This window comes from Diabrotica undecimpunctata, chromosome 9, assembly GCF_040954645.1.
Source record: "Diabrotica undecimpunctata isolate CICGRU chromosome 9, icDiaUnde3, whole genome shotgun sequence".
Taxonomy (NCBI): domain Eukaryota; kingdom Metazoa; phylum Arthropoda; class Insecta; order Coleoptera; family Chrysomelidae; genus Diabrotica; species Diabrotica undecimpunctata.
The window spans coordinates 71,266,346-71,338,434 of NC_092811.1; the positions used below are offsets into that span (position 1 = coordinate 71,266,346).

At 34.4% G+C, this 72,089-nt stretch overlaps 1 protein-coding gene across 1 annotated transcript; it reads left to right on the forward strand.

Moving 5' to 3' along the window:
• Window positions 1–22,599: 22,599 nt before the first annotated feature.
• Window positions 22,600–26,637, forward strand: LOC140451125 (matrilysin-like). Its single transcript, XM_072544854.1, has 2 exons — window positions 22,600–23,643; window positions 26,473–26,637. The coding sequence occupies exons 1-2, from the start codon at window positions 22,600–22,602 to the stop codon at window positions 26,635–26,637; spliced, it is 1,209 nt and encodes a 402-aa protein (XP_072400955.1).
• The last annotated feature ends 45,452 nt before the right edge of the window (window positions 26,638–72,089 follow it).

Genomic DNA, 72,089 nt, shown 5'->3' on the forward strand with positions numbered 1-72,089 from the left:
GGGGAAATCAAATTGTTACAATTTGTTTTTGTCATTGTAGTAATAAAACTTGGTATTTTCAATGTTTGGTATACTATTGTAGGAATAGAAAAATCGAAGAGCTATCTCATAATCTTTATTCGGATCCAACACGATTGGCGTGGGAGGTTGAAATGAGAATATGTGATTGGTGCTGTCTACTCTCAACATCTGCGACATGATGACTGACTCACGTCAATGTATTAATAGATTATATTAGAAAAACAACAACAATTACTTTAATAGTTTTATTTGGTCCAAAGCAAGTTTATATAAATGACATGAAGCTTGAGAATCAGGTGGGCCATCCCAGTGAGTCCTCCAATCCGGTCTGTTATAATGTACGAAGCAGGGAAGTAGTATCTTCAGGTTAAATTCTCCTCGATATTTTTCAGGCAATTTATGCCATATTTTTAACAATTCTGTAGTTCGTACAGTTCGTATAATATAATCTAGCGGTATGTATTTTAGTTCCTCTTCACTGAATTCTGTAAAGCATTTTTTGTGAAACATATGGTCCATAAGCAGTTCTGTACTTTTAGTAGGCTCCATTATATAAAAACTTTAAGCATAAATGTCCACAAATAATTTGATTGTAGGTTTGATACTGATGGTTATTATAGGAAATGTTGGCACGTGCACCACCCAGATACTTAACAAGTTCTTTGGTCGGCTTCAAATGACCAAATGAATCGAAATACTCTACGTTGTTGTTTATCTTTCTGTATGCTACCCAATGTGTTCCGTTATGTGTGGACACATCCAAGTTTACTATTGCACATTCTCGTTGTCGAGGACCGTCTCTAGGCAGAGCGTCATTCATGAAAACACCTCGAAAATGTGGTATTTTAAGGATCTTCGCATAATGTGCAATCTCCACATCATATAGCGGACGATTGGGTAGCTTTATTGGAAGTTTTTTTTCAAATACAAGCCGAATCCACCTCTCGGTTTCTTACGTAGGTACAGACCCGAACCGATGTGTTCCATTGCCCTGTTATGGCGAATATCCTCCTCCAATTTCTTTTGGGCATTCTTAGCGTCGACTACTGTCTTCGCCACCCCAGCTGCACCCCCCGCTAAAGCCCACAAAGCGGAAAGGCCTACAAATAGAGGTATGAAAGGTTGGAAACCTCCAGATTTTAGTGGTAGTATTCGAGGAACATCAACTTCTTTACGACCACCAAGTCTTTTGATTATAGATTTTGCTATTCGTACAGCCGTCAAAGCAGTATCTGTTAACGATGCTCCTCTTTTCATGGACTTTGCAATTTTTGAGACAACATCTCGATTGAAAGAGTAACGACCTCGTCTTCCACGACGAGAGCATCCCATCCGCAACTTTCTTTTCGTTTTCATTCCGCCAGTTACGATTAAAGCAGCACTTTTTTCACCAATGCTAGCGTCTTTCGACTTGAAGCGCTCCCAAGCTCTATCCTCCAATTCTTTATCGGCCTTGTGGCGTTCTTCGAGAGATGAATGCTGCGAATAAGCGATATCGTGTCGTTTGCAAGCTACGTCTAATGGATTAATTCCTGGATCTCCACGTGCAAGACGTTTTTTTAGTTTTGTTCCAGGACCACAATACTGATAACCAGGAATATGTAGTTCAACTGGAAGTTTATTAATTAGAGAGTCCACGAGACCTCCTCCTTTAACGACCAACATTGGACTGATGTCATGCAAGTGGTGACATCTATAATATATATTACCGTATTTATGTACTACACTTGTCACATGATGAAGGTCGTTCAGCAAGAGCAGACGCTACCAATTGATAATTTGGACATTGTCCAGAAAACAACTAACAGTAAACATGGTAAATTGCTGCCGAATTCATTCAGAGCAATTATTTGCGGTCCAAGTGGGTGCGGCAAAACGAATGTAATGCTATCTCTTCTATTCAATCCGAATGGCGCCAAGTTTAAAAATGTCTATGTTTATTCCAAATCCCTCTTTCAACCGAAATACCAACTACTGCAAGATGTAATAGCGGAAGTTAAAGGTGTAGGATATTACCCATTTAAAGACAACGAAGAAATTATTAGTCCCAGCGAAGCTAAACCCCACTCTGTGTTTTTATTTGACGATGTTGCATGTGATGGACAGCAAAAGATTCGCGAGTATTATTCCATGTACCATACCAAACATATTCAAAAATACCGAAGCAGTTAATTAGAGACAACTGTAACATGATTGTACTATTCAAGCAAGACGAGATAAATTTAAAGCATGTATTTGATGAGCACGTATCGCCAGACATGTCATTTGATGAATTTAAAAAAATTTGTTCTGAATGTTGGCGAGATAGGTATGGTACTCTGGTAATTATAAAAGATTTGGCTCTCAATAATGGCCGATATCGCAAAGGATTTGATAAATATATAAAATTGTAAGGTAATTATTTAGTCGTTGACACAATGTCAGATGATACGGTTGCCATTGCCCTTCGCAAGAAGAAAGTCGCCGAATTGGCTAGATCAATTCGCAAAAAATATTTGGCATTGAAATTAGGCCGAACAGAACAAGATGAGTCCCTAAATAAACTGTTTAAACCACTCTCGAAACCTCTCAAAGATATTGCACAATCATAAAAAACGTTACATCATACTATCACTAACAAGTTTGATCAAGTTAAGAAAGAAGAAGTGAAAAAGGAGGAGGAGGAGGAGAATGGTGGTGATGATGATGATGTATTTCTTGATGCACCCGATCTAGCGATACCTGAAGAGAACATCATTCAAGAACCAATCGATATTCCGATGGATGCCACAGACGAATATATCGATCAATATCCTCCAATAAGTCACAAGTACATAAAAGAATATTGATAAAAGACGATAAAATTGATAAAAACTATGGTCCATTTTACGATTCTATTAGTGGTTGGATATTGGGAAAACGTCGAATAAACTTTGACAAACGCAATGTAGACATAATAATAATTCGGGAACGTGATTTAGAAGAACGTAGGTTAGGTGGTACGCCTGGTCTGTATCAACTTTTATTTTATGCCAACCCTGAACAGTATAATGATGAGGATTTACAAAAGTATAAAACACTGTTGAAAAACACAGAGATTCATCTGGATACTTTAGGACGTCTTAAAGGTTCCAGCGGAGAAAAATATCATTCTATTATTAAACCTCTATTTAAGCCATCTGATGCAGCAATGAAAAAGCATGCAACTCGATCAAACAAAAAGAACTCGAACACAGAACGAAAACATCAACACGATCATCGTCATCTACGGCCAAAGGAACGGGATTGGATGACTCTCGTTTAACATACAACACTGCACCCATGGAGTATATTTATTGGGATGATCCAAATGAGCTAGTTGAACGTCTTAAACTATTGGTGGCTTCGAAAGACGCCGGCAACACATCTCTCGACAACGAAATCGTAGCCATCATCAATGAACTAAAAGAAGCTAATATAATAGAGTAACTGGACATGACGACATCATTTCCACTATGAGTGTCGACAAATTCGGTCATCACTCTCGTAACAGTAGTAATGCTCAAAAGGTGGCACGAGTTACATTTCCACATACGTCTGACGGAAATATTAATGCCGAAAATTTGAAAATTTGCAATGTCAAGGATCCATCAGACAATGACGATGCTGCAACGAAAAAATACGTTGATGGACAAATCAATGAGTTACGTAATCTGCACCAAACACATAGTGTGTTGTTGCAGCAAAAAACAAATGACCTACAAGATTTAACCATCGGTCTAAACGATGTGAGAAAGGAGCTTCATATAACTACAGTTCCACTTCTCGGGCAAAATTTACAAAAAATAATTAAAGATGGTCTGGAAACACTAAGATGGCAAATATCTACAGGACTAAAGCATGCACAAGAAGATCTAGATAACATTAAAGCTACAGTAAGAGAAGAACTTCGTAAAACTATAGTTCCACTTCTCGAGCAAAAGATGCAAAACATAATCAAAGATGATCTGAATATACTAAAAAAGGATACGGAAAACAGTATAAATAAGTTAAAAGAAATAATCAAAGATGATTTGAATACACAGAAAAAGGATATGGAGAACAATCTAAAATCTGCTGCTGAAACAGTTGCAAGGCATACGATGTACGATATAAAGATGGAACAGAGGATAAAACAAGTGGAACAATCATTAAAAATCATAGTAGATAGCATTCATTCATGGGATATAGACAAACGCCTTAAAGTAGTAGAAGGTGCGATAAAATAATGTCTAAAGAAAAGAAAGAGGTGGTGTATGAGTTGCATAAACCAGCACGAAAAAACTATCCTCGTCGTCGAACAATAATCAAAGGAATCGATGACTTGTGGCAAATGGATTTGGCTGAAATGCGTCCTTATGCACACCAAAATAACAATTACAAACTAATACTAGTTGTAATTGATTGTTTTTCAAAATTTGTGTGGACACGTCCTCTAAAAACGAAGACTGGCGAGGAAATTACTCGGGCATTTTCGGATATTCTCGCTCATACTCGACGAGTCCCAAAAAACTTACAATCCGATCAGGGAACTGAATTTTACAACAGAAAATTTTAAAATTTAATGAACAAACACGAAATTAATCATTACAGCACCTACACGATTAAAAAAGCTGCCATTTGCGAAAGAGTTATTAGAACGTTGAAAACAAAGTTGTACAAGTATTTCAGTTTACATGGATCATACAAATGGTTAGATGCTCTACAAATAATTACCGAGGAATATAACAACTCAAAACACAGTAAAACAGGATACAAACCGTCTCAGGTTAACAAATCCAACGAAAAAACCATTTTAAACAAAAGTTATACTCATCTAAAGATTGCCGCTCCACGAAAGCTTAAAGTTGGCGACATTGTACGTGTATCAAAAACAAAACATTTCTTCGATAAGGCCTACACACCCAATTGGACTACTGAATTATTTAGAATTGCACAAGTTAAGATAACAAATCCTATAACGTATTTGCTCGAAGACATACAAGGTGCACCGATTAGCGGCGGGTTTTACGAAGAAGAATTGCAGAAAACATCAAACCCTGACATATACCTGGCCGAAAAAGTACTTAGACGAAAAGGCAATAAGATGTATGTGAAATGGTTAGGAATGGATAGCAAACACAACAGCTGGATAAATAAATCGAATATAGTTTGAGGATCTATATTTTAATACGCCGCGTAGACTTACACTTTTCCAAAAAGGCTTACAATTAACCACAAGGAGTGGGGGAATGGCCAAAGTATAAATTTAAGAGAAACTACGATGATCAGTTTACATTCACTTCATCAACGGTGTTCGAAAAACAGTAGTGACATGAGTTCTCAAGATAGTGGGTATTTTTCAGACGATATGCATATCAACGAAGGCTATAATCAAGAATTAGAAAGAATTTTGGAAAATTATGAGGCTGCTGCCAAATCAGAATTTTTCTACCTGCTTACAACAACATACACGTTATCGGGATATGAAATACAATGTGGTATAAGCCCTGCAAGATCTTTTACGCCTGCAGTGATTTTATCACAACAATATAAACCTAGCAGAATATCATTCAGCGTATACGAATGGTATTCCTTTATTTCAATCATCACACAACAACTAATTGATTTTTTTCAATCAACTGATGACAACGAGCACCAAACGTTTCCATGCCAAGAATACTGCACTGTTACCTCGATAGTTTACGATGATTGTAAATTCATTATTGTCAAGAAGCATGGTGTGGAGTACTATATGGATGAAGAAGTAGTGAAGCAAATTGTTGAACTTAGCACTATCGTGATATCGCCTCGTATACAGTTGTTAGAAAATTTGAACTTTTATGAATATTATTATAATGTTTTAGATTTTTGTAAAAATAGTGTAGTAGATAGTTTAAGCCTCCTGCAAATATTGTATGCGTTTTGTTCTATAACGCCAAATGATATGACAAATAATGCTCTTAGGGAATTCGTTTATTTTTATAAAATTAAGATAATTAATGATTTAAATAAATGATAAAATTATAAATTTAGAGTTTTTATTTCACATACATATACCTTTACATATCTTTACAATTACTATATTTACAATATTTTTTATTTAAATATACAGAAAAAGAGAGAGAGATAATTGCTTATGGATTAGACGTTGTCATTCATCTCAAAAGAATCAATATTACTGTCTACATCAGAGTCATCAAACCTGTTATTTCTAGGTATTTCATGTAATGCATTAACGCAAGACTCGTAATCTTTTAAATCGAATAAAACTTGTGCAAAACAACTATGGCACCAATAAAATTTTTGTTGATATACGCATTCAATGATCTCATCAGCATCATATATACTTTGTGAGTATGATCGTAACTCACAAGTAAAAATTTATTTAATAACTCATGGGCTTTTTTAAATGTAAAAAAACATGATTTGCATACGTTTAGGCGATGCTGCTGAAGCCAATATCCACTAACTCATACACAATAACTGGAGTGTTCATCTTCAAATATATTCCCCCAATCTGACTTTCCTAATACAGCATTTCTTAAATGTGGCGGTATTTGTTTAGAACAAGCAATGAATTCTATTCCTTTATATGAAGGAATAGGATCATTTTTAGCACTGTTTATCATCGCTTCCCATTTATATGAAGGAAATTTTTTTTAAATTATTTTTGTTAATTTCCACGGCAAGGGGGACTGCTCGATGAAATTTGATGCTGATACTATTGTTTCGCAAATTTTTTTGATTGACAACTCGGTCAATGATGGAGCATTCATCTATAACAAAAAAAATCTATTCTAAAATACTGTAATGTCCCCATGGTAGCGTTCTAAAACTATTTGAAATTAAATATCTTTTATCGTCATAAGGACTTAGCGCAATTTTTGTTTGTTCTATACTATAAACGTTATGGCTATATGACCGAATGGAACGTTGAGTAGCAGTTTGTTCCTTAAAATGATTTAAACAATTTACATAATCATTGAATTTTATCACATTTGTTACTACATTATGTTTAGTTCCTTTTGCTTTTTTAGTAACTCGGCCTGATTGAACTTTAAAAGTATACATTTTTGAACGTAATCCCACAAACTGTCATAATTTCCCCTTTATTTTCATCTTTCATTACTCCCAAAACTTTTTTATTTACGCGAGGAATATTATAAATATTATCTGCAGCGTAATCAGATGTATCAAATTTTGATATATCTGATTTTATTACTTCCTCATATGCATCATCACAGTATAGTTCATAAATAAAACTATCAGTATCCATATACATTAAATTACATTTATCAGCGCCCAATTTTGGGAGCATATAGTCGTAATGAAATTGGTACATACATAACTTTGATATATCTAAAACAGTCATGCCAATGTATAAAGGTTTATTAAAAACTAGATCTGATTTAATCAGTTCTATAGCTACTAAATTTTCATTAAATATTTTTCTGCTGTGAAACCGTACACTAGAAATTAAATTTTTAGCACCATACCGTCCATTCCATGATCTGACTAATTTTACTATTCGATGTTTCCGGATGTTCTCCATAGTCCTACCAAATATGCTATTATTGGCCAACTTATACAGGTTTTTTTCAAAATCGTTCGCAGCTGTAGCTCGTAGTTGTGTATTTAATTCGATGTAGGGCCGCAGCCAGGCAGACTGTTTAAATTTTAAAATTTTGTGAATCTTTTTTAAAACTAATCCATTAGCCAACATTTGTTTTAAATTTCTATAATGAACGATATATTCTTTTTTATTATAAAGTGTTGTCATTAGTTTCGAATGATTTGAACCCGCAGCTTTACGGTGTTCAGCAGCGAATGGAAAATCTGAGTGCAGATCATGTAATTTGCGAGGATATTCCAAGTCAACTTGTAACATGTACCCTACGGGAGAGTCATCTGGTACAGACATAACATCAAAGTCTTTGTCATCCATCCATTCGAACCCTTCGTAGGGCAATGGCTCTCCCATTGCCCACCCATATAAATTATTGACGTCAAAATACATTAAGTACTTTGAGGGCTTTGTAGGATCATATTTAGGCATGTACTTATTATTAGCTTTTGACAATCTACCGCTACATACTGAAATTCCTCCACGAATTGCTTTCTCAATAAACATTATCATGCCAACGTCACGCAATAACACTAGTTTACACCTTACGTATTTCAACATACAATCCCAAGAATAACCTGGCATTGTGTAGTACCACCCTGAATCTAAACCATAAGTTATTGTGCATTTTTTTCGAAAATTTTCAAAAACATCTGCCAACACCAAAATATCAGTCTGTAAGTACAAATCTAAATATTGACCTAAATTAGCAACGCTAAATTCATCCCAAACTGTTTTAGCATGAGAATACTGTTCATCTGCAAGACCCTTATCGTTTAGTTTATTATAAAATGCCTCTATCGGAGGTAAATCGGTAATGTTTAATTTTTCCCAACAATATATAAAATCATAACAAAAAACCCCTTTTTTAGTTATTAATTTAAATTTTTCGTCACTTAAATTGCCAAATTCTCGTTTAAAAATTATAAAGCCATTTTTATCTAATGTTGATGCTAACTCATCTAAAGAGGTCCCTAAAAATCTTAATGAATCAATAAATCGAAATTTTATGTTAGTAACTGCGTCGTTAAGTGTAAATGAAATGTATTTTTCTTTATTGACTGGTAGTAGACTAAAATCTCCTTTTTTACTTAATTCTGAAATTATAAAATTGCTATCATAGCCACTCAGATTGTGAAAAATCAGGGGGACGACAAATATTTTTTTAAAATTTAAATTACATGCCTGGTGGGCGAAATTTCTGAACGCTCCTTTAAAATGATCGTGATCTCTGATAACGATATCTGTAGAAGAAAAACATTTTTCGCATATGTGACACACTGTAGCCCCACAAGTACTTGGTTTTTCCTCCATTGGTATAATTGTCTTCATTTTTGAATAAATACTTTGAGCTAAATTTGGCATTTCATTAGCAAACCAATCCATGCAGTCAATGCCTGTATAGCTCTTATAAAAAGACAACTTTTCATCATAACTACATTTTACATAGTATCCGGCACTATACGGAATATGTTTTTGATATTTTTTAGTAGAATGAGATGTTTGGTGATCTGTAACTTTTTCTAGCATGCACTCAAAATCTGCATATATAACAATCGGCGTTGTTTGTTTATAAGTATAATTTTTAAAACTAACAGCTTCATATTTAGGAAATGACATTTTACAATTATTAATATCTGCACACATTTTTTCATGTTCAGACAATTTCCCTTCAGTTGAAAAATAATTTAAGCATCTATTACAAAGAAATAATTTGGTCTTTCTTTTATTTACTTGTCTAGAAGTTAATCTAGACAAGTTCGTAATGTGGCAGTAGTGGTACTTAATTTCAGAATTATCATTATCTACTGGAGGTGCTTCATAATCGTTTAATTTAGGAAAATACTGATTTTGAATTAAAAGAAGATTTACGTGTTTGGCAACTACTGTTTTAGTTAATCTTGCTGGATATACTGCGAAAAATGACTTTTCATTATTTTCTATCAATTCTAAAGCATATACATTGACGGAAACATTATTTAATTTTTCAAATTTTGAAATTTGATGTAACGGCATTGGTGCCTCCAAGTCTTCTGTTTTTAATACAGTACTGTACCATGGATATGAGGATGTACGTTCTTTATGTAGTTTAGCCGGATAAAGGGCACTAACTATTGCCCAATAAAAACATGCCTGATCTGAATTTTTTACATTAATACAAGCACGCTTTTTTTGAATAGACTCTGGGAGTTTAATATAAGATGAACCATTTCCAATTTCATATCGATTAATATTTACTTCTAAAGATACAATTTTATTTAATGCAAAACCCGAGTCCTTCTCCTGAAATTCTGATAACTTATTATTTATTTTATCTTTAACATTCTCAAAAAACCATCGCTCTGTATCAGTAGATATGTTTAATATAGCATTTTTTGTATTAAAATAATTAAAAGTTAAAATTTCCTCCTCCCCAGATTTTTTAATAAATTCTCCGCAAAAACAAACATTAACTTTAACAACTTTATCTGCTTTTAAAATTTTTCTGATTTTATTTTTAAAAATAATATAACAATCATTTAGGAAATATGCTAGGTCCTTATGGTATAAATTAATTATAACTCCAGTTTTAATTCGACTATTGAACGCGGAAACAACATTTTCCCATTTAACTCTTGTTTTTAGTTTATTGTCTAGTCCCATACCTACATGTCTATTTAAAATACTTTGTTTAAAATGTCCGACATGTGTTTGCCGTTTTCTAATTGTACCTATAGGCAAATTGCGTTTTTTAAATACTTTATTGCAAGTTTTAATTTGTTTCGTTATGCGTTTCAACCAAACTTCTTCGTCTTTAGCTGTAAATTTATCAAAAACTATCTTTCTGACTCTTTTGATGAATAACAATAAATTTTCACATTGTTTAACAATATCCATAATGCTTACCTCTCTCTCTTTCTCTCAGTATTTTCAATTAGACGATTTGAATGATGGCATCGGTTGGTATTTTTCAATTAGACGATTTTGAATGATGACATCGGTTGGTATTTGCTCCCGATGTCCACCTGGCCTTGAAATACTAGGGAATATTTTCCGCTCGCAAACTCTCCGATGACGGGACTGTAGGTCTCTGTTACTCTAGGCGGTAAAAAAACCACTTCTCCCAAATCTAGCAGAACGACCTTACCAAATGTCGTGTTCACAATTCGGGCTTCTTTAATTGGCACTGGAATGTTGACCGCCAAGTCTTTAAGTTTCTTCACAGGTTTTCTCGCTGCAACGACAGATGTCGAATTAATTTTTGTTAAATCCATCTGAAATGAAAGAATAATATACTAGCAGAGCAGAAAGTTGCAAAATCAAAAGGGAAACACCGAAAAGATTTACGACATGAATAAGAGGAAAATAAACAGTAAAACAGGAATAATTACCAATTATTTAATGCAACTACAGATGCTGAATTGATTTTTACATAGAATACAAAAACATAAAAGTAAAAAGACCAAATGCTAATCTGAAATAAACGAATAATGCACTAGCAAAGCAGAAAAGTTGCAAAATCAAAAGAGAATCACCAGAAAAAGATTTATAACATGAAAAGAGGAAAATGAACAGTAAAACAAACATAATTGACAATTATTTAATGCAACTACAGATGCTGAATTGATTTTTATATAGAATACAAAAAACATAAAAGTAAAAAGACAAAATGCTAACGTCTTTTTTGTAGACAGTTATTGCAACTACAGATGCTGAATTTTTATCAAATCTCGGAATGTTATAAACAGCAGAGCAAACAACATCTAATTAAAAAAAGAATAAATCTTGATTTTGGCACAGAATAATTACGAAAAACATAAAAAGTAAAAAAAGTCAAAATGCTGTCGTCTTTTTTCTAGACAGTTATTGCAACTACAGATGCTGAATTTTTTATTAAATCTCGGAATGTTATAAACAGCAAAGCAAACAACATTTAATTCAAAAAAGAATAAATCTTGATTTTGGCACAGAATAATTACGAAAAACATAAAAAGTAAAAAAAAGACAAAATGCTGTCGTCATTTTTGTAGACAGTTATTTACTGTAACTACAGATGATGAATTTTTATTAAATCTCAGAATGTTATAAACAGCAGAACAGAAAATATCTAATTGTATTTAAAATAAAAATCTTAAAATATTTAATACAGAATAATTACGAGGAAAATAAAAAGTAAAACAGAAATTATTCAACATTCAAAATGCTTGCATGAGGTCACAATAATTAAATTAAAAAAAAATCTCAAACTTACCTTGCAATCTAAAGTCTATCCGTTTTCGAGATGAGCGGCATCAAAACATAAACACGCTTATGCACGTGATAGAAATTTGAAGATGTGTTGTACAGAGTTGCAATAAGCCAGAGCGTTCATATTTTAATTAAAGCCTAAATTATGTTTAATCCTTACATTTCGTAGTACATTTTTTGTAGTTATGATAATAAATGTTGTTTTAATAATTAATAGTAATTTACAGTAAACAATTTTCTAATGTAAACAGTTGATAGTTAATCGTAAACTACTTTTTATAAAATGTTAATACTTTATATAAGTATATAAAATAAATATATGTTTTGCACTGGCGTGTAATACTGTAAACACTGCAATTGTAAGACAAGAAAGATCTACTACCTGACAGTAGCGAAAATTAAATAAAAAGGAAATATTGCAAATATAATAGAATCAAGTAACATCTACTAGCTAAGAATTACGGTTGAAAATAACCTAATACATTCGTTATGAACCAAAAACGGTCTTAAAACGTTTCAACGAAAATATAGTTAAAATTAAAAATAGCATAATAAATTTGTTGTAAACTATTGAAATGTATTTAACATGTTATAAAAGAAGAAAATAAAAATGCGAATGCACGTTTACTTGTACATAAATTCTATTCTGAAAGACTATCAGTACTACTATCATCATCAAGGTTTATTATAATAGATTCCTGTTGGACTTCTATTATATTATGAGTCACCCATTTCCAAAATCAGTTAAATCCACTTGAAAAAATTTGTGGGAATAGGCCAATAACTAGTTGCGTACCTACCGTCATAGGGAACGTGATAAAGTTGTTATCAAAAAAAATTAAAAAATAAAGCTTTTTCCTAATCAAAATTGTATAAAATTAAAGAAAAAATGTAGGCACTGTAAAATATTAAAAATTTATTATAGCTGATTTTGGAAAAGTAATAGGATTTAACTACTTTTGAAACTATTATGTCATAGTATTATATTGTTGTGAGGGCAAAATTTTTGCTTTAGTTAGATTGTTACAATAATGAAGCAATTTTTACTGAAAAGTTTTATTCGTACATTTTTTTAATAGTATTTGGTGTCTATTTTTTTAATCAATAGATTCGTCCTCAGCATTCAGTTCAAAATCATCTTCTTCGTCATCTACAGGATCGATTGGTTGTTGCAACATTTCCTCAAAAAACTTTAACTTCTGGTTGTTTTTCCAGTCTGTTCCATAATGGAGATCTAATAAACACTTTATATCTTTAATTTTCGCGTCTTTAACTGCCACACCTTCTGGTATTTCCGGAACAGCTTGATTTCCGAAAACTTTTCCTCTTTTTAAAACTGACTTGGGCTCACCCGTTTCAAAGTTGTAGTTGGCCTCTCCTTGGATCAAAGCTGTGTTTGGATTTCTTGTAGATCGTGTGAAAATGAATTTTTTAGCTTTTTGAAATTGGAAATGCCACTGTCCTGGAGATTTTACCACAGCTTCTGTGACACTTTTCCAGTTACTGACAGAGCAGTCTGCACCCAGCTTTATCACAGTACAGGTATTTTTAATGGTATCAGTGTATTCGTCTGGATTGTTGATAACACTGAAATTTTGAAACTGTCGTTCTAAAATTCCAAAGACTCGGTCTGGCGGGATGAACGAATGTCCGACTACAGGAAAGTATAGTACCACCTTATTCACGTTACGAGGAGCATCCTTAATAAGCCAACTGATAAGCATACCAACAACAATGGTGTTTTTATTTTGTCCCCCACAACCATCAGAAAAGAGTTTGACTGTGGTGACATTTTCAAAGTTCGAGTTCTGTAATCTATGGTACAAAGCAGATGCTATTTGATTGGATCCCTTTTGATACTGGTTTTCTGTCCAAAGATAGGAGAATGTGTTGTGGCAATTTCGTGTGGCTTTGGAGTGCCCCTCACATATAACAAAGTTATAAAGATACAACTGACGCTTATAGTACGCAGCCTGATCAGGTATTTTAGGCAACACCAAGTTTTTTTGGCAGTCATAGCTGAACACAAGCTCGTTATCATTGTTCTCTCGTAAGAACATATAAAATTTCTCAGCACGAACTTTATGGACTTTCAACTCCAATTTTAAAGCTGCTCGTTTGTCACCATCCTTTTCGGTTGCTGTCTCGCATTCAAGTCGTATACATGTAGAACACTTATCAGTGTATGGGGCATCAAACCCGATATTAAAATTGGTGGCAAACACGTTTCTGAAGAAATCATACTTGCATGTTAATTTGGGAGTTGGATGTTGCTCACTGTACATATACCACATTTTTTTAATGCTCAGTTCACTCGGAAGATATTGTCTGTGTTTGTTCTTTGCTCTACAGTAGTGTTTCTGCACTGGTACAAAAGATTTAATAAAAGTTTTGATGCTTTCTTTCTTTGTGTTAAACTTTTCAACGTGGCGGGCTCCTCCACGAGTATCAGATGGGAGTACACCTGTCTGAAGAAATTTTTGGCAAAGTAACTGCACCCGGTTTCGACTTTCTTGGAGTATTGCAAGTAATGCCGCTCGACACACTTTAATATTTTCTGTTTTATTGTGTCTTTGCTTAGGTAAGTAGAAACTAGTGCTTACCATTCTTTTTGAGGTACGTTCTGGAATCCGGGTTCTTTTTGCAGAAAAAAACATAACATGTTGCAGAATAAATTGTGTCTTCGATTGTAGGTCCGCATCTTTGTAATATCTGCGATGGATTTTTGTTACGTCTTGCAAGGAAAGCTCTGAGCATCGATACTTGCTTTTGCTTGGATGTTTGCAGTTTGGCATTTGAGGAAATCCCTTTGGACGGTGCCTAAAAAAACAAATTTGTTACACTTTCAGTTACCTAATCGCTTTCGCTGTAGTTGACGTTATGAGAGTTTAGGAAAGATTAGCCTGAATCTAAAGGTATAAGTAAAGACGAATAATAACGGATTATAAAAGGTGTCTCGTAAATGTGCCAATAAATTTCAGGGGATAAAAGTATACCTCTAAAAAACATTAAAAATGGTTATGTTAACATACCATTCAAAATGTGTCGTTGTTGGGATACTTTTTTTGTATTGTTTGCCGATATCTCTTAAAATTTTAGTACCTACTGTAGATATGATGAAAGTTTGTATACTAGTACTACTTGATAAAACAAGCATTTTTTTCTAAATTGATCATTTCCAGAGGCGCAGATACAGAGTATATTTTGGGTTTTTATCCCAATAACTTCTACGTCACTGTAAAATAATGAAGGTTGTTGGCATATTGACGAAACACTGTATAAATTTTTATTATAATAATTACAATTAACTTACCTAGATACTTTTGCAATGGTTTTTTTCCAAGTGGAAGGATTGCTTTTTCGTTTTTTAGCCAAAGAACCAGTTGCCTCTGCTATTACTTCAACATTATCAACGATTTCAGGATTTTCCGCTGGCCCCTCCATGATATTAAGAACTGTATCGTCCAGTAAAAGCACCTGTTATGGTTTATTTTAATGTTTTGAAAAAAAAATAGTGTTATGCTTTCACGTTTGTCTCAATACTACAATACAAGCGCTTCTATTTCTCACAAAAAATGTTTAACTACCTGCTTCGGTGGTCGATTTGTAACTAACAGTGGCTGTGGCACCGAACTCATGGTCATGTGGGTTTAGTATTTCTTTTAACTTGTTTTGACACCGTGACAGATTTAACTGGTTTTGAAACCGACCACCGAATACATTTAACTGCTTTTGGAACAGTCCGAACTTTTCAGCCGGTATTTTCAACGCAATGTAACTGAGTTTGGAACAGTTTGAAGATACACACATGTAAGGAGACTAACAAAGAATTCATTGAAATCATAACGTCCATTTTTTTAAATTTTGGATTTAACTGATTATGGAACTGGGCGACACTTATCTAATTCCCACATTTTTGGTTCTACCTTTAATACAACATGTTGAACGCATTTTTGCCATTTTTGTGGAGTTATGTTCGCTACAGCCTCGTTAAATAAATTTTTTAAATCTGGAAATTTGTAAGTAGTGTTTTTGGCTGCAACGAAATTTTTTATATCCGCCCATACGAGTTCTATGGGATTTAACTCGCAATGATATGGAGGCAGTCGCAAAACAATTTTATTTTGGCGTTTAGCCATTTCGTCAACTATATAGGGGAGGATGGGGCATTGTGAACCATCTAAGGAAGATATGCACATACTGTTAAACCAGAAATGATTTTGTTTTGTTTAATTAATTAGGGACGTTCATTAAACATTTAACTGTCATTTAGTTGCAATTGAAACATAATTTATTTAACGTATTTTCAACAAAAAAATGACAACTGACTATATGTCAAAAGTTTGTAACGATGCTATGATCGTTTAACAGTTCGAACCGTGGGAGTGTCAATATTTGCGCATCCACTTCTACAACGTGACGGCGTAGTGGTATTCAAACGGCTATTTAAGGCGTGTGAATAGCGGAATTAGACAGTCTTGTAGCTAGCGCTCTAGGCTCCCTGACTCGCCGGTGTAGTGAACCAGCGAGCCATTCTGGACAGAGATAGTTCCGTATTGAGGATCATACTCTGTCCCTAACCAAGCGGAACCCATCGGTATTGCGTATTGAGCATTACCGTGGATCTGCACAGAACCAACCGGGACAGAGATTTCCGTATTGAGGATCATACTCTGTCCTTAGCCAAGCGGAACCCGTCGGCATTGTGTATTGAACATTGCCGTGGGTCTGCACAGCTAAATATTTTGTTTGCGAGCATATTCGGAGCTTTCGCTGAATTGAAGCGAAAGCGAGTATATTAGTAGTACTAATTAATTTCTTTTCTTTTATAGACGTTTGCCGGGGAATTCATTCATCGCGGGACCCAGACGGAAACGTAGAATTCATTTTGTTTTTGTTTTATAAGTATACAACGTAGAATTCCTTTTTTTTCAGTTTTTATTTTATTGTATATATATACTTAATAGATTTATTTTTATTTCAAACCTGTGTTTTACTGAGTCTGTTGCCCCGAAAGAGCTACCCATCACAAGTTCACATTGCCCCATAGGGTGGGGCAATGTGAACTACTGAGGAAAGTCACACTATTTCATTATCTAATGGCTATGTTTGGTAAATAAAATCAAGTAAAAAGAATTTTTTTATTAAAAATACTTAGAAAACCGGTAACAGAACATTAGTAAAAATAGACACATGTTATATTTATTCAGAAATACAAAATTCACACTGAAATTCTTCATCATCTTCTGGATCTATTCCCGCACATGCTTCATGAGCCCATTTCAGATAGGCCGAGCAACGTACCCATCCTTCTTCATTGGCTGATGAGGAGAACCACTCGTTACAGTAAAAACATTCAGCATCTTCACCATTGCCATCATCTTGTACTTGATGGTTACATTTATTTTTTTTCTTTCCCTTACCATCTTTGGAAGGACAAACTTTTATTTTTTTGTTACTTCTTTCACTATCTTCGTGCTTATCATCATTTATTTTTTTCTTAGCTTTTTCCTTTTTCATTGTTTCTATTGCCTCCTTCGTGTTTATTTCAAGTTCTAATTCTAGCTTATACGGACTAGATGTCAGTACAGCCGTTTTACCTTTTTTGGATTTCCTCTTTGGTTCCATTAATTTACTTCTCTTTGGCAGAGGACGAATGTCTTTAGGGCTGTTTGCTCCAAATGAAGTTGTTGCTCTATTGTGTGCAGGGGAAATTGTCAATTGAAAATTGTTACCAGTATGAAGCTTTGCAACTGAGGTTGAAGCAATTACCTCATCTTGACTTAAGTGAGGCTCTGCAGTTGAAGTTGAAGGAATTGCCTCATCTTGACTTGCCACTGGTAGACTATTATTCTCCAAATCTCTTTCAGTCGTAGCAGATGGTGCAAAATCGAGGTCTGTAAATATATTGGGATCATAAGGTACTATCCCACATTTTTTAAAAGCGTTAATAGCAGTCAAAGGTGTTGCAGCTTGTAAGAAAGCCTCACCAAAAATTTTAGAGATTTGGAAAGCTGTTACCACTCTGCCTGGGTTGTTATTAAGAAACTTTTCTAATGCCATATCATAATATCGTGCTAAAGGAGCCATGACACCAACATCGGTTGGCTGCATTCGATGGGTGGAATGTGGAGGCAAACAAATGATATGTACATGTTTTTCCCTAGCCAAATTAATTACTTCTATGTTTTTTGTATGGCTGCTGTGTCCATCCAAAATCAATAAGATCGGATCGTCTTCACTTGGTTTCGTTTGTTGAAGAAAATGTTGAAACCATATTAAAAAGAGTTCACTATTTATCCAGCCACTATCGCTACAGGCGAATATTGAACCTGGAGGTGCACCAGCTTGAAGTTCAACTTTCATTCTCTTTCTTGCAAAGATTAACATCGGCGGTATGAAGATTCCTGATGATGACATGCAAATAACGGCTGTTGTTATTCCACTTCTATCAGCAGAAGTAAGCCGTCCAACTTGTTTCCGTCCTTTATGCGCCAAGATTTTACTATTACATTTGGGGACTGTACCTAGACCTGTTTCGTCACAGTTAAAAACACGCGTTGGATTGACATGTTTAGAATCCAAAGTAGCTTTATACAGATCAAAAAATTGTTTTACATTGTAACGATTAAAAGCTTCAGCTCTTGCAGCAGATGTTGATTCGGGTTTACGTAATGAAAGCCCTGGGTGCCGTTTTCGAAATCCGTACGCCCAATCTAAACCTGCAAGTTTGTTTGTTTTATTATATGGATGGTCTATGTTATTTTTTTCGGCTAACTGGAAAGCTAGGTGACGAAGATCAAGCAAAGTAATTCCGTATAAACGCTTCTCCATATCTAAGATATAATTATACAATTCTTCTTCCTGTTCCTTGGTAAAAACCGTTTTGTAGAAACCTAGACCCTTTTCGTCAGGAGAAATTCTTGTTACTTTTTCTTTGCATCTGCGAATTAACGTTGCTTTCGGGATACCATAAACTTTACTAGCTTTTAAATAGCCCATTTCCCCAGCTTTAACTGTCCGGATAGCATTCTTCAAGGCAACAAGAGACCAGGATTGTTGCTCAGTTTTCCTCACATAATTTCGTACCATTTCTAACTGCAAAAGAAGCATATAATTAAAAAAGTGTCAAGAAAATATAATGGGGCAATGTGAACCACTCCTAGTCCACGTTGCCCCATGCGTAGTACACATTCAAAATATGGAAATTAACGTACCAGTTCACAACGTATCAAAAGCAAATCTTAATTATTAAAAGCACATTTTACAAGCAACACCACAGTATCAAAAAGTTAAAATAATCATGTCTACTTACCGAGAAATCTTTAGTCAAAAGTAGTAAATTCCTTAGATCAGCACCGACGAAACACGTGTTTTTAATTATAACACGTCTGAACGTACTCCCCGTGCGTTCACACTCATACTAAAAGTAGATAAGATGTCTACGTATATTTGTAGTAGTTACTAGATGCAGTGTTGCCAATTTTAAACAAAATAACCGATGTGGTTTACATTACCCCCATGGTCCATGATGCCCCATCCTCCCCTACTGGTCATAACGTTTCTTATGTTCCTTGACAATTGCTAGTAATTGTACTTTAAGAAGCGAATCTTCGAAGGAAATATTTTTAGAACGCAGCCAGTCTATAATTTCAGCCTTTTTTGAAGCTGTCGTGGGAACTCGTTCGACTTTCCTTGAATGATAGGGGGCATTATCTAGAACAATAACGGCTTTATCCTCCAAAGTCAGTAACGTTTTTTGAAACCATTCTTCAAATGACCGTCCGTCCATTTCCTCGTGATAGTCCCCACTTTTTTTTTATTCAAACGTCCACAACGTTCCAGGCACAAATCCGTCTTCACTTCCAATGCCACACACAATAAGACGTTTACCTTTTCCTGAAAAAAATAACTTATTATAACTGTATTGAAGTACTTAACATATCAATACCTGAAGGATTTTTGAGACCCACAGACAGTCCTTCCAAAAACGCTTGTCTTGATGAAACCACTGAAGTGTCACACCATACTTTTGAACGAGTATGACCTGCATTAACCCAAGTCTCGTCCAAATAATATATTTTCCTCTTTTCGTTCCTCAACTGCCTAATTTTTTTCAAAAATTTCCTCCTCCATATCCTAATGTCGTCTCTCTCTGTTAGCATGCTGTTTCTGCCACGCCTTTGAAATTGAAATTTTAATTTTTTTAATAGTAGGTGAAACGATGTACGTTTGAAATTTGGCAGATCTGGATCACTATTGATTTGGTTTAAAATTTTATCCACTGTGGGAATTTCATTTTTAAAAAAGAACTGATGGACAATCCTCCTTATAGCATTCCTGGTAAATTCGTCAACATTGTCCAGTTTGCTCTTGCGGCTTTTATTTGTTTTTGGCGCAGTTAGTTTGTTAGTAGTTTTATACTCCTTAATTACATTAAAGACGCTGGTACCACACACACCAACCTTATTTCCTACTATTTTTTGTATGTCTCTTAATGGTGTTGTTGGATGTTCTATTACTTCGTTCTTATAGACATTTAAAATTACTTCTTTCATTTCCAAACTTAAATGATTTTTCTTTGTTCTTTTTCTGGAAGGACTCAAAGGAATAGCAAGATCATCTGCAGAATCCGTATCAGACATTATGAAACTGTAAATAACAGGAAAGGTTATTAGGGATTTAGTTTTTCCACTGATACGTTAGGGTGTTCTCGCCAAAAGCCAAAGTGGTGTAAGTCATATTTTTGATATTTTGGTGTAAGTCTTGCTTTATAATCTTGAGATACAGATCTCTTAAAAGTAAAAGTGGTATACCTTCTAACTTTATTTATACTTTCATAGATGGCAATAACAATTAAACTAATGAATGAAGAGCTGTTTTTAATAACAGACATTTTCTACTCTATGTCTAAAGTCAGCAAAACTAGGAAGGCCACTTTCATTCAGACAAATTGATCTGAAAAATTTATACCCTGTGCCAAGACTTGTAGCTAAGGAAAAGAAGAGAGACATGTTAGATTTGCTTTCAAACATTCCACCTATCAACCATGTTTACTTTCAGGAACTTGTTGAAACAACAGAAACACAAGATTTAGTTGATATTGAACATGACTGAAATGTTTTACTGCAAAGAAATTACTTTATGGTTGTATTAGTGTAGTTATTTGAGTAAAACATGAAATTTGTGCCTAATTTTTTTCAATTTTTTAAATTTCAATTTACTTTAACCTTATAAAATACAACAAAAGAACTACATACATGATTTTCAATGATTATCCCATTTAGACAAAGATATCTTCCTACAATGTACAACAAAAAAATTTCTAATAATCTGTTGTGTAATTTATTATAAAGATTCTAACAAAACCTTCTATTTTTCATAAATCACACAACATGACTTACACCACTTAAATAGGTTTAACATCCTCACGTAATTACAATAAATGATTACTCATACTTATACTTATCGACTATTCAAGATTAATGATAAGATAAAAAAATACCTTTATCCAACTGACCATTATAATCCTAAATTATAAACAAATTTACAGTTTTGAAATCCTCAATATACTATTCTATAGAAATAATCTAAAGAATGTGTTTTGAACAATATCTAATTTGAATAATAATAATGATTTCCGAAGTGGAAATGGACACGTCAAATAAATTTAATTTTCAACTTAAATTATGGCTTTATTCCCAAATAAAATAGTAAACTTAGTTATTAAAATAAATGAACAAAAGCATACTTACTTGCAGAATTAAGCCGAAAATAGAATGAACACACAGGTACAATAGCACAGTTTTTAAGTCTAAATTAACACTATAAACAAATTTATCCACACAGTTTAAATTAACAACACTATAAACAATATTTATCCACACAGTTTCAATACACGAAGTATAACGCTATTAATATACGAAAATACGAAACGTAACTAAGAAACACAGTAAGTCGGTTCGTCACTGTTAAAATTGACAAACGTGAGCATTTAATTTCTAACCAATGATAAAACTCGGGATTGCTGTGACGACACCGTCACACCCACCGTCCGCGTGTACCCACAACTCATGTTGAAAACGGATGAACTGTAGTTACACTAACACACACTGTCAGAATAAAATTGGTACTGAAGGTTGAAGTGATTTCGCTTCAATTTAAAGCTGCTGTACCCTCCACTTTGTTGGTTTGAAAAATACCAGCATTCCCCGTGCACGTGATAAGAAAGGCAGTTCAATAACAACATGTGGGTATGATAACAAAATAACGACCAATTAAAGTAGTATTTGAGATAAGAATGTCGGTCGCTTGACCCTATGCGGTATGATAAGAAAAACAGTTCAATAACAAAATGTGAGTATAATAACAAAATGACGACCAATTAAAGTAGTGTTTGAGATAAGAATGTCGGTCGCTATTTCTTTTGCGGTGAGATAATTTTCTGCTATCATTTATTTTGCGTCGTTATTTTCAACGTTTAATTATTTCTTAATAATTTACGTAAATAACTTTGAGATTAGATTCCCAGCACGCGGTAACTAAATGTTCTGCTAACATTTATTTTTCATCGTTATTTTCAACGTTTTTACTTTAAATATTTCTTAATAATTTGTATAAAATACCTTAATTAAACATTTTGGGGATTAGTATAAATCAAGATGCTTGTCTGTTTACATGTCTTATTGTTGCTCTCTGTAACTGTGTGTGCAGAAAATAGCACTCTGGAGTATGCTAGTTCTTTTCTAATGCGTTTCGGATATCTAAATGCGTCAAGTAATGCTATTTCTAGTGTAGATGTGGCCTTAGTTGAATTTCAAGAAAGATACAATCTTCCGGTGACCGGAACATTAAATAATGACACTATGAATTTGATGAATAAGCCTCGATGTTCTGTTGGCGACAATAACTATGCAATTCATTCGAAGTGGAATAAAACGAAATTAAGTTGGTATTTTCCTCAAGCTATTAGTAATCCTAGTTATATAAATCTTGCTGCAGAAGCTTTCGCTAGATGGGAGAAAATATCTAATTTAAAGTTTAAACGAGTAATAATACCTTCTTCAAAGCCAGATATTACTATAACTGTGGTGCCAAATAATCATAATTTTCGAGCAAGTTGTCAAGGAACCTCTAAATGTTCATTTACTTTCGATGGCCCCGGAAAAGTATTGGCCCACGCATACTATCCCAGCGCAAACGGTGAGTGTACCGAAATTCATCTTGATGCTAATGAACGGTGGTATGTAGGAAATGGTAGAGCTCCTGATGGTGAAGTCAATTTTTTGGCTGTCCTAGTGCATGAAATTGGTCATTCCCTCTTATTGGAACATAGTAATAGTGATTCGTCTATTATGTATGCTTGGTATCAACAAGATGTGCCAAGTTTTGGTGATGATGATAAAAAGGCAATGAGCATACTATATGGACAAACAGAAGCTCCCTCTTCGATACTAACAACAACACCAATCACGCAAGCGCAAACAATTTCGCAAACCAGGAGCTATGTACCGAATACACCTGAACTAAAAAACGGGGCCTATTTGCCGAAAACACCTGCAATAAAAAACATATGTCTAATTCAGTATCCCGATTTTATGTTTCTAGCCACATCTCCACAGTTTCCAAATTATCGAATGTACGTTGGGTCTGACAAATATTTATGGAAGTTTGATTTAAATGAAATGCGTCTTCCAAAACATCCTGAATTAATTACCGATTATCTCCCTAAGGAGTTGAGGTCTACGCAAGTTTCACATGTTTTTCAGAATTCCGAGGGACACTTAATAAATGTAAGCAATAATAGGTATTACGCGGCATCTTTCCCCAATTTAAAACTTCAAAAAAGTTCTACTTTTCCTTCTATACCTGCGAGAACCAAAATAAATGCCTTATTTCAAACAAACAGTGGCCAAACATATTTATTGTACAATGATAATTCATACACTGAATTTAATGAAGCTGGAGATGTCTTAAGCCGTGGTCCAATAAATTATCTGTTCCCCGGAATACCGGATAAAATAACATCAGCATTCAGGTACACGGATGGGTTTATTTACTTTTTTCAAAACAATACCTATTATAAGTACAGCGAATACATACGTAAAGTTGTAGCAGCAGGAACGTTCAGTTGGGAACTTTTTGGGATACCCTGCCCTGAAGACGGCCTATTAAAACAATTAAAAACTTTGTTAAACAAAATTGTAATTATATACGAATAAAGAATGCTGTGTTCTTTCTTAGTGATAGTTCTTTAAAAAAAAAAAAATTATATTGTTTATCTTGTTTTATTTAAATTCCAAAATTCAAATGGTCTGCCGCGCCCTTCATATCTACGAGATCCCGATGCAACGCGTGAAAAAATTAAGGTACCGACCGCACATCTGGTTCGCGCACCGTACGACCCATCTAAAAATAGGATCGCGCACCGCGCTCGGACGTCGCCAGTACGTCATGAAATGCGACGTCTCTCTCTAACACATTGTTTTCCCTATGCTGATAGTCATGGCCGTGTTGATCATCTACTCTCTTATTATCCTGGGAGGGTTAGGAGGTGGAGGGTTAAATATCTGTTCTTTAACCAGCAAGGGTAGGTGGTCCGACGTAATCGAGTCATCAAATAGATCGATCAAATCGTATGTGCACACGGTATGATCGACGGACGACATGCCCAGGGACATGCCAAAAAAGTCGGTTGACGGTTACGGATGCGATGTAAGGGGAGGTTAATGAGCAGATCCGAAAGTTCATTGCCTGCATGGTTTGTGGCCGTGTCGCCATATTGTATATGATTGGCGTTAAAGTCTTCAAGAATTATTTCCTTGTTCAGGCTGGAGACGTAGTCAAACAATGTGCAGGATGTTTATAATAAGAGACTAGTGTAAGTGTGTATGTCAACTGCCAGGAAGTCTTCATCATTGAGGATAACATGGGGGACGGTGTGAGTAGATGTATAGCGTTCCTTTCAGAGCGGAAGTGACGTCACACGTCGATCGTCAAGCGTACGTATCCTCATGTGTCAAGGCCACGCCCCCCTCGTGACGTAGGAACGTGCCTAGTGTCTCGAGGCCACGCCCCTCGACCAATGGTGACGTAGGAACGTACCTCGTGTCTCTAGACCACGCCCCTCGGCCAATGGTGGCATAGGAACGTCCCCCTATGTCTTGCTGACCAATGGCAGCATAGCAGCGTCAGTGGTGGGAATAGCAACACCCCCAGCGACCAATGACAGCTTAGAATTTGAATAAACATCATAGAAATGGCGGTATAGCGATGAGGGACCAATGGTGACATAGTAACGCCCTCCTCGTGACGTCGGAACGTGTCGTCGACCAATGGCAGCATAGCAGCGTCAGTGGTGGGAATAGCAGGCCAATGGTGGCATAGGAACGTCCCCCTATGTCTTGCTGACCAATGGTGGACGTCCTCGTGACGTCGATACGTCGGAACGTATCATCGACCAATGGCAGCATAGCAGCGTCAGTGGTGGGAATAGCAGGCCAATGATGGCATAGGAACGTCCCCCTATGTCTTGCTGACCAATGGTGGACGTCCTCGTGACGTCGGAACGTGTCGTCGACCAATGGCAGCATAGCAGCGTTAGTGGTGGGAATAGCAACACCCCCAGCGACCAATGACAGCTTAGAATTTGAATAAACAACATAGAAATGGCGGTATAGCGATGAGGGACCAATGGTGACATAGTAACTCCCTCCTCGTGACGTTAGAACGTTTTCCTCGACCAATGGTGGGCATCCTCGTGACGTTGGAGGCCAATGGTGTGCATCAACGTCCAATGAGAAAGACGTGCATCGACTAATGGTGGAGTCGTACCACAATATTAACGAAAAGACGCCCCCAGTCCCCCATTCCCCCCGAAAAGACGCCCCCAGTCCCCCATTACCCCCGAAAAGACGCCCCCAGTCCCCCATTACCCCCGAAAATTCCCCATTCTATTATTTAATGTGAGATAAAATATATTCGCATGGAGGCAGGAAATATGTGCACATTCCGTACTATTTTATAATTAAGCCCGGCATGTGATGCATAAATGAATAGTCTTACGAAATATTGCGCAACATAGTTTTAGCGTGGGAGAGGCAGTTAGATAAAGAGCAGATGCTCTACATATCATCAGTTCAATTCTGATCATCCTTTAGACAAGTTGTGTGTTTTGTGCAGCGTCACCAATTATACAAAGTACCGTTCGGAGAAGTTCTGTGTTTGTGAAGTGCCGGCAATTATATATACAAAAGTAAGTTTTATAATACTTAACCTTTTTTTATATCATTTAGAATTCATCATTATCTTTACTAATTTCCAATTCTTAATAATTTTTCTGATTTAAACATTTTATTGAAATTACTTGGTTATATTCTCTGTTCTAAAAAAAATGTTTGTAAATAGTGCGGTATTTGTAATTTTTTGTTTCTATGAAAGTTTTGCAAAATAGTATTGCTAGTTAAAACTATTTCATTGTTAAATTAAAAAAATATACATATTATAATAGATAGAATTTTTGTAAAATAATATTGCTAGTCAAAGATATTTCACTGTTAAATTAAGAAAATGCTAGTCAAATATATTTCACTGTTAAATTAAGAAAATACATATTGTTGCAGATGGACATAAAAAAGATTAATGCATCCTCTCTGCTTACAGAGAAGAAAATCAAGACAATTAGAAAGCTGAACAGCCTACCCGTAGGAGTACCCCAGAAGATAATTGCGACAAGAGAAGTCGATACGAAATTTGGGGAATCCATCCTTCTTGAATTAGAAAAATAGGTGACGTTCTTGCCGCAAAGGGTGGTTGAACTCTACAGGCCGCATTTGGAACATTTCAGCGAGGGAAAGTACAGCTTGGTGTTTCGAGGAAACGTTGCCACTGGAAAGGTGCAGCCAGCCGCTTCGTTTGAAATAATAGAAAATTAGAGGATTAAAAAAAATATTGGTGAATTTTTCATTTATTGATTTATTGCTTTTTACTTAATCATGAGTAACATTGGTGATCTTAGTAGTGACATTGTACAACATTTAATTAAAGCGCGTGATGTTTTGTTTCGAAATTATACACCGCGAGAAGCGAATATTTGGTTAAATCACATTAAAAGGCATTTGGCTTTGTTTACTAAAGCGATTCGGTGTGGGGACTTGGAATTAGCTAAATTACGACAACTACAGACAAACGCGGGGCATTTAAAGACAATTAAATTGGAAATTCAAAATTTCTGTCTTCGTGTGGGTGGTGGAATTACTAAACATCGTCGGGTTAAATGGGAAGATGTAAATTCCGCATTCAAGAGTAGAATCAGAACAGGTATAATTATTAATCTAGGACACAAAGATTTAATGCAATTTTTCGGGGATTGTTTTAAGTTATTTAGAATTCGAATTAAAAACATTTTAAAAAAATTAAATATGATAAAATGTAATATGACATTATGTGGAGAATTTATTAGAAAATCAAATCAAGGAGGTGATATTAACCAATTTAAATATTTTAATAAAAAAAACGAAGCCATAGACGCAGGAACGGACTTGGTTTTATGGTTTCACACAAACATAGTCGATAAATTAATGTCTAAGCTATCGGAATTTGAAGAAACGGGATCAGGGTGGGCTTTGAAAAAAATAGTTTCTTTAGAAGTCAATATAAATCAATATATAGTGGGAAATGGAGCTTCGTCGTTCATTAGACTACCAGAACCAATCCAAAAGAAGCGTGCTTGTATTAATATCAAAAACGATGATGAAGCATGCTTTTTTTGGAGTATAGTTTCAGCGATTTATCCAGCTATGACTATAAAGGGTATTTCAAAATTTGAAAAGTTAAATAATATTTCTGTAAACGTGTACGGGTTAGAAATGAATGTTGCTAAAGAGAGAACATTTTACGTAACAACGCCGGTAAGGCTATGCAAAACCAAATTAACTAAACATGTAAATTTATTGATTGTACAAGATAAATATTTTCCATAATTGAATGACTACGAAGCACCTATGGCTCACGATGAATCTGTAGAAATTAAGTATCATTATTGCATGATTAAAGATATGTCTCGACTTATGTCCAGGCAGTTAAGTAAGAACCGTAATAAAAAAATTTTATGTGATAGGCGTTTGAATTATTTTAGTAGTTTTGACAGATTAAATGATCATGCAAAATACTGTGAGAAAATTAATGAATGTAAAGTTTCTTTTCCATCATATCAGAATGTTGAATTTAAAAATCATATTTATAAACAAACAACTCCTTTTGTAGTCTATGCCGATTTTGAGTCAATGTTGCACAAAGTTAAAAACAGCCCATTAAAATGCAAAACAATTAAGTATCAGCAGCATAAAGCCTTTAGTGCAGGTTATTACGTAAAATGCTCTTACGATGAATCTCTGTCGTTTTACCGAAGTTACGCAGGTGAAGATTGCATGGAGTGGTTTGCCAAGGAAATGACGTTGTTGGCGGCATTTGTCCAAGGAAAAATTAAAGATATTGTACCTATGAATATCACACCCAGTTTTAATGCATCTAATTGTCACATTTGCGAAAAAACGTTTTCAGATAAAGATGTAATTGTTCGTGATCATGACCATTTTACCGGAGATTTTCGAGGATTCACACGCCAAGTGTGTAACTTAAATTTCAAAAAACTTTTCGTTGTCCCAATTTTTTTTCATAATCTTAGCGGCTACGATTCGCATATGATGATTAGAGATCTAGCGAAAAATGGTAGTATTAGCCTACTACCAATAAATAAGGAAAAGTATATTTCATTTACAATAAACGATTCTGAATTCAGTATTAGGTTGAGGTTCGTTGATTCACTGAGATTTTTAAATTCATCATTGGACAAGTTGGCTGCCACATTGCAACCTGAGGATTTAAGATATTTAGCTAGCGAATTTCCAAATACCACTCCCGAACAAATGGAATTATTGAAACGAAAAGACATATTCCCATACGAATATATTGATTCTTTCAATAAATTGAATGAAACGCAACTACCATCAATTGATACATTTTACAGCTCATTATCGGGTGAACACATCTCCAAAAATATGTATCATCATGCTCAGAATGTTTGGCAGTCATTCGGTATTAAAAATATTTTGGAATATAGTATGTTGTACATGAAAACTGATATTATGTTACTGACTTGCATTTTTGAAAATTTTCGACAAAAATGTCGAAGTACATACGGTCTTGATCCTGCATGGTACTATACCATGCCTGGATTTTCTTGGGATGCAATGCTTAAATATACTGGATGTAAACTTGAACTACTGAATGATATCGATAAAATCATGTTTATTAAGAAATCTATCCGAGGTGGTATAAGTCAAGTAAGTAATCGGTATTCTGAGGCAAATAACAAATACATGCATAATTATGATCCATCAAAGCTTAGTAAATATTTGCTATATTTAGATGTCAACAATTTGTATGGTTGGGCAATGTCTCAATTCTTACCATATGGGGGTTTCGAGTGGGTCGATACCAATATTGATGTCTTGTTCATTCCTGATAATGGAGATACAGGATACATACTACAAGTGGATTTGGAATACCCAGAACACTTGCATGACTTACATCGAGATTTACCGTTTTGTTGCGAACATCGTGTGCCACCAAGAAGTAAGCTTCCAAAACTTATGACCACCTTGTACCATAAAAAAGAGTACACTTTGCACTATCGCAATCTAAAACAAGCTCTGAATGCAGGACTCAAACTAACAAAAATCCATAAAGTGTTGAAATTCAAACAGAGCGCTTGGCTTAAGCCATATATCGATCTTAATACAAAATTGCGAACTGCAGCAACTACAGCATTTGAAAAAGACTTGTACAAGTTAGCCAACAACGCCATATTTGGTAAAACAATGGAAAACATTAGGAAACATCGCATTGTAAAACTTGTATCAAAATGGGATGGAAGATATGGAGCGAAAAATTTGATTGCTAGTCCACGATTTCATAATAGAACTGTATTTAATGAAAATTTAATGGCAATCGAACTTAACAAAACAGAGCTCATTTTCAACAAACCATTGTACATCGGCATGTCAATTTTAGATATATCCAAAGTGTGTATGTACGATTTTCATTATAACTTTATGCTGCCATATATGGGAGTTGAAAATTGTAAGCTAATGTATGGGGACACTGACAGTTTTATATATGAATTAAAATGTAATGACGTTTACAGAGATGTTATTAAAGCAAATTTATCTAAATTCGATACATCAGACTATTCTGAGAATAATATTTATGGAATACCTCAAGTCAACAAAAAAGTTCTCGGAATGATGAAAGATGAGGCAAACGGTCGCATTATGACTCATTTTGTCGGACTTAGATCTAAAATGTATTCGTTTAAGATTAGTACGACGGATGAGGATCGAAATGTATTGTGGGATAAATACAAGAATAATATGGATGATGCAAATATTGAAAGACTTGCAAATAATTTAGGTGTCACAAAAAAATCTAAGGGTGTAAAATATTCAACGGTAAAAAATGACATTACTTTCGATGATTATGTTAAGTGTTTAAACGAATTTACAACTAAAAGTGTTTCCCAATCAACGTTTCGTTCCTACGCCCTTGATCTTTTTACAATAACACAAGAAAAAATTGCTAAGTCCGTATGACGATAAACGTTACTTGCAACAAAATTCTCATGACACTTTACCTTGGGGTCATTATGAAACCACAATGATTGAGTAAAAACAAAAATTAATAAATGAAAACATAACCGATTTTTTTTTATAGCTTTATCAATCTCCACAGGAAAATGGACCGGCTATTTTTTAAATGAATATGTAGATCGATAATTGTAATTTTGTTAAAAATCAATTTGTAATCATAAGTAGAAAATAAAAACTTTAAAAAATTTACATTGTTTTCCTGTAATTTTAAGTCTCAGCTTATCTTTTACAGCGTTGTGAGACATTCAACGTGAAAATAAAAAAGACATGTTTGCATAAATAGCATTTATTTTGATTATTACATAAAATCATTTACAACTTTAATTTTATAATAATATAAATATTCTCTTAAAGCATGACTTAACAAAGTGTCTGTGTAAAATTTCGCAAAACGCAGTTACAAGCTTCAAGTGGTCCATATAAACTGCTTCTGCTGCAAAAGTTTGATTTTATCAAATCGATAACATTTCTATAATAAGCATGAAAGTTTAAATTATCCAATAACGGTACACGATGACACACCAGACTGCTGTTTACTTCTAGGATTTGGTTGACATCACTTTCATCTAGATAGTATTCCAGACCATGCTTTTCAATAACAAGGAACTTGGTTGAATTATACACTATTTGTTTAATTTTACAATAGTCTCCACACTGAAACTCGATAGGATTGTAATCATCTTGAGAGGTGCTGTTAAAGAAATCGCTAATCTTCTGCTTAAAAACTCCGATTATATCATCCCACTCGAACGTGCTTAAACTAATTCTGGCATTCTTGTTGTGCTGACACAAAATAATGGCTGGTGAGAAATGACGAGCTGGAGAAAGGCCAACTTTGATTATACAGTTGTCAAGCGGAAAGGATGCTTCTAGTAAATAATATGGTTCATTGTTGGCTGCTTCTTCGAATCTCGCCAAAACTCTATCTAATTCAGCATCATAATCGATATCATCTGATGATGAATCAGCAGCTACAACCATATCGTCTGATGAACTATAACCACTATCTTGAGAACTCATATTGATGAACTGGCAGGAACAACTGGGCATGAGCTTGCAGCAATTATGAAATTTATACTTTTTGTCACCCCCCATTCATTTAGTGTATATCTACGTGGTGTATGTAAAAGTAGATCCTAAATGATATCTTTAACGTTAATCCAACTATTATGGCTACTATCGAATCCCAACCATTGAACATACATCTTATTTCCACGTCTGCGCAGTACTTTCTCTACTAAATATATGTCTTTATTTTTTGTTTTCTGTAATTCTTTTTCGTAGAATGCTCCTTTGATAGGCGCTCCAGTCATATCTTCAATCAAGTATGTTGTGGGATTCGGTATTTTAATTTCAATAATTTTAAATAGTTCTGTTGTCCAATTCGGTTTATATCCCTTATCGAAAATGTGATTATTTTTACTAATGCGAACCACGTCACCAACTTTCAATTTTCTTGGGCCAGCAATTTTCAAGTGAGTGTAATATTTTCGTACAATTTTCTTTTCGTTAGATGTATTAACATCAATAGGTCTAAGTCGAATTTTGCTGTTTCGTGTTATTGTACTCTTTAGTAATTTGAGACAAGATATCAATCCATTTGTAAGTCCCATTAAGATTGAAATACTTGTAAAGTTTCTCCTTCAATGTTCGAATAACTCGTTCACATATGGCTGCTTTTTTAACACTAAAGGTATTATAGTGATTAATACTATGTTTTTTCATGAGATTTTGAAACTTGGAATTGAAAAATTCTGTCCCCTGTTTTCGTCTTTATTGGACGAGTCCACACAAACTTTGAAAAACAACCAATTACAACTAGAATGAGCTTGTAAGATTTATTTTGACTGGCATAAGGTCTCATCTCAGCAAGGTCCATTTGCCACAAATCATCTAATCCTTTAATGATTGTTCGTCGACGAGAATAATTTTTTCGTGCAGGCTTGTGCAGCTCGTTAACTAGTTGTATCTTCTCCTCGGTAAATGCCATGTCTAGCTTCCAACGATTCGATTCTTTGAACTAACGCTAATTCGTTGTTCCGTTAGCTTTATAATGTAAGAGGTAATCTTCCATTACATTAAGACGCTCATCTAAATCATGTGAATTAAGATCCGCTGTTTTAATCTTTTTTTCTATTTCCAACGTTTTCATCATAATTTGTGCATTTTGGTTGGCAGCATCTGTAATATTCTTCGTCATTTCTTGTTTAAATATATCAAGATCATTTTTAAATTCATGCATTTGTTTTGATAAATCAGATATTTTCGAAGCAGTCATTTTATTCTCATCAGACAACTCGTTAACTTTTTTACTTAAATTAACTTCTATTTTACTAATGGAGTTTGAGATTTTTTGTTCGAGTTGAGTATCTTTTTGAATTCTATTTTTTTGTATCAAATTAATCTCTTTTCTTAGAAAAGTTTTCGCACGAACAATGTCATCTACATATTTCTTATTGGAAAGATGATTACCTGCTACAGGAGGATCTCGTGTAATGTCTTTATGTACTTCATGTATCTGGTTTTGTAAATCCAAAATGGATTGCTTTAAGCCTTCACGTAGCTTTTTAACAACTTGTTCATTAGAACGGTAATGATGACGACCAAACTTGTCAACACTCATGTTGGAAATGATGTTCCAATAATCCAAACATTAATATATAATATCTGCTTCACGTAATTCGTTGATAATGGCAACAATTTCGTTATTGTGCGATGTGTTTCCTGCTTCTTGGGAAGCAACCAGCAATTTGAGTCTGTCGCATAGTTCGTTTGGATCATCCCAATATACATATTCAATAGGATTATCATTGTAGATCAAATGAGAATCATCGACGAGTCCTGACCCTTTGTAGCTAGATGGTGAAGATAACGATGTTCGAGGCGACGTTGATGATGATGAACGAGTCGCTTTTGCTAAACGAACAAGACCTTCGAAAGGTTGTCTCTTTAATGCAGTAGATCGAGTTTTCGGTGGCGATTTCTTTGTTGTTTCATCGGTAGGTTTAAATAGCGGTTTGATAATATGATGATATTTTTTCCCAGTTGCACCTTTAAGACGACCTTTGGAATCCAGATGAACTTCTGTACTATTTAATAAACTTTTATAGTGCTTTAAATCTGTATCATTATAATCTTCAGGGTTATCATAGAAAATTAGTTGGTATAGGCCTGGCGTTCCCGGCACCTATCCTCCTTCCCCACTACCATCACTGATGACTTTTATACTACCTTTGTTTTTGTTAAAGTTTATTCGGCGTTTACCCAACATCCAGCCAATTTCATCATTGTAAATAGGTCCATAGTTTTTATCAATTTTATTATCTTTCATCCAAAATTCTTTTATATACTTATGGCTCATTGGAGGATATTGCTCAATATATTCATCAATAGCCTCTTTCGAAACATTATTAGGATCAAACATTTCATGTTCGTTAACTTGATCGATTGATACTGCATCGGAAAATACATCGTCATCGCCGGCTTCTTTTTTTATCTCTTCCTCCGTTTTCACCTCTTCTTTTTTAACGTGTCTAAGCTTGTTATTAATAGCATAATGCAACGTTTTTGACGATTGCGCAATATCTGTTAGAGGTTTAACTATGGGCTTAAAGAGTTTATTTAGCGACTCATCTTGTTCTGTTTTACCTAACTTTAATGCCAAATACTTTTTGCGAATGACACGAGCTAGTTCGGCAACTTTACGCGTGCGCGCAGCTACCTCTTTGTCTGACATATTGTTATACAATGCGTGTTTTTCGATCATACCTACAGTTTTATAAACTTGTCGAAACCTTTACGATATCGTCCGTTAGAAATATCGAAATCCTTAACAATGACGAATGTACCGTATTTGTCCTTCCAACATTCGGAACAAAATTGTTTCAATTGCTCAAATGTCATATCAGGTGATACGTGGTCATAAAAGACGTGTTTCAAATTGAGCTCATCTTGCTTAAACAATACAATAAGATTCGCATTATCACGTAAAAGTTGTTTGCCTGCTCGACTGTATGATTGACATAGGTATGCACAATAAATGTCTTTATGTCTACCCATACAGTAATATTCACGTATTGTTTGTTGTGGATCCGTTGATACGTCGTCAAATATGAATACTGAGTTTGGTTTAGCTTTACTTGGGTTTATAACATCATCATTATCTTTAAATGGAAAATAACCTACTTCTTTCAGACTCCAACACTTCCTTCAAAAATTAATACTTGGGTTGAAACAACGACTTAAATTTAGCGCCCTTAAATTTAGTAAACATTTTTAAATTTAGCGCCATTCGGGTCAAAAAGTAATGCCAACATAACATTAGTTTTTCCACATCCGCTTGGACCACATATGATAGCACGAAATGAATGTGGTAGCAATGCACCATGTTTGCTGGTTCTTGTCACGTTGTCGACAAAATCCAAGTTTTCCACTGCTAGTGTCTTGTCTTGTTGAATGACCTTCATCTTGTGATTGAGATGTATTTTGTACACATGGTTATATAAAGACATTTTGCAAAAAGCGATTCATTTCAATGTTGGTCGTTCAAGGTGAAGGAGTGTTGAATTCTCTGATCAATAGTCTACCATTTGAATTGCATGCTCCTGGTTACCAATATCTAGGACCTGGAACTAAATAACAGAGACGTCTAGCTCGTGGAGATCCCGGGATAAATCCGTTAGATCGAGCCGCGAGAGATCACGATCTCGCATATTCCCAAAGTAATTCATTGCAAGATCGACATAAAGCAGATTGGGTGTTGGAAAATAAAGCGTGGGAACGAGTTAAAGCAAAAGACGCATCTTTAGGTGAAAAAACCGCTGCCTGGTTAACTACTACAGCAATGAAAGCTAAACGAAAACTGGGTATGGGTATGAAACGTGGTAAGGGTGTTGGTTCATTTATGTGTTACAGCCAATTATCAAAACATTGAAACGTGCTCCTCCGTCACCAAATCTGCGTAAATCCGCTCTACTTGCACTTGCAGCAGCTAGAACAGCCGTTAAGAATGTAGGTGGGAAGAAAAATGTACGTGTTCCAAGAATTATTCCATTTGAACCAAAATCTGGTGGGATTTTACCTTTAATCCCAATCTTTGCAGGCCTATCAGCTCTCGGAAGCCTCGCTGGGGGCGCAAGCGCGATAGCGAAAACTGTTATCGATTCAAAGAATGCTCAAAAGAAACTAGAAGAAGATAAACGTCACAACAATGCAATGGAACATCTAGGCAAAGGATTATACCTGCGAAAAAACGCTAAAGGTGGCTTTGGATTATATTTAAAAAAGGCAAAAAACTTCCGCTGAAGCTACCTATAATCTGTCTACCCAACAGACGGAGTTATCACGTGAATACCATGTGAACTCATGAAATATTATAATCATTCCTACAAACAGTCAAACTAGTCAGAATTCGTGGCAAACAGTTGATCAGTGAGAGAACAATAATACTGTCATTAGTGCTGTCCTCCCTACTCGCGCTGGTCGACTATTCGTTCATAGTTTCGGACGGTTTGGCCGCTTGTTCGAAGAAACCTATTGATACTGCCGTATTCTCATTAAACCAGTGACGTACCAGAAAAATAAAATAAAAAGTTATTATACAGACGAAAATTGAAATACAATAAACGATTATTTTATAAAAACATGTTATGTACATCGTAATAAAGAATAAACGTAAAATAGCTGGATTATCTATAATAAAACAAACATCGAAAAAAAGATACCAACTGTAATATTTCGTGAACAGTTAGCATTACAACTTTCAAATCAAAATGAGCGTATTTCTGAAACCAACTTATCAAATCGAAAGCATTGTCTACAACGAAAAGAAGGTCCTGGTAGAAAACGTAGACGAAATTGTGTTGATTGTTACAAGAAGTTGAGACAGACTATGAAAAGTAAGGAAACTGACAAGAAGGTGACCAAAGTAAACACTTTTTGTGAAAATTGCGAAAATAAACTTTATGCTTAACTTGTTGATAAACATATCTAATTATTAATTACTATTTTAATTATTATATATTTTTGTACACTTTAATATTACTTCAAATAAAAATTGATCATTTTATTTATTTTTTAAAAGTAGAATATTTCAAATAGCCACATCAGTATCAGTATATTTTTTTATATACCGTAAATACTTTACCGGACATCGGAATCTGGTGCTATCTCTGCCAGAAATGGATTAGAATCTTTACTATGAGATGGCAGTGTTAGATTCAAGGTAATTTCAAATACAAAGTCACAGAAACCGTTTATTTATAGATATGTTTACCAGACCCATAGGTCTAGTATCGTTCGAACAGTAGACAGTGTTACCAGATACGAGGATCTGGTAACGTCAGTAAAGGTTACTGACAAATTTAATGCCGTCGTGAACGTGTTAAAAAGTAAACAATAAAACCTGAAAGTGTCTTTAACAAATGGGGAGAAATGGGAATCAAAATACTATAGGCTAACTTTAGGCAATGTGCACATTATACACATGTAAATGTAAATGTGTAGGTGATGGTAGCATACCCCATTTGTACAACATATACGCAACTACGCAACATCGACCATGTTGAATTCTGATGCTTTTAAGTGTCTTAAGTGCCAGGTCTTACGTGGTAGGTCAAATCCAGGAGGTGTCTCTGTGATGCAAGGTATAACTGTATTTGGTTGAGGTTCCGACCATTCATGGATCCGTTTGGTGATTATGTTGAACTCGATAGCTGCAGCTAATTCTGCGGTTTGTATTGGAGATTTTCTGGAGATTTCTAGTATTCTGGACTCCAGATTGCTGTTTAGGTGAAAGTAGGTTACTTCAGTTTTAGAGGCATTGGGGCAAAGTCTCCATTTTTGAAAGTAACGTTCCATAATTGCTAGGTCTTCCGTCATAATCTCTTCAGCTTCTTTTGTGATTTTCTTGTTGTTAATAAAGCCCAGTCATCAGCATAGCCAAACTTTGTTGATGTTGTCGGTATGTCTGCGATATAAAGGCTATAAAGCAATATTGCGAGTACCGAGCCTTGTCGTAGACTATTTTTGAGTTTTCTGGGGGTGCTTATTTCGGATCCCATAGTTACTTCAAATACTTTGTCGGTGAGCATATTTTCTATTAGTCTAGTGGTGAATTTGCAAGACAGAGTACGTAAGAGTCTATAAATCATTCCTTCTGGTCAGACTGTGTTGAAAGCTGCAGATCATTGGGCTGATTATTTTAAACGTTACTGTTTTAAGTAGTTTATACTATAAGATTTATATTATAAGAAATTGGTAGATAGCTTCTTGGGTGATCAGCTGGTTTATCTGGTTTTAGTATTGCTATGAATTTTGAATGTTTAAATTCTCGTGGGATTCTGAATGCAATTGAGTATGTATTCGTGGTGGACGCCGTCGAAATCTGGGTCTTTTCCCGATGAAACGTCTTTAAGGGCGATCTCTATTTCTTCACTTGTCAAAGGGCAAGAATGTTTGGTCTCGATTAATTGCGATTTCAAGGAATTTTATTCGCTGTCGGAAGTGGAAGTTTCGGAATCATCATTAAGATTAATAATTAATGGTTCGACGGTAATTTCCATTATTCTATCAGTTTCCCACATTTTTGCTTCCTCTTTCTTAACGTGCTCAATTGCCTTTTGCCAATTATGTGCTGTTACATTTTGCACTGCTCCATAAAAACACTGTTTGACATCAGCAATTTTAAATGAGGTGTTGTTTCTTGCCACTTCTCCCTTGATTTGGGCCCAGATCAACTCAATTGGGTTAAACTCACAATGGTAAGGTGGCAAACGTAAAACATAATAACAAGGAAAAGACAGTTAAGATTTTATTTCACGTATAGGGAGCTTGCGCATCCGTTTATACGTATTTCAGCCAAATAGGCATCATCAGAACGGCTTTCGCAAGCGCTCTGAACGTGAAATAATTCTTCTCTGTCTTAGGAAGCAACTATAACATGGCTTCGTATAGACGCAATGTAGCGACATCTGATAATAAAATCGTAGACTAATTTTCGAAACCAAATTCAAGAATTCCGCTTTAATCTGTGCCTTCTAAGAATTGCAAGGCAAAAACAGACGTTGATAAAGGTGTTAAGAGAGACATGGGGAATCTAAAACTTGCATTCCACAACATATCTTTTCAACTAAGCAAAATTCTTAGCGAATTGGTTTCTAGTACTCGTACAGGGTATATCGAAATAACAAGGAAAAGACAGTTAAGATTTTATTTCACGTATAGGGAGCTTGCGCATCCGTTTATACGTATTTCAGCCCAATAGGCATCATCAGAACGGCTTTCGCAAGCGCTCTGAACGTGAAATAATTCTTCTCTGTCTTAGGAAGCAACTATAACATGGCTTCGTATAGACGCAATGTAGCGACATCTGATAATAAAATCGTAGACTAATTTTCGAAACCAAATTCAAGAATTCCGCTTTAATCTGTGCCTTCTAAGAATTGCAAGGCAAAAACAGACGTTGATAAAGGTGTTAAGAGAGACATGGGGAATCTAAAACTTGCATTCCACAACATATCTTTTCAACTAAGCAAAATTCTTAGCGAATTGGTTTCTAGTACTCGTACAGAGTATATCGAAATAACAAGGAAAAGACAGTTAAGATTTTATTTCACGTATAGGGAGCTTGCGCATCCGTTTATACGTATTTCAGCCCAATAGGCATCATCAGAACGGCTTTCGCAAGCGCTCTGAACGTGAAATAATTCTTCTCTGTCTTCTCTGTCTAAAACATAATGTTCTTTTCTTGCAGCCATTTCGTCTATAACATATCGGTCAGCTGGTTTATTGGCCTTTACTAATGTTAGTAATTCGGCTTTTACCATATCTTCCGTAAAGGCTATGCCGTGTCTATTCAACCATGCTTGTATTTCCGCCTTTTTTGTAGCTGATGTAGGGGATTTATCAATACGCCTACTGTGGTACGAAGCGTTGTCCATAACTATTACAGAGTTTTTTGCTAATTGTGGCAAAATATTTCTGAACCAGTTTTCGAACACCTCAGCATTCATATTTGCATGGTAATCGCCATCCTTTTTTGATTCAAATACCAACAAACCATTATTTGTTACAAATCCATCCTCTGATCCAATATGTAATATAATTAGACGTTTACCTTTACCAGAGGGAGATTTTAACCCAGTTGAGAGACCCTCCAAAAAGGCTTGTCTGGGATTTTTAATATTTTTATCCACCCATATTTTGCTGGTAGTTTGACCTGCATTTACCCAGGTTTCGTCTAGATAATAAAAAAAAAACTCATGAATTTTCTTCCGAATTGATGTTTTAGTAGCATCTGAAATATTATCTAATATTTTTCTTGCCCTATGATATTTTTTTGGAGGAGAAAAAACACGAGTTTGTCTATATTCCGCCAACACTTTAAAAACTGTGCTCACTGCTACCCCTAGAACAAATACACAATATAGTATAACAATATTAGTATGAAAATAAGTGCAATGCAATAAAAAAATATATAAAAACTTAACATCTTCTGTCTGATTCGTGTTTGGACGAGTTTGTCTATCAGTTTTAAAAATATTTACAATTGTTTCTTTCTCTGACACCGATAAATGTGTTCGTCTTCGTTTTCTGGGTGGAGATCCTGGAACGAATTGTTCAACTTTTGCATTATTTTGCTGTTGGTGATCCATATCTAAAATAGGGCAGTGATATAGATATTTATTTTATAAATTATTTATACTCTTTGACTAACTTGTTTTTTTAATATATATTCTTAGGCGTGGAGCCACTAAGCGGCAAAGAGTTAAGTAAGGTTTTATAACTTTAACATAGTTTTTATTCTATTCGGTTTTATTGTGCAAGATATTTTAGTGTTTAATGTAGTATTTTTTAAGTGTACTGTGTACTGATTGTTCCTTAAAAAAATCTAGGTAGATATAGAAAAAATTTCATAGTTTTCCACGTTGAAATGTGAAGGAGTGATTGATTATAATAGTTCTACCCTGGTAATTTTACTGGAAGTTACTTGGCGCGTCCCTATTTCTTATAAAATAATTTATACATATTTATACTGCGTGATTATATCCACAATACTTTTTTGACCAATATCTGTATTAGTATATATACTTACCTAATTTCTTTACAAAACACAAAAATGTACACTACACAATATAAGTCTTAACATATAAAATAAATACAATTAACACAATAACACAATAAAAAGCACAATATTTCTTCAAAATACCTTAACGTACGCCCTTGTATACAATACCGATAACTGACCCATACAACATCTGCGAAGAAAGTAATTTGACTGTCGCTTTTCAACGATCACGTGCAGATCATGCATTTTTATTACTCCGTCTTTTCGGTAGACAGATAATAATAGACCTTTAACCAATGTGGATTTAAATAGATTTGTTAAACTACTTAAAATTTCAAATTTCCGCGGCGTGTTCATGCGAGATAATTTACCACGTAGCCCTCGTAAACATGAATGTGCTATTATTAATCTCGACATTTCCACAAACCCCGGTACACATTGGGTAGCGTACAGAAAGATAAACAACGACATAGAGTACTTTGATTCATATGGTTGCTTGAAACCACCGCGAGAACTAGTATCCTACTTGAACGGTGGAAGAATTTTCTACAATAACGACCAATATCAAAGTTATAACCAAAATAACTGTGGACATATTTGTTTAAAGTTTCTCTACAATGGAACCATCTAACGATATATTGAGAAGTGTCATTTGCATTTTTATGAAAAATGTAACGAGCGTTGTTTGGTATGAACTACCTCAAGATATTCGTCGCGCACTAGAAGATTATTTACCCTGCAAGAAAGACTATGATAGACATGAATGGAGTGATGTTTGCGGCATGAATATGGAAAGTAGATGTGTATTTTGTAAAGTGTCATATTATGAGAAAAATTTGTAACAGTATAAGAAAAATAAAGGAATTTTTAACATATTTTGCTATTTAATTTCATACACCTATTTAAATGTATCAGTCATGTCTCGATTGTTGACCTTGACAAGTACTTCCAACGAGTTTTCGTTTACTCCTCAAGTACCTCTTGTGCTTGACCCTAACCGACAGTATTATGTAGCAGTGTTGGGATTTCATACATTTAATTCGATTCCAAACATCGATGGCGAAAAGTTTTACTACTACGAGAAAAATGATCGAAAAAAGTTGTGTAGCATCGATATTCCGTCTGGATCTTATGAAATTACCGATATCGAAACGTATATTCATAACGCATTAATCGATAAATATAATTCGATTCGAGATAATGAGTTCATCTTAAGACCCAACAACAATACGCTCAAGTGTGAAATCTTCAGTCAAGATCATGCTGTTACTTTCGAGAAAGATGACAGTCTCGGCAAAATATTGGGTTTCTCATCAAACAGAATATTGGTGCCAGGAAAAATGCATTCTTCGGATCAACCTGTAAACATTATAAAAGTATCGACCCTACTTTTTGAATGCAACATTACCGAAGGAGCCTTTTACGAGGACAGACCTGCGCACACCGTTCTACATTTTCCGATAAGTGTTGATTCTGGTTTCTCTATTGACGAACGTCCTCATAATCCTATATACATACCAGTAAGCAATAGCATACGTGAAATTGCCAACATTACCGTTAGCGTACTCGATCAAGATTTAAGACCAGTCAACTTTAGAGGAGAGAAAAGTACACTTCATTTGGATTTTAAGGAAACGATATAGATGGGTTTAATTATAAAACAAAGCTCTACACATCAATATCCATTAGTCTCACGCAAATCTTACAAGCGACGTGACGCGTCTGCTGTCAACAAAGCCTTTCTTGTTTCCATTGGATTACAGCTAAAAGATGTCAAAACGTCAATACATTCGACGACAGGTTCAGGAACCTCAACCACCTATTTTAGATCTGTACCAGAAACCTCAGTTCGACGATACTATTAGAAAAGAAGAATTTCGTACATATACACCTTACATCAAGTCATTTAATAATAGCGACGTTGTCGAGTTTATCATAAATCAATCAGATGCATTTTTTGCCATACACGAAACACTTTTGGAAATTAAAGGAAGTATAAAGAAAGTGGGTAATGGGACTGTTTCTCTTGCACCGAATGCTGGAGCCTTCTTGTTTGATACATGTACATACATCCAAAGTTCACACGACATGGAAATAGTTCGAGATCCTGGTGTAGTTAGCACTATTTGCAGTTTGTTGTGTTACACTCCTGAAGATTCCAAGTATCTCAGTACTGCAGGATGGAACTATCCCAATAATCCACATTTATCGGGAGACAGCTTTAGTTTACTGATTCCGATAAAACATATTTTCAACATTTTCAACGATTACAATAAATTAACCTATGGTCGTCAAGTGTTTCGATTTGTTCGAGCACGTAATGATAGAGACTGTATTTTAGTGGAAGAGCCTAATGCCACAACAACAACAACAGTGTCTTTAACTGTTACCAGCATGGAACTGAAGGTCAAACATGTCTTTCCGAATGACGATGTGAAAATTGACCTAATGACTCCGATTAAGAATAATACGCCGATAACTATACCTTTCCGTAAATGGGAACTTAATGAACTACCTTCACTTACGGCTGGATCCCGACGTGAGATATGGAGTGTAAAGACAACTTCAGCTGTTGAACGTCCACGCTATGTCATTGTAGCTTTTCAAACTTCTAAAGGAGATGACATTCACGCCGATCCAACGTTATTCGATAACATTAAGGTGTCCAGCGTACGAGTGGTTATTAATGGTGAATATTGGCCTAACGAGAGAATGCAATTGGATTTTGCGAAAAATGATTATGCTATAGCTCACTACAACTATACCCAATTCTTTCCCAGTTATACTCATTCGTCAACAAAACATCCAATCTTGGATTATAATGCTTTTAAAAAATATGCTTTGTTTACTTTCGACTGCTCCAAACAGGATGATACGTCATTTAGATCGGGAACCGTTGATATTAAGTTGGAAATCGAAGCAGATGAAGGTTTTCCTGCAGGCACTCGAGCGTACTGTTTAATTGTCCACGACAGTCTACTCGAATACTTTCCTCTAACTGAAGTTATCAAAAATATCATTTAACTTAACTTATTCAATCATATCCAATTCAGTATACTATCAGCCATCATGAGGATCGCATTAGTTGACATTCAAGGATTCACCGTAGATGGGTGGTTTGTTCCCAAAGAACTCAGCATTGAAATTGGCTTTAAACATTGCCATTATATATTTAAACCTCCACAACCGTTTGCTACATTAAGTAATCAAGATAAGAAGACTGCTGTGTACTTGGAGAAAAAAAAAGTGCATGGTCTTCGGTATTCTAATGGAGATGTTAAATATTCAAAAATAAATAAAATACTGGAATCTAGGTTGTTGTATGCTGTTTGCAAGTTTGATGATTCTTCATACTCCACTGGAGGCTTTGCTCCACATGAATACAACTGCCACGCTACTGGACTATTTTCCTGCTCCTCGATAAATGTGGATCACCTCCGTCAATGGTTGTGTAACAAAATATTACCTATATAAATTGGATTGTTTAAAATAAAAGATTAAAAGTTTTATTTTAGTTTTATTTTAACAGTTTTACATATTTATTTTAATGCAAGATGATTCGCATTTACGATTTACAAGAAATTTTTTAATGATATTAATCGCTATAAAGGCATTTATTACGAATATAATACTTAAGAGTATAATCGATAAACCATATTGATCGATGTCATCATTATTAGTTTTGTACCATTTTGAATAACTTTCGGTGTTATTTGGGGATATTAGCCTGATCTTGTAAAATGCTCCTCCTGATTTTGGTATCGCTTCGAAAAATACTGGAAGCTGTCCATAATTCGCCACTTCATGATCCATTAGAGTCCATTTAGTTCGATTACAATCAGTTTTTTCATCATTAAAACATATCGCCTGGTTAACGTTGTTTGGAACGTTTGTATAAAGGACATTGTTAACAATAGCTGTGAGGATGATGAATGAGGTTGTTAGTGGAGGCATCTTGCCGGTTGAATTCTTTTTAACGGGTATTGTGTTGTTTTTGGTAACTTTCTTTCTGACAAATTAAACTCTGCAAATCGTTTTTCAATTCCAGTTCTATCTTCGTACCACTGCATATCGGCTTTTAACTTTTGTATTTTTTCTTACAACTCTTCTAATCTACACCGTATGGAAGTCATTGATGAAATAAATGTCTTTCGCTCCAAAAGCCAATATAAATAATATTCTTAATCACCCCCACTACCCTGGTATAATAAATAGAAATAAATGTTTTAATCCTTTATTCAAAAATACTGTTATTTAATTCACTAATTGTATCTTCTTTATAATAATACAAATATTCCCTTAATGCTAAACTTACAATACTAGTATCGCAAGAAGCCTCACAAAATGAATATAAAATGTCTATTGGTTGTAAATCGTTTTTGAATGAAGTAGCAATTTTTAACGCATTACAATAGTAATCTAAAAATCTCAGTCCTTCGAGAAAACGAATGCGTGGTAAAATTAACTTTTCGTTTCCTTCAATAAGATTTTTAACATCTTTTTCAAATATCTGCAAAGTAACACCAAGTTTCTTAACATTAAGCCATTTAAGTTGATCTATAGCTTGAGTTTCAATTGCTAAAAATTCGCAACATTCTGGAGGTTCATCTTCACAATAGCATTGTAGAGGCACCAGGAAAAACTGATTATATTTACGATTAAGTTCATCGATGAATTGGATCCAATCACATATACCGAACGATATCTCATTATTCTCGCTGCTTAATTTAACACCCGGCTCAAATGATCGAGCTGAACTTAATCCAACTAATACTTTTAAATGCTCAAAATTATACAAAGTATTAAGCAGCATCATTTCACTTTTGGCTATTACTTTCACACTGTTCATGTTGTAATGACTACGTTTTCACGAAATAAAGCTGTGAACATGAAAACTTTTAATTATATCTTCTTACCTCTCCACAATTGCCTCTCCCACGCTAAAACGTTGCGCAATATTTCGTAAGACTATTCATTTATGCATCACATGCCGGGCTTAATTATAAAATAGTACGGAATGTGCACATGTTTCCTGCCTCCATGCGAATATATTTTATCTCACATTAAATAATAGAATTGGAATGTGCACGTGCTTCCGGCTATATATCGTGATCGCGTGAGAAATTTTTAATAGCCGGCGTATCCGATGATGTCATTATTCTCAGTAGCAAGATCTATTTTATAAAGATTTCAACTGATCATGTAAAGTATAAATTGAAAAATAAACGAATTTTTGTTATTATGGTAATCGATAAAATATATACGAGGTAACTCGTAAAATATAAATTGAAAAAATTTAGAAGTTTTACGCTAATGGTTGTAGGTTTTAATTAAAAAAAAAATACAAGGAAAATTGCTCTCTTTGTCTGTCATTCGTCATCTTTTCTTTGTCAATTCATAGAACGCAGTCACCGACCAGCGATTGAACATCGTTCTCATTGGTTACGTTGACGTGTAGCTTCGTTATTATTGGGGGGGCGTCTTTTCGGGGGTAATGGGGGACTGGGGGCGTCTTTTCGGGGGGAATGGGGGACTGGGGGCGTCTTTTCGTTAATATTGTGGTACGACTCCACCATTAGTCGATGCACGTCTTTCTCATTGGACGTTGATGCACACCATTGGCCTCCAACATCACGAGGATGCCCACCATTGGTCGAGGACACGTTTCTGTGGCATCATTGGTCGAGGAAAACGTTCTAACGTCACGAGGAGGGCGTTACTATGTGACCATTGGTCCCTCATCGCTATACCGCCATTTCTATGTTGTTTATTCAAATTCTAAGCTGTCATTGGTCGCTGGGGGTGTTGCTATTCCCACCACTGACGCTGCTATGCTGCCATTGATCGACGACATGTCCGACGTCACGAGGACGTCCGCCATTGGTCAGCAAGACATAGGGGGACGTTCCTATGCCATCATTGGCCTGCTATTCCCACCACTGACGCTGCTATGCTGCCATTGGTTGATGATACGTTCCGACGTCACGAGGACGTCCACCATTGGTCAGCAAGACATAGGGGGACGTTCCTATGCCATCATTGGCCTGCTATTCCCACCACTGACGCTGCTATGCTGCCATTGGTCGACGACACGTTCCGACGTCACGAGGAGGGCGTTACTATGTCACCATTGGTCCCTCATCGCTATACCGCCATTTCTATGTTTATTCAAATTCTAAGCTGTCATTGGTCGCTGGGGGTGTTGCTATTCCCCCCACTGACGCTGCTATGCTGCCATTGGTCGACGACACGTTCCGACGTCACGAGGACGTCCACCATTGGTCAGCAAGACATAGGGGGACGTTTCTATACCGCCATTGGCCGAGGGGCGTGGCCTAGAGATACGAGGCACGTTCATACGCCGCCATTGGTCGAGGGGCGTGGCCTTGAGACACGAGGCACGTTCCTACGTCACGAGGGGGGCGTGGCCTTGATACATGACGATACATACACTTGACGAGCGACGTGTGACGTCACTTCCGCTCTGAAAGGAACGCTATACATCTACTGGTGTGAGGAGAGAAGGAATTCCATATTTAATGGGGAAGCCAATACCACGAGATATTTAGCTTCGAGGACGGTGTAGGGTGCAATAACCAGGGAAGATAGGGTAGTTTTTGGAGAGGGTGTCGGAGAGGGCAAGGATTTGGATGTTATGATGTTGAAGGATATGTCTGATGAAGGGGCGTTCTCTCGCGACACCCTGGCAGTTCTAGCGAGCTGTCCATTAGAGGGACAGGAAGTAGATGGAAGCTCTGTTGTTATGGCCCACAAGAGTACTCATGTGAACGAACATCAGAGTGGAGAAGTGATTTGTGACTTCAAGTATTAGTTGACACCTGTCGGGAAGGGGGTTGATTAGGATGAGGGAAGTGAATTCCATGACTGTCTTCATGTCTGAAGTCAGTTCATAGGGAGGGTCGCGTTCCTCGGTGGTGACAGGTTGGGTTTCTTGAGGAGTTTTAGTGATTTCCCTTCTGTGGGGGCATTTGGCCAAATAGGCCGCATGGTCACTGCCACAGTTGGGGCATTTTGGTGTTTGTGGAGTGAGACAGTAAGTGGATTTGTGGTCTTGGCCACAAGTAGGACAGCGGTACTGCTTTTGCGGGCACTCCGAAATGGTATGCCCGTTTTGGCTGCATACTAAATATTTAGGGTTTCAATAGCAAACAGAAACATTTCGGAAACGATTGAATTTCTGTTTTGGCCCGAACAAATATCAGACTTAAAGGCAAAGTCTTTCCCAGTAACTTCACTTTTCATGTATTTGTAAAGGCAAGAGGCTGCCTCAGAAGAACCACGACCTGCTAGTGCTTCGTGCCAAGTTTTGTGCTACGCGTGAGGCAACATTATATACCGTTAAATTGTATACTGCTAAACGGGATTTGTAAAAAATTACTTTAGTTTTAACTTGTGGGCAATAACGCACAGCCCTAAAGTCAAATTCACAAAAACAAATTTCATTTGAGATAGCCTTATTTTTAAAAATATCTTTGAACTCATGTGCATTTTCCTTTCGACGAAGATTTGCATTGTGTTCTACTTCTCTTTTAATCTTCTCATCATCAGGCAGATTTTTAACTACAAAACAAGTATAACAATAATCCTTACGAGGATGCAATATTAAAGTTCGTGTTAAATATTTTTTGATAAAACCAGTTTTTTTCTGACTTAACATAATCTAAATTACATTGTGCTACATACATGGTATACATTCATTGGTAATACATTAAGTATTCCTTACAGCTATCTTTTCTTGTGTAATGGGGTGGAACTCTTGCAAATGAATTTATGTGATCGACAATATACTTTCTAGAATTATCAGGTAATTTTATTCCTGGGGGATGTCATCCTCGATGATCTATGGAGACTATATGCATTTTATCTCTATTATGTAATATGTTTTGGACCACTGTATATGAATTGTTAAATGTTGATAAAAAGAATCCCTGGCATACCTGTATTCTTTAGTTATTTTTTACTAGATAAAAAAATCGTGTTTTCTGACGTTTAGATATTTCTGCAGCAGTTCGAAATAGACCCTTTCAGTTTTTCCTCAATTAAGCCGCTAAGATATTGCTTTTTTTGTTCATAAGTTGAAAGTTTTCAATACTTTTCGTTTAGGGACTCACGTTCGGCTTCACTGAAATTTTTATTACAATGCCTGGGACATTTTGAACAATCTTTAGGTTTAACCGTTTTAGCTGGCAATATCCTTTCACTAGGTACTTATTGTTTTATGCTTTTTGCCACTTTGGATGTCAGACTTCTGTTTATTTCGCAGCCACTCACTTTGAACAGCAATTGTCCTCCTTTTTCTTTTTTTATGTTTGTTTTTCTTCATTTGGCATTTCTGGTTCCCCTTTGTTTTTTCTACTATCCGGATTTACATCAATCTAGAATATCAATATATGGTTTAGCTAAGTGAGAAAAAACAAAGCAGGATTTTATCTATGTTAAATTTAATTAATTGACTAAATAGATCTGTACAAAGTAGGTGCATACAGTCGATCCGCCGGATCTTTGCACATCGTCATCATTCTTATTATAGGAAATAAATCAAAACATGTGAGTCAAACGTATGTCGGCTATAAGAATTATTATAAAAATTAGAAAATGGCTAATATTACAATTGACGTTTTTATACTTCTCTTTTATTTCATTTATTGCATTTGGAAAACTGGGTACGTATACATTTATGATCGTGATTTTTCAATTTTTGGAAACCTTTAGGTTGTCCAATAACATCTACAGTAAATAAATATTTAAACCATAGTAATCAGAAATTAAAGTATTTTTATTGAATATAAGCAAATATATGGTGCTGACATATCGTCAGATGATGTTCCTGTTGTTGGTAAACATCGGTTTAGATTTAAGAAGGTTACAAAAAAGAATAGTAAGAAAAATGCGATATGAGAAGACTAAAATGTAATTAAAAAAAAGAGACGTTTTTAAAGATCAGAGAAGAACATCTAATAGAAAAAGGGAAAAACAACAGTCAGATGAATGACAAAATACTGCAACTCATGGAAAAAAGAAAAAAATCAAAGAACAACAAAAGAATGTACAACAATATTCACAGACAAATAAGAACACAAATACGAAAGGCCAAAGAAAATTGGTTAAAATCACAGTATGAAGAAATATATTTATTGGAAGAAAAACACGATACGTTTAAAATACATAAACAAGCAGCTGGTCTTTAGAAATTAAATACAGCTAACAAACTGCGAGATCAACAGGGAAACATCATCACAGATCAAAATCAAGAAATTTGCATATGGACCAAGTTTATCAAAGAACTCTGATGATAGTAGATCCCAACAACCTGCATCCCACATATGTAATGACCACTTACAAATCACATCAAATGAAGTGGAAAAGGCAATATTACAACCAAAAGATGGCAAAGCTTCTGGACCTGATCATAAAACTATTTAACACCAACGGTACTCAACTCCTAATAAAAAATATTTAATGAACCAAGAACATGGCTGAAGTCACGCTGACGTTTATTGCTGTACCAAAGAAAACAAAATCCGTATCCTGCAGTGATTTGAAGACCATCAGCTTAATGAACCATCTTTTAAAGTTATTTCTAAAAATCATACATCAAAGAATATATAGACTGTGCGAAGAAAAATTCAGCCGTAGTACACAGTTTAGTTTTCGGAATGCAGTGGGTACGAGAGAGGCTCTGTTTAGCATAAAAGTGCTATTTCAACGATGTAAAGATGTGAACTGCGATATATATATATATATATATATATATATATATATATATATATATATATATATATATATATATATATATATATATATATATATATATGCATGCTTCATTGATTACCATAAAGCATTCAGGTCAATGAACAGAAAGAGTAAAAATTGGGTCCATTCCTTAGAAATTAAATGTAGGATAGAGAAAGCCAAATCTACATTTCAAAAAATGGCTAAGCTATTCAAATGTCATGATTTATTAACACCCATAAAAATCAGGTTACTACTATGTTATATCTATCCTATACTATTGTACGGAGTTGAGTCGTGGACTTTCACAGACACTACCTGCAGGAACATTGAGGCTTTCGAAATGTGGCTTTATCGTCGAATCCTGAAGATCTTATACCGGTCACGTTACTAATCAGGACGTTTTATTAAGAATGGAAAAAGAAAAACAGCTGATAACCACAATAAAAACAGACAAAATAGAATACCTTGGTCACATCATTAGGAACAGCGAAATATATGGATTGCTGCAACTAATTTTACAGAAAAAAGTAGATGGAAAACGAGGCCCGGGAAGGCGAAGGATTTCCTGGCTGAAGCAATCACTTTGTTTTAAAAAATGGTCGTACAAAAATTAACACAACGAACTTCAAATAAAGATATCTATGCATAGTAAATTAAAAAATAGAAAACTTTTGAGCTGGGTAAAAAAGAATTTATTATAACAATAATATAATTTAAATATTTATTGAAGCCTCATACACTATACAGCCACGTAGCCAATCATAAATTTAAGAATTCTTCACTGTCAGAATCTGAGTCACTCATATTACCAGTGTCTATTATGATTGGTTGAATGTTAGTGTCAACCATATTTTTTTCTCGGATATACCACTTTGTAATAATTTCATGAGTATGTTTCACACATTTTTCCCAAATTTCTGTGTTACATTGGTTTAGTGCCTCTTTCCACATATTTATAACAGCACTATCAGAATGTCCATCTCTACCAATATGCTTATTGTAATATGACTTGCAGTTTGCCCAAATTAATTCAATAGCGTTGAATTCACAGTGATAAGGAGGTAGTCTCAACACTTCATGGTCGTGTTCTCTTAGTAGTTCATCATTTATATACACATTCTCTTTTTTGTTCATTTTCACAATTTGTAATAATTCAGGTTTTGTGAGTTTTGCCTCATACTTGATCTTGTGAGTTGTTAACCAGGTAATAATTTCCATTCTAGTTGAAATAGTGGAAGGTTGCTTTTCTAAAAGCACACTGTGGTATGGAGCATTATCCATTACAATTAATGATGGCTCTTCTAAACTGGGAATTAATTTTTCACTTATCCATTTAGTGAAAATTTCATTGTTCATTTCCCCATGATAATCAGCTACTTTAGATTTTGAGCAAAATAATAAACTTGCTTCATTAACAAATCCTTTCGAAGAACCAGCGTGAACAATTATAAAGCGTTTACCATCATACCCTTCCGGTTTACGTACACTTTTAACACTGTTGTCTTGCCAGGAAATTGTTTTATTTCCCTTTGAATAAATCCACGTTTCGTCCAAAAAAACAAGGTCTCTGGGATGCACAGTATTAATATTTTCCATATATTTACGAAAGAACTTGGCTCTTAAAGCAGCAATACTGGTGCGCTCAATTAATGCTCTTCGATTATTGTCCTTCTCATATTTAAATCCCAATTCTTTTAACAAAATGCTAACAGATGTTTTGCCAATAAATGCAACTTCTTTATCCGTTAATTCATTACTTATACTTTGCAGAGTAACATGTTTCTCTAAAAAAAAAAGAACAGATAAATACAGAACAAACCACACTGTTATAACTAGTTCAATTAAAAAAAAAGTAATACTTTATTTTGACAAAACTATAAATTATTTCAAATTAAAAAACTCACAAGAAAATTGACTTAATATCCAATGTAATCTTAATGTATTCAGCAGAAATTTTCTTAAACTACTCTCAACAATCTTTTTTACAACATACATTTATATAAAGTTTTGATTAAAAAGTACCTTCTGGTTATCATGGTACATGATACCATTATCTTATGGTATATCAAATTCAGATTGAAGAAATTGGTAACTACTTACTTTGTTGGTACATGTCGTATACTGTATTACGCACTGCCATTTTTGATCCCTCAGATAGATCAGTTGTTTTGTATTTCGGACGAGGTCTACTTTTGCCTGGCTTTGAAAGAATGTGATTATTTTCTTTCCTTTTAATAATTGTACATACTGTTCGTCGTGATGTAGCATGCGACATCACTCGCAGCAGTTACTCCCTTAAATAAAGAATTGTTTAATGATTTTCATAAACGAACATACATTTTAATATGTTACCTGTTGAACAGATGAAAATGGCTCCAAAGGCCCTCCATTTACTTTTTCTAATTCGAAATACTCCAACACATTCAACACAAGTTGCTGAGCCTGAGATGTCAAAGGCTTGCCAGGCATACTCTAAAAATAAAAACCTTTAAAAATATTTCATATTGTCCGTAGACGTAGTTTTAGCTATATTTAAATAATTAATGTCAATTTAGAGGTTAAAAAATATATTATTCGTTATTAGCTAATACCTTAATAAATTGAACACGAAGGTAAGGGTTAGTCGTTATAACAACTGTTTGTTAAAAAATATGTATATTTAAAGTATGAAAAAGGATTGATTATTTAAATCAAACGAAAATAATTTATAAAAATATTACAAACTCTGTCAAAACAAAATTTCCAATTGTCATGTCAATTGTCAGTAGACGAATCAATCAGCGATCATTGTTCTATGGCTGTCTTTGTTCAATGCTTGGTGTTGTGTATGGACAGGCGGTTTAAGTTAATAGTTTTAGTTTCTGTGAGTAGGAAAGAGACGTAACATAAAAAATAATTCGTGAATAATGTCATACTTGTGCAAAGATCCGGCGGACCGACTGTATATAAATATGTACCCATTTACTTAATGGTGTATTGTTTATTTAATAAATCAATATTAAAGACACGCATATCATATATCGATGCCTTAATTCGCATATAGGCTAACTCCAATATCATGAATTTTACAGGAAGCAGAAAAATATGAATAAGGCCTAATCCACAATAAGTTTTCGAATTTTTATCATTATTTCGCTTGAATAATGTATTCTAAATTAGTGTCAACTTAAAACTAATAAAAGCTGGAGACAAATTACAATTTTATCATTAATTTTTGGAGATAGCCTCTTTTCTAGGTAAAAATAAAAAACGGATTTGGAGTAAACCACTTTTACTGTATTAAAAGTAAATTAAAACTATACTGTAAAAATACTTAATTTGTAACTTAGGTATGAAAAATAGTTGGCTTTGAAACAATTTTACTCATTTATGTGGTAGAAGTGAATAAAAATTGTGGAAGTCCACTGGAAGGAACAGTTCTTTTTAGTTCTTGTAGATCCATGTATTTTTTCTTCGTTATTTTTCGTCTCTCAGTATTGATTTTCTTTGGTCTTTTCCTCTTAATTGCATGAAGTCAACAGGAGAAACAGATTGCAAGTGAGAACGTTTGTCTGCTTATGACCCTTTTTCAACAAGTTAAAAGAAAGTTAGATCAGACACATATTACTATAGTGTAAAATATCTATTGCCATATTAAATTTTTTTTTATAAATTAGAAATTTATCGTTGAATATGAAATAATGGATTAAAACATATTATTTGAGTGACTTACCCTTGCATCTCCCTTCATTTTGCCTGGTCTGATAGCTTTATAGAACTGTACTGATTGAAAATTCTTAAAATAGGAATGATCCAGGTAGTTGACTTCATAGGGATGTCCCTTCTTTGCTTTCCTGCAGATGTCAATGTAGTCAGCTGGAACGTTAATATGTCTTTGGAAATATATCCTAGTTTATAGCTATGACAAGTCTCACACATGTCCTTTTTGGGTTTAAACAGGGACACATTTTTCAAAGTAAGTGCATTAGAGAATGTAGCTATGGACAACTGTGACATTTTTTTATTTACAGTGTTGGATATACAGATTATAGAATTCCTGTTTCGACCTGATATCTGTCTGCAGATATAGTTTAGAGGTTCTCTGCCTGCAATACTGTGATTCCATTTTGGGCATAAAATCGATAAAATCATTAAGTTCCTTTCTATCCCTTTCGAACGGCTTTGATTTTGAAATAACGTTTTCTTGTTCGGCGTTTCCAATTGGCTTGGCTTTCCAGGACCCAACACTAGTTTTTCCGATGCAAAGTATATTTAGAAACAACGTCTTACAGACCCTAATCATGTCCTCGCTGCTCTTAAGTTGACATATCAACGTGCTTGTCCTTTTAGACTTTTCAGGATCTTTTATATCTCTCGGTCGCTTTGTAGGAATAACCTTTGTAAGTCCGTCTATATACACTTTTTTTTTCTTGCCATGTCATAGACCAAAACTTATCAAACATTTGTTTCCTCGCATCTTCCGATACAAGATGGCATTTTAATATACTGTTTACCTTTCTGGTGCATTTACAACGAGGTTTAAGTTTCTTGGCTGGTTTTCTTATATCCTTTTTCCAAGTGGTACCAATCTTTTTTTTCCATAGTATGCGAGTCCCTGTTCTCTTTGTTGCATATTTTTGTTACTTTGCCATTCTTGTGTATTTTCTTCACAGCGCTTGTTTCTTTTGACTTTAAATTTTTCTGTTTCTAATTCAGATTCAGAATCACTGTAAGGAACTAGACTTTTTAACTCATTTTTTTGTTTTAAAATTTTATTGTGTACAGTGGGTGTTAGAGGTTTTTCAGGTCCATCCTCACTATTTATGTCAAATCGTGGTTACTGTTTTCAGGTGGTAATAATTTTACCTGTCTATTAGAGCTAAAGTTTGTTGGAACCTCATTATATTTAGATTCATCAGTCGGTTGCTTTCATCTGTGCTATATTCAAAAGTTAACAAATTTACGTCTTCAATAACAACAGTACGGTCAATAATAATAAACTCTGGAAAATCAAAAGACAAAACTGGACTATTCGTGAATTCAAGCTCTTGTGTGGAATTATGATCATGTGAAGAATTTTGACCATTTTCGTTTATCAATACATTGTCCTGTTAATTTGCATTAACTGCAAGTTGGAGGATTCTTTGTGCACGTGACATTATTCTGTAAGTACGTAATAAGTATCTAAGTACATCTAGTTTGTAGTAGGAAGAAAATATTGATTCCCTTTCTTCTACAGTTTTTGACTGAGAACACTTGTAGCGGCAATTTTCATTGCACGAAATCCCAGAGTTAACGGTTTTAGCGGGTTTTACTTGGCCTATTTTAGAAATGTAAGCCAGACCACTTTCCCTGCACTTGGCACGTCTTCATGCTTTCCATTCTTCAATGTTTTTCTGTCTTTTTCTAGTTACTTTTACTTTTAGTGGAAATATTTTTTTCTTGGTTTTAGTGGTCAAATTAAGAGCCTCTTCATTTCCATTTCCAGGAAGAGCAACGATCTCATCATATGGAATATTTCCATTTACTTGTAGTTCAAAATTTATATTGCAATCATTTATAATCCCAGTTTCAGTTTCTTCACTCACCACTTCCTTATTGATATTGCCTTCCACATCTGATTCGATATCATCTTTCTCATTTTTATTAGGAACGTATTCATCTCTTGAGTCATCACTAAATAATTATGAAAGGCTTTCATCATCTGAATCAAGTTTTTCTCCGTAATCTAAAACAGAACATTAGCATAAGGCTAAATTTGCCTGGTTTAATTTCAGCTGTTAAGAAAAACAAAACGTTAGTTATTAATCTGGTCTGCTGATTTAAGTCTCTATTGACAGTTAATGATTAACAGAAAATAATTAATGTTAAATAAGCTAACTACCACATTTGATGGCAACAATCACCTGGGTCGGATAGTGTAATTGGTTAAGACACTCGCCCAGAGTGAGACATCCGGGTTCTAATATCACCGTACCATTTCATTAGATTTTTTTAACTAGCCCATTGTTCAAATAATATGTATCTCTAATGTACTTACGTAGTTTTTTGTAAACTCCATGTTTGTTTTTTTTGGATGGTCTTGTACGTTCTTGGTTCTTCAATTCTAGTTCATCAGAATGATTCTGATAATTTGAGTTACAAGGTTGAATGGAGATACTAGAGCCATCCCGTAGGTTTTTATATCCTTTGGCTATATTTGAATCTGAAAAAAAAAATGATATCACTAATGTTGCCGTTTTATTGTAATGTTGAATTTTAAATTTAGCGCTTAATGAAAATATGATTTTATCAATACTAATGGATTTTTATTGATTTACAAAATTCCGTGTCATTAAAAGCATTCTAGTAGGCTTACAGCCCAAATAACCTTTTTGTAAACAACAGCATAGGACGTGCCGATGCTTTGCAAGTTACATAGGCCTAGACTTAGATTGTAGGTTAGACGTAATATACAAACTTGGCTTATCTTTAAATAAATTAAAATCAATCAATTAAAATTAATATTATGCAAAATACTTGAAATTACTAAAGAATAATATTTACCTTTTATCTTGGTTTCATTATCACCAACTTCTTCTGTAATAGTGGATTTCTGTTGTAATTGCTGTAAAGCCAAGTCTGCCTAAAATTTTCTCCTAGAACTAGTCATAATAAATCACTTTATAACTAATCAAATAAACTAAAACAGCTAAGAACACTAACACAAGCAGTAGCGAGGGTTGCACTTGCACATAACCTAAAAACTTTAATTTGTTGTCATCTGATGTGAGCTGACGAATACATGAAGGAGGTATGTCACAATTTTTATTCTCTGTGGTATGGATAAAGAAAGTAAGTACTTTATCTTGCTACTTACCTCCTTCATTCACTAGATATTTAAAGTAGTATGGTCAATTACCTCCTTCATACGCTGGCTATCTCAGTTATTTTAAATCATAGAAGGCTGGGGATAAGTGGAAAATTTAATTTAGCACTTACCACCTTCATCCATGCAGATAACTTATTTTCTTAAAAAATGTCACTTACTCCCTTCATCCACTCACCCCTTCAATTAATAGAGAAAAAGAAGACACAAAAATTTGTAAAACCATGTTATAGTTCTAGCATATTTAGATATACGGTTTAATTTTAATGTGTTGTGAAGTTATATTTTTTTGTGAAAAGAGACTTTTTCAATTTTAGATTTACGGTAAATTTCGGACTTTTCAAATTAGAATAGGTATTTAAGATAAGCTTAAGTAAACAAAATGGTATATTGGAATATCAAATCTACCTGCATTTTTTCAAGGATTAATTTCGGTTACCACGAAATAAGTCATTAAGGGAATTAGTACAAAGTAGAAAGTCTTTTGTCTATATTTTTGTATACAAGTATGGAAATTGGAAAGTGTTGGAGTTTGAAGAATGGAGTCGAGGATGTTGATTGGTCAACAGAAAATTATGGAAAGGATTGGGTGACGGGTGATGGGTGATTGGGTGATGTACTGCTGGAGACGAATGCTGAGAATACCATGGGTGGCCCGAAGAACAAATGAATCCATACTGGACCAGCTAAACATAAAGAAAAGACTAAGAACACAAATATCAGAACAAATAATAAGCTATTTTGGACATGTCCTTCGAAGAAATGGTCTTGAAAAACTTACCATCCAGGGAAAAGTAGAAGGCAAAAGAAATAGAGGTAGATCTCCCACGCGATACACGGACCATATTGTTGCTACCATTGGCGCTCCATTGTCAGAATGTGCTAGAATGGCAGAAGATAGAAAAACGTGGAGTAACATTGGGAAATTTAGCTAATAGCTTCATGATATCACGATACCTGCATCAGGTTAACGACTAAGAAGAAGAAGAAGAAAGTCTTTTGTCTATAGTTTTGTATACAAGTATGGAAATTGGAAAGTGTTGGAGTTTGAAGAATGGAGTCGAGGATGTTGATTGGTCAACAGAAAATTATGGAAAGGATTGGGCGACGAAAATAATTTTAAAGCGGAAAAAGGGATCATCTGCTGTTAGAGAGGAAGTGAGAGAAGATATCAAATCGGCAAGTGTGTGTTTTTTCAAACGTTGAAAGAAAATTAAGATGGTGGCAGACCAAACTTCTGTATTCTATTTTAAATTTGAAATCTGCTTCACTTCCACATCACAACAATATAAAGTTTTATTTACCGGGTATTTAAAAAGTTATAACCAATATTACCTGAAAATCGTATCAAGTTTAACTCCCTGTATAATTAAAAAGGAGTATAGGAACGTTGATCCATTGCAACCATAATTTTTTAATAATTGTTAAAAATTATAAAACATATTCGTTAAATCAAATACAGGGTAAGTCAAAATGCAAGTACAGTAGTTTCTTGGTAATTTTAAATAGAACACCATCACTATCGAAAAGTACTAATATCGTACTTCAAATTTTATGAAGTACTCCCAAAAAAACCAAAAATACGTCTAATACTGTACTCATAAAATTATTAGGTTTTTTTCTGTTTTTGTTTTTTTTTTATTAACCCCCGATGTAAAACGGAGTGGCTTATAATTTATTTTATTGTGTGTAAGTGTGCAGTGTGTATCTGTCTATGTGATCGTAGCTCCTAAACGGATAAACCGATTTTGCTTTGGTTTTTTTAATTTGAAAGATCATTTAGTCAAAAAGTGTAAAATATCTACCTATTGTTAGTCCTTATTCAAGAAATTCGGTTCAGTCGTTTAAAAGTTATGAACGGTTAAAAAAAAAATCGATTGCCTGTAAAGTCGGTTTTACGGGCGAAAATTTTACGTGACAACGTCTTTTTCTCGGTAGAATATTTATTGATATGAATATTATTAAATTGCACAATAGGAACAAGGAATTGAATGAAAATAAGAATTGCACAAATTTTAACTATAGAAATATATTTTGTTTACTAAAACATTGTACATGTAAACTTAAACTTAACTAATTTCTATTTGAGTGATTTTGTTGAGGATAGGACGATGATAGGAGAAATATGAAATGAAAGGAAGTGTTTCTGCTGTAATGTGTCTTGAACGCCAAGAACGCTCGAGAAAGACAGACACAAGCACGGAAGCACGCACCGATTCAACGCGCCTAATTCTCTAGTGCTGCGCGCGCAGCGGACCTATCATGTTTGAGTGGGAGAGAGACGCAAGGCATTCGCCGGTCCGGCGGGCCTCTCTCTCGTTCGGTGACTCACTGTAACAGACGTGAGCGGGCGTTACACTTTTTCATGAATGACTCCGAGCCACAACCTAATTTAAGTCGTTGTCACGTCAAAAGGCATGATTCTTACCTTCATTATTTTCGCTGCTGGAGGAGTCGCTGGTGGAATCACTTTCTTCAGAAATATGCTTTTTTGGAACTCACGTCTGTTGCTTGTGATTCCTGAACAACTAGGAGCAGCTGGTCCCACTTGTGTAAAAACCATTAAACAACCTTAGACAAATAACTAAATCCAAAAAAGAACCAAAATACTTACCCCCTGTATTATTCCGGCCAGTATCACGTTCGAATACATAATCAGGAGCATCTCACTATTATCACCAAAAGGATCACTTTCGCTGCCAGAAACACTCTCAAAACTACTAATTTTTAACAAGTTTAATATTCGTATCAACACCACACAAAAGTAGGGTTAGCTCTCACTACCTGTTGGGGGCAAAAACCGGTCGTGTGTAGCACTTAGCCGCTTTTTGCGATCAATAGGATCGATTTTCTCAATAAAATTACAAGCCACTTGGCGCAAGAATGGGTCACGTAAGGATAGACTACTAACTTAGACTTAATTTTGACATAACATAGTTCAGACTAGAATCTCTAAAAATTTAAGAATAAAAATAAGTATACATCTTTGAATCAATATTATATGATCTTTTGAATGAGGTGTCATATGATGTACTCTATGAGATAATAAAATGAACCATAGGATACTCACCCGAGGAAAATCAACGGAAGGTCGGACTGCAAATTTCTATTGTGCTGCAAATTTCTAGAAGTAAGTAGTTATGAAAAACCTCACGTCTCCAAATAAAAAATTGGAGATCTTTCACCTATCTCGGGATCCTGCCCCAAGCTTAGGCTCATAATACAATTTACCGCTAAAATAGGTAGTTAAATTAGGTATATAAATAATCCAATAAATAAAAAAATTGACGTTTTAGTAAAAGATATAAGATTTTTGTCAAAATATTCGCATTATTAAACATGGATCCATTATGTTTTACTTTTAACAGCTCAATTCAAAGAAACAAATAAACGATAGCTTCAAAATAAAATTGAAAGAGTTTTTAATACAAAAAATGCTCAAAAGTCGACTTCTAACAAAACAGGTGGACCAAGATGCAGTTTTTATTAAAATTTTAGATATTCATCCTTATCACGTAGCGCTACAACCCTGGATGGGTCATGGCTGACTGTACAACTTTTTTCCAATTTGATCGGTCTTCCATCAACCTAGGGTCAAATGGAATCTTCATTTTCCGGAGATCTGGTTAGATGTTATCTCTCCATCGCATTTTGGGACGTCAGAGTGGTCTTTTGCCTGTGGGAATCTCCTCCAATACCAGTTTTACAAGTCTCTCGTTATGCAGTCTGTGCACGTGGCCTGCCCATCTTAGTCGCTGTGATTTAATTTCTTGGACAATATCGGCGTCATTGTAGAGTGCTTTTAATTCGATATTGGTTCTGATCTTATACTGGTTTGTGGTGATGTCATGGTGAGGTCCGAAAATTTTTCTAAGTATTTTTCGTTCAAAGCGTCTGAGCTTTTCTTCGTTTGCTTTGGTCATGGTCCACGTTTGCATCCGTATGTTATTACAGGTCTGACGATGGATTTATAGATTTTGGTCTGAACTTATTGTAAGATTTTTTGATTTTATGAGCTTATCCAGTGCGAATAGACAGCGGTTTGCAGATTGGATTCTGTCTTTTTATTTCTTCAGTAACATCGTTGTCAGCTGTGATTACGGCCCCCAGATACTTAACACGTTGTACTCTTTCGAAATTGCAGGTGTTGACCGTCACATTTTATCCTATTCTGTCTCTTCGCGTCGTTCTATTTATACACATGTTAGATAACATTTTGTATATCTAAAATAAACAATATCTAAATATTAAAGTGTAAAAATACTAATAACACACAATCGAAAGCAGAGACAGATTCAAGGTCGGTCATAAAATATATTTTAATAGATACTGTCAACAATGTGTTTGAAAAAATTAACAAACCTTAGCTCAGTTTTCCATTTTCTGCCAAAATGAGTACCGTTCTTCTTTGTGAGTTTGAAATTTAGTTATCTCTATTTACATTACTCGTAGCGTAGTATGTGATATTGTTTATAACAGGTTATTGCAACTCCTGCCGTAGGTTTTAAAGTAAGCGTAGAAATCTGTAAGAAAAATATAGTAAGAAGAAAATAGTGACTCGTCTGCCCTCTTCTTCTTCTTAAGGTGCGGTGCATTTCTGCGTAGGCGTCCACCGGACATCGTCTTGTCGGGTGAGATGTTAAATAGTCCGGATTAAATAATTCTGACCCTCAGAAACCCATTAGCCATTCGGGGTCTGAAAACCAAGGGTGGGCCAAGGGAGGCTGATAGAAAAGAAAAAAGCATTTTATCCAAGAAAAGTATAATTGCTATTAAAAATAGAGTGGGGCTTAAGGTTGAGCCCTGTGGAATACCGTTTTTAAGACATTCTGTTTTTGAAGTAATTCCATTCACACGTATTGGAATACTCTATTATTCATGAAATGTTTTACAAAAGCAAGAAAATTTCCCTGGATACCCCAGTTAGACATGGTTTGTAAAATGTTGTATCTCCATGCAGTATCAAATGCTTTATTTATATAAAAAAATATGGCAATTACTTTCTGGGTATTTCTAAAAGACTCACATATAATATTGTCTTTTACTATATATATTGTTCTATAACTTTTCAGAGCAGCAGCCAACAAAGTGACCATAGCCGTTATGATATCCAACCTCCGATAGGAGATGGAACTTAAGAAGAAGAATAATATTCTCAATAGCTAGTAAGGCATCATGAGTTGATCTGCCTTTTCTGAAACCGCTTTGGATATGGCTTAATAATCGGTTTTTTTAAGAAACCATATTAATCTGTTATTTAAAATTATTTCTAGTAGTTTGCATGTATTATTTGTAAGTGAAATTGGTCTATAGGAAAGAGGGTCAGTTTTTGATTTGAAAGGTTTTAAAATGGGAATAATTGTTGATTCAGACCAGATTTATGGAAATTTTTTATTAAGGTAAATGTGATTTAAAATGTCTAAGAGAATTAATTTTCCTGTGTACGGCAAGTTTTTGATAAATTATTGGTATATTAGGTATTTTCGGGTTTTTGCATTGACTGTTTGACAACCGTCAGGAGTTTGCGCAGAAGAAATATAAGTGTTCGGGTTTATTTCGGATCATCTTAAAACTGTTTAGAATCGAAGTTTGGTGTTCGAGTTAAAATTTGATGCTGTTTGTGGACAGTTTTGAAACTATCAATTCGGTTTTTGTTAAAAGGTCTTGATTATTTCCGGATTGTTTGAGGCGTGCGCGGTTCGTTTTAAAATTGACAGTTATGACACAGTATAAAGAATGATTTTGTGGTTGTCTGCTTGTTGTTAATTGATAGGTAGTAGTCTTTTGCATTAATTAGTAGTAATTTCAGTCATTTTCGAGTGCTTTTTATTGAAAATGGACCCAATAATAAATGTACTGTTGGAATCAGACTCAGAATCATCATCTTCAGATAGTGAAGATGGACTGGACGTAGTGGCTAACGTGTTTTTGCCTGAACTGTTTCAAGATAGCACAAAAAATGAAATTTTTTTTGAACAAACTGTTCCTCAGTATACGGACAGACAGTTTCTTCAGCATTTCAGGTAAGTGATGTTACATGTGTTATAACTAAAGTATGAATATCAGTAAAAGTATTGCGACTCTAAGAGTTTGTTTTCGTATTTATTATCTAAAATATTGATATTAAACTAATTAGTCTACATTTTTTAGAGTTTCAAGACAAGTAGTCCAAACGTTGAAAGTGGACTTAGAACAGTCAGAATTTTATCCGAAGAAAGACACTGGTTTTAATAGGATAAACAGTGAAAAATGTCTCTTGGCTTTTTTATGGTTTACAAGTAACCGACCAAGGTGCAACATTTAGAGATATTGCAGATATATTTAATTTATCAATTAGCACACTACACACATATGTCAATTCGGTTGTCTATTTTCTTTCGCAATTATCCGAAAAAGTAACTGTGGCTATCCACCCAAGAAGCAAGAATTATTACAAGAAGCTTTGAGGAAATGGGTTTCCCTGGTGTTATTGGCTGCATCGATGGAACACACATTAAAATTGATACACCACAAGAGAATCCTGATTCGTATTGAATCGGAAGAAATTTCATTCCATTCAGGTAAGGTACTCACTCATTAATTTATATTACTTATGGCATATTTACATATTTGACTCTTATTGCATAATATTGATGATAGAAGTGTACATAAATTTTAAATGAATTCTGGATTATAATAGAGAATGGTAATTATGTGTGTTGACTACTTGTCAACTGTAATGGAAATAATAACATTCCTTCTTCAAACTTGCTATACCTCTGCAATGTCTCATTACGTTTTATTTTATAAATTTGTTGATGATTACAGTATAACCAAAAATTCGAGCTTTCTGTCAAAAACTCCTAGAAATTTTTGGGGTTATATATGTATACTTACACCACTAAATTTATCAAGTACAACATAATATAACTGTAATAAGAAGTTTTTGTTAAGAAGTTTTGTACTTTAAACAGTATTTTAGAAAAATCATTTTGTAATATCATTTAAAATTCAATTTTAAAAAATCATATTAGCCACCTTTGTTACAAATTTATTTGTTTTAGTAATCAAGAAAGTTTACAATTAAATTAATTAAATATTTATTTTTTTAAAGATCAATTTTCTAGAAACAAATATTACTTTTTTTATTTTAAACATAAATTGACATTCAATTGAGGATATTCCAAAATAAAGGATCTTTTATTAAAAGACTTGACACAAACAGCTTCAATAACTTTCTAATGTCTATATTATATTCACACTCTTTTTTGTAGATGCAAGTTGTATGTGACAACAATAGAAAAATCAGGGATGTATTTATTGGATTTCCTGATAGTGTGCACGATGCTAGAGTTTTTCGCAATAGTGATTTGGGTCAGAACTTAGCAGAGCGGTGTAAGGACTGGGTAATATTAGGAGATAGTGCGTATCCATGTTTGAGAAACCTTTTAACACCTTATAAGGATACAGGCACAGTTCGAATTCGTTAGTCAAGGTGGGTGGACGTATTCGAGTTTTGTGAATTAGCTGGTGATTGTTTCTTGTAAAATATAAGAAGTGTAATTAGTTGTTAGTTTTGGTATTGATATTTACGGAGAGCATATTAGAGTTTTTTAAAGCGTAAGTGATGTCAGAAAAAACGGGCGGCGATAAGCCGCCCGATGAAAAAAACACTGATAGTGATAATAGCAGGTATGTTCAGCAAATAGATATGAATAACAGTTATAGACCAGGAGATAATGGCCCATTTTATGTGTTTGTGGAACATAAAAATAAAAATTTAGGGAGACTTTTTCCAATTAAAATAGGGCACTTTTTACTTAAAGATGAAATTTTAAAAAAAGATGTAATAGACATTAAACCGGTAGGAGTTAATAGGGTAAAGGTTATTTTTAATACCTTAGAAATAGCCAATAGTTTAGTTAACCACGAAGTTATATTAAAAAATGAGTTAATAGCATTTATACCTAAATTCTACACTCACAAAAAAGGAGTTGTCAGGATGGTAGATACTTTCTTTTCTGAAGAATATTTATTAACGGCTATCAAATCAAACAAACAGGTATCAAGTGTCAATCGTATGAAAAGGAAAATTATAGACTCTGATGGAAACGTAGTTTTGGTAAATAGACAAATGATAATAGTAGAATTTTTAGGAAATGAAATTCCAAAATGTATACAAATAAATTTATGCAATTTTCATGTTGAACCTTACATACAACCCGTTGTACAGTGTTTCAAATGTCTGAGATATGGCCACTCAGCTAGACAATGTAAATCAAAAAATGAGAGATGCCAAAAGTGTACAGATACAAGTCATACAAAAGAGGATTGTAAAGAAAATAATTTGTGTATTTATTGTAATAATAACGACCACCCCTCAATTTCACGTATTTGTCCTGTATATGCAAAGCAAAAGGGGATAAAACAAATTATGTCAGTTGAAAACATTTCTTTTAAAGAAGCCGAAAATATATACAATAATCCATCATATGCGAAGGTGGCTACGAATAACCGTTTCTCTATTTTAAACAACGATAACAATTTTCCAACTTTACCGAATACTTCTGGCGACAGTCCATCATCTAATAGTACTTTTAAAAAACCAAAACCAGCTTCTAAAGTGAATACTGTTAAAGCAATTAAACGAACACACCCAACCTCTCCTACACCAGATACGATGCCTGTAAAAAAATCTTTTAAACCTAGTCAAAAACCTAAACCCATTATACCTAACCCCTACAGAGAAGAATTTATGGACTATAAAGAGAAAACTATAATGTTAATTACCTCCTTCATAAATAAATTTCAAAAAAATTTTCAATTACCACCAAATACTCTCATGGAATCTAATATCCGGGACTTTGTAGAAAGTGCGTTTGTTCCAAGTGATCCAAATGATGCCATGGAAACATATAGTGAATCAGATTCAAGTGAAAAACTATTTTACTGATTAAACTTTAAAAATGGCTAATAAACAAACAATTAAAAACCAATTAGTAATTTTGCAGTGGAATAGTAGATCAATAACATCTAATAAAAATAATTTGTTAAATTACCTTAATAAAAACCATGTTGATATTATCATACTTTCCGAAACTTGGCTTAGGTCTAATAGTAATTTTAATATTAAGGGATATAACTTCATTAAAAGGTGTCGTGATGACGGATATGGCGGAGTTGGTATATTTATCTTACAAACAATTAACTACCAAGAAAGTGAAATAATTCAAAATTTTTCAAGGGGCATTGAAGTATGTGCAGTATTTATTCCAGATATAAATATTTCTTTCGTTTCAGTATACAAACCTTCAGACATAGCAGCCACAAAAAAAGATTGGTTAAACTTATTGGTACAGTTTGATATCTCTCGTACAATTTTTTGCGGCGATTTTAATGTACACCATTACAGGTGGGGCCCTATTCCGGAAGATCGCGGGGGAAAGGATTTAACAGAAGCTTTAGATTTTTTGGAACTAATTACTTTAAATGATGGATCGCCCACTAGAGTTAATCCCAATGGTAATCACTCTGCAGTTGATTTAACTCTTATCTCCCCTTTTTTGGCAGATTTGGTAAATTGGTCCGTATATCAAGACACTTTAGGTTCTGATCACTACCCTATTCAGATTCAGCTTCAAATTGCTCCCATATCTATCGAAATCAATCCGGCAACCAAGTGGAATGACGGTCGTGCCGATTGGTCAGCCTTTCAAGCATTTATTGAAAATGAAATCAGTTCAAATTTATCTCTAAATGATTCAGATAACTGTCAAATAACAAAAAAATTATTTGAAGTTATATCTTCAGCAGCATCTGCATCCATGCCCGTTAAAAAACCTTTCATTCCTTCTGTCCCAAGGCCCTATTGGTGGGACAAAGAATGTTCTGATATAGCTGAAAGTCGCTCCCACGCACTTAAATTGTTCAGAAGACAAGGAAATATTACAAATTATCTGAATTACCAAAATATCGCAGCAAAGGCTAAACTCATTTTCAAGTTAAAACAAAAAAATAGTTGGATAACCTTTCTTAATCAACTCAATAGATCTACACCCCTTTCAAACATTTGGAATTGTGTAAAAGCTATAAGAAACAAATATCATAAACAAAAGAAACCTCCATTGCACGAAGATTTAATTGAGGATGTTCTGAATCAGCTGGCCCCGCCTTCGGTCTCTAATGTCAATGTAGACAATCAAAAAAATTTTCATTTTTGTTCTACTTCAGATACTATGTCTAAAACTTTTACTTATTCAGAGTTAATTTTGGCATTAAACCAAACCAGAAGCACGGCTCCCGGTTTGGATGGTTTCACATATAAAATTTTACACAATCTTCCAGTTTCAGCTAAACAAATAATTTTAAAAATTTTTAACAACTGGTGGGTAAAACAAGATTATGCTGAGGATTTAAAAAATATTGTTATATGTTTAATTAAAAAACCATCTAAAGATCCAAAATTACCCTCATCATATCGACCTATATCGTTAATGTCTTGTCTGACCAAGACTTTTGAATGCATGATTAAGTTTCGCCTAGAACATTTTATTGAAAGCAATTCTCTCCTACCCACTACACAGTATGGATTTCGGAGAGGCCGTAGTACGATAGATGCATTGACCCATATGGTTACAGATGCACAAATATGCTTATCTGATAACAAATACATGTTATGCCTATTTGTGGATCTAAAAGGTGCATATGATGTGGTTGATTTGAGTATTTTAAAAACAAAATTGTGTAAAATGGGTATCAGCAAACAGGTATCAAATAACTTAATAAATTTGTTTCTAAACAGAAAAATTTATATTCGTGACCACAGAAATGTACTCCACGGGCCAAGAACAGTATATAACGGTTTGCCGCAGGGATCAATATTGAGTCCACTTTTATTTAATGTATACACAGCAGAGCTGCATAGTTTGATGAATGACACTATAAAAGTTATACAGTACGCGGATGATATTTGTTTCTATACTATCCATAGTTCATATGAACGATGTATTACAGATTTAGAGTATATTTTTTGCTGCATGCGTGATTGGTTACATACTATGGGTTTTAGTGTTTCACAGCAAAAGACAGCGGTTATGTGTCTTACTAGGCATAGACTTAAAACACCCGATTTGTATACCATAGGTGATTTTACTATACCCGTAGTGAAAGAATATAAATATCTTGGCATCCATATAGATAATAAACTCCTATGGACCAGCCACATAAAACACGTAAAGCAAAAATGTGAGAAAGGGCTCAATCTTCTGCGTGTAGTTTCTAAATATAAATGGGGTGCAGATGTTAAAATATCTCTTACTTTTTACAAGTCATATCCGCTCAATAATAAATTATGGATGTACTATTTATGCCTCAACTAGCAAATCAAACTTATTAATCTTAGACAGAATTCAATATAAGGCAATTAAAATAAGTCTAGGAATTATGATGTCGTCACCGAATTGTGCAGTTCTCGCTGAAGCACAAGAACCGCCTTTGTGCCTTCGAAGAGAGTACTTAGCTAATAAACAGCTAATAAAGTATAGGACGTTTAGTACATTTATGGTCAACAAAATATCAAATATAGTGGTCCAGAATCTTACAAACAAATATTGGAGAATTAAAACGTCTCCCCCTCTTGCTGATGCTTTTATTGACACTGAGAGACATAAAGAACTAATACATAGTCAAAAAAAATATCCTATTTACGAAGTCAATTTTGCAGCCTTAATATTTAAACCAACCATTATAATTCCAAACTATCCAGATAATATATTTTTATCAAAATTAATTTTCAAATCTATACTCTGTAATTTAGGAGAGAATAAAATCATCATCTATACGGATGGATCAAAAAAAAAGATTTAAAACAGGCTGTGCATTTTTAGTTTCTAATATTAACCATGTTGAGCAATATCAAGTCCCTTATTATTTATCGATTTTCAGTGCAGAGGCTATAGCTATTAGCAAAGCTTTAGATTGGTGCGAGATGAATTTACCTTTATCTGTGGTAATTGTAACAGACTCTCTCTCAGTTTTGAACGCCATTAAAAGCCCTCCTTTTAATCATTATAATAAAAATATTCTTCTATCTATAAAAAATAGTCTATATAAACTGCAGGAGTATGGTGTACGAGTTACACTAGTCTGGGTTAGAGGTCATTCAGGGATAACTGGGAATGAGGCAGTTGATATCGCAGCTAAAAAAGCACTTGACTCAGAATTGAAAGTAAACATGTGCAACCCATCAGATCTTATTAATTTATATAAGGCTGATGTAAGGGTTAGATGGGAAACTCAGTACAGTAAATTTTCAACTACATCAGAGAACCTCTATTTTAAACTTCAACCGGTTTTAGCGACGAACATTCCTTACATCAACTCGTGGGATTATAATAGATATAAGTCATCAATTATATCACGTTTAAAACTTAATCATGGTCGCTTTCCAGCACATTTGTTTAGGATTGGTATCTTAGATTCTCCGTGTTGTACTCACTGTCCAGAAAAACCTTTAGCCGATATAAATCACGTTTTCTTAGAGTGTCAAAAATATACTGCACATACAGATATGCTGTACCAAGAACTGAAAAAGTTTGTAAGTCTACCAACTAACATTCCTACTTTATTAGCACAACAAGAGAAAGAAATATACAACCTTTTAATCAAGTTTGTTTTAGAAGCAAAAATAGATATTTAGCTCATATATGGTTAAATATGTGTATATGTATATATGTGTATATAAATATGTGTTTACAAACATTATGTAATTAGAATCCAAACCTCTGTTTTACCCCATTTGTTAATAAATCCTGCCCGTGATCTAGTCTAGTTTGTCTTAATAAAAATGTCTTGATGGGTCCCTAGACAAGAAACGAGTGGCCATGTTTTTATCCCTATCCTATCCTTAATAATAATAATAAAAAAAAATACAAATATTCTGTGGCAAATAGACAAGTTCTAATGCCATCCACTATCTACACACACACACACACAAGGATACAGGCAAGTTGAAAGAAACTACAATAAAAAACTTGGCCATTGTAGAGTCCTTATTGAGCACACTATAGGGCTCTTAAAGCAGAGATTTCGACAACTGTACCACATCAAATCAAGGAATATTACTTTTATTTGTTATTTTATTAGGGCCTGTTGTGTGCTACATAATATTTGTATTGACAGTGAAGTATTATTAGGTGAACAAGTGAACAGTGAAGATGATAATCAAGTTGATGATGTTATGATAGAAGGTGAACAGGATGATGTAGGACATAACTACAGAAATTATGTTGCTTCACTGTTAAATGTTTAGTATGTAACAATGTAAGTTAAATGTAAATTTGACAATATATTAGGTGTTAAATATTTCAAATTGTATTTTTATTCACAATTTATTATCATATTGATGAATTCCTAATCTAGTATTACTTACTTTTTACTTATTTGTCACTTTAACTGAGGTAGGTATAAATCTCATGCGAAAAATGTATTTTAAGCTGTTGTTGAAAGTATGATAACTGCAAATTTAGTTTTTTTGTGCTAGGTATACTTTAGTGTTTGAATGTGGATTACATTGGGAGGTATGAAAAAGAAACCATTATACAGTTCTTATAACCAATAAAACCATTTTAATAAACAAAAAGCACAATTCTTCAGTACAAATCACAAACAGATTATTTACTAAAAAGATTTTCTACTTATATTCTAGGAATACAAAACTTATACAAATTCAAAATTAGCAACTACTCTAGTGACCAAATGAATGGCACCAAATTAATAAAATTTTAGGTGAAATTCATTTTTCAAACTTCATATTCGCCACTATTTAGTTAATTTGGTTTTTGCAGTAAATACAGCAAGTAACCAAGACATTTTTATATTACCATTACAGTTCCTGTTCAAAGCAGAGTATGTTGAATTGAGAAAAAATCATACACACACTTTAACCACAAATATTTAACAAAACAAAATGTAATATTATACATTTTCTAAATTATCAACATTACGTTTTTTCATTAAATCTACATACTCTCTAAGAATTGCAGTTCTATTCTCCCTGTCAATTAACTTTTTCTTTTCAATTTCTAATTTTTCAATTTCTCGTGCATCCCTCCTTTGATAAAAAGATTTTAAATCATTTTTAATTCCCAACAAAATGTCATTTCTTTTTACATATGCTGGACGCTGCACCCTTTTTCGTTTTAGTGACGTCTTTGGTGTAGCGTTACTTTCTTTATATTTCTTTGCTGGATGATCTTGTTCACTCATACGATTATGAGAAGGTTGTATGTTATCAACTTCCAGATTTCGACTATGGGAAGGTTGTATTCCTCAACTTCAGGAATTGATATTTGGTTATCAAGAAAAGGAACAAAAAGTTGTTGATCTTCACGGCTCTCAACTCTGCATTCTACCCTTGAACTGGAAGAAAGCAAAATGGTAGGGTTTCTTTTTTTCAAAAATATCGTCGATTTCTTCTTGATACTCAAATACCTTTCGGCCCCTACCAGTTTGACTATTATTTTTTACTATTTTTTTGTAACTCCTTTCTAGTACTCTGAATTTATTTTCACAATTATTAGGAGCAATTGTTATTTTAAATTCATTGGAAAGATCTCGAGCAATGACCTCCCAAAGTTTTTTAATATTTTTGATTTCGTAAGAACCTACTCTGTCTCTATATTTTTTATAAAATTCCAGCAGCTTTAGGATATTCTCTCGAGTAAAAAAATTATCTGTCTTGACTTCGCTGCCTTTATCAAGAAAACAGACAAATTCGCTAATATCTAGCTCTAAAAAAAACATTTAACATTATTCCTTTGCCATCGTAAAACTATATATTCTTACCTTGATTTTCGATGTTTAAATTATTTAATTGAAATACTT

What these genes read in the sequence shown, in the direction of transcription:
- LOC140451125 (XM_072544854.1), top strand. Translation starts at nt 22,600, where the DNA reads ATGCGTTTCGGATATCTAAATGCGTCAAGTAATGCTATTTCTAGTGTA. An exon ending in CCGAGGGACACTTAATAAAT is followed by an intron (nt 23,644 to 26,472) that starts GTAAGCAATAAT and finishes ATATTGTTGCAG; the next exon opens with ATGGACATAAAAAAGATTAA.